At 42.4% G+C, this 59,416-nt stretch overlaps 1 protein-coding gene across 1 annotated transcript; it reads left to right on the top strand.

The window, feature by feature from the left end:
* The first annotated feature begins 3,536 nt into the window (after window positions 1–3,536).
* Window positions 3,537–46,721, top strand: Fam91a1 (family with sequence similarity 91 member A1). The gene is made up of 24 exons (XM_006990667.4): window positions 3,537–3,750; window positions 8,632–8,716; window positions 10,749–10,900; window positions 12,492–12,549; window positions 13,174–13,241; window positions 13,748–13,861; window positions 15,010–15,100; window positions 15,477–15,539; window positions 18,905–19,011; window positions 19,095–19,133; window positions 19,545–19,657; window positions 20,282–20,397; window positions 21,658–21,770; window positions 22,056–22,142; window positions 23,636–23,768; window positions 27,960–28,108; window positions 29,296–29,430; window positions 29,622–29,735; window positions 34,042–34,114; window positions 34,925–35,074; window positions 37,097–37,201; window positions 37,703–37,826; window positions 41,679–41,748; window positions 43,679–46,721. Exons 1-24 carry the CDS (start codon window positions 3,679–3,681, stop codon window positions 43,862–43,864), a joined length of 2,517 nt encoding a protein of 838 aa, XP_006990729.1. The 5' UTR covers window positions 3,537–3,678; the 3' UTR covers window positions 43,865–46,721.
* Window positions 46,722–59,416: the final 12,695 nt, after the last annotated feature.

The following is a 59,416-nucleotide window of genomic DNA, read 5'->3' as shown; positions in this document are numbered from 1 at the left end:
GTTAGACGCCAGACCCCAAGCTGCGCATGTACAAGATCCTAACATTGCTGTCTTGTTGCTGGTGTTTCCACACAGCAGTTGCTGGGCCTTATGGGTTAGTTTAAGAATGACCAGAACTGCTTTGTTTCCCAGTCACCTTGAGGGAAATGGAGTCAGTCCAGCCCTTCCACTAGCCTCTTGTATATTCATAAACTGAACTATTGCTACTCCTGAAGGAACTGCTGTTTGTCTTCTTCTTGTCCACACAGCTTTGACCTACTATTGCTTTGAACTTCTGCTTTTTGGGGGGCTATATACTGAGAGCCTTTATAAGTCACTGTGGTAAAGTTTTCAAAGGTCTGTACCTGACTGATTTAGCAGGCATCCATTTACCATAACTAGCTTCTGCTGAGTCCAAGTCAGATTTAATATTATTTGAAAAACAAAAAAGAAAAACTTAATAGGTTCACACCAGCTTTAACTGTCATCAGCAGTGGAAATAAAGATTTGTAGGGATTTTAAAACGAAGACGTCTTTAATTTTCTTGTTACTACTTACATTGTACTAGATAAAAAGATTTTGAAGAATACTGCTTGGTCCACATGTAGAATCACGTAAAATGTAGAGGGGAATTTAAGTCAGTGACTCGAAGTGCACTTTCCTAAGCTAGAGTAGGAGGCAAAATACTTCTGTGAAGGCTGTCCCTGGGAAATTCAAAGGGTGGATCTATTAAAACAGCCTTGGGCTGGGCCTGGAGAGATGGCTCAGCATGTAAGATCACTTGCTGCTTTTGTGAAGGACTTGGGTTTAGTTCCCAGCACCCAGGTGGAGGTTCACAGCTGTCTGCAACCCAGTTCTGACATAACTGATACCCTCTTCTGGCCTCCAAAGGCACAAGGCACACAAGTGGTGCACATGCATACATGCAGACAAAACACTCTTATACCTAAACAATAAATATTAACTCCCCACCACCTTGGGCCCTGTTACACTGAGCAATCTTGTGAACTAGTCATATAACCCTGCCACGCCTATTTCTTCTAATAGGGCTAATTGCTGTGACAATCTTTCACAGCATGGTGAGAGATGACAATCTATTGCCAGGCTAAGGAATTGATACATAGTAGGTTGTACTTTTGTATACTGTGCCATTGTTGGAGTTCAGTAAGTTTTAGCTATGTCGAGGAGAGCAATACACCGATGTAAGAGCAGTGTGTACCACAACAGTTTCAATTAATTAGACATAATGAGTATGCCTCACTAAGATAAAAAACACTGAAGACAGCTTATGTTGGAGAGGATGTGGAGCAAGGGGAACACTCCTCTGCTGTTGGTGGGAATGCAAACTTGTACAGCCACTCTGGAAATCAGTATGGCGGTTTCTCAGAAAATGGGGACTAAGTCTTCCTCAAGACCCAATTATACCACTCTTGGACATATACCCAAGGAATGCTCAATCTTACCACAAGGACACATGCTTAACTATGTTCATATCAGTATTATTCGTAATAGCAAGAACCTGGAAACAACCTAGATGCCCCCCAACTGAAGAATGGATAAAGAAAATATGGCACATATACACAATTGAGTACTACTCAGCAGTAAAAAACAATGATATAAAATTTGCAGGCAAATGGATGGAACTAGAAAATATCATCTTGAGTGAGGTAACCCAGACTCAGAAGGACAAACATAGTATGTACTCACTCATAAGTGAATACTAAATGTGAGGGAAGGGATGGCCAGACTGCAACCCACAGCTTCAGAGAGCCTAGCTAACAGGGAAAGACCCTAGGAGGGACACATGGATGACCCTGTGAAGGAGAAGTGGAGGAGATCTACATGAGTGGACTGGGTGTGGGGGTGTGGCAGAGGGCGAGGAGTGGGGGATGAGAACATAGGGAAATGGGAGGGTTGAGCTGGAACAGGGACAGAGTGGGAGGGCAAGGAGGAAGATACCATGATAGATGAGGACATCACAGGAATAGGAAAAGGCAGAGTGCTGGGGAGGCTCTCAGGAATCCACAAGGTTGACCCCACCTTGGACTGCTGGCAGAGGTCCAGAGGGTGCCTGGACTGGTCTACTCTAGTGACCAGCCTAGCAAATAACCTAGCTGTCATCATAGAGCCTTTGTCCAGTGACTGATGGAGGCAGATACAGAGATCCACAACCAGGCACCAGGCTAAGCTCCGGGAATCCAATTGATGAGAGAGAGGAGAGATACTGCAGGTGAGGGACTTCGAGATCATGATGGGAGGATGTGCAGAGATGACTGGCCACACTAGTGGAAGCCCATGAACTGTGGACTGGTGGCTGTGGAGCCCCCATGGGACTGGAGTAGGCCCTCTGGATACGGAGGACGACTGTTTGGCTCGAACTGTTTGGGGGCACCCAGGCAGGGAGATCAGGATCTGTCCCTGGTCTATGGGCAGGCTTCTGGAACCTGGTGCCTGTGGTGTGACACCTTGCACAGCCTTGGTGCAGTGGGAAGGGGCTTGGACCTGCCTAGGCTGTTTGCTGCCTCCTCATGGGAGACCTCAATTTGGGGGATGTGGGGATGCAGGGTGGCTTAGGAAAGGGCTGGGGAGTGGGAGGAGGGAGGAGGGGGGGATCTGTGGATAGTATGTAGAGTGAGTAGAAAATTTCTTAATAAAGAAAAACGAAAGGAAAAAACTGAGTATGCCTCAGACTTGTCAGCTGCTGAGGTATGGATTAAGTGTCTTACATGTTCTCAGTTCGTATATGTAGTGTATAACGAAACATGACTTAAAAACATAGCTTTAAAATGAAAAAACAAAACAAAACAGACACAGAAACACAGAACTTGTGTCTTGGTGTTGCCAGTAATCAATGCGCTTGCTCAGGAAGCACAACCCACTCGGGAAGAAACCATTCCCAAAGACTTGAGGAGAGCGGAAGGGGTAACACCCGAGTTCCGCCTTTAAAAAGCGGTCGAAGCTCGTTCAAGTTTCTGCTCCCCCCCTCCCATCGCCACGTCTTAAGAATTTGGATCTTGGAAGGAGTCCAACGTTCTCCATCCCCCAGGATACAGGCAATGCTTGGAAGGGATGACGCCGCCAGCGACGCCCGCCCAATGGGTGGGCAGACGCCGCGTCACACTCTCCGAGACCCTGCCCTGCTCGGCGGCGGGGCGGCCAGGGTAGTCCTTCCCACTAGCCGCGCTTTTGCTCAGACAGCCGACCGCCGTGCCTTTAGCCGCCTGTCCAGTGCCACGGGGAACTCACATCGGGGAAACTGAGTCACACAGCGCCAGCGGCGCAGATCGCTGCGACTTTGTTCTTCCAGGGACCGCGAAACAGGAGCAGCTGGCGGGGGCTCCGGGCCCCGCCCTCCTCGCGCCGCTCAACCACGTGCAGGGGGCGGGACGGGCCCCGCCGGAGCTCCGCCCCCGCCCCGCGCTGGCGGGCGGAAGTGACGTCAGCGAGGAGCCATTTCCGGCAGGCCGAAACTAGGAAGAAACTTGGGGCTGCAGGAGGGAGGGGACGGGCCGTAGTCGCTGCCACCTTGCCCCGTGGCCGGCGCCGGGCGGAGCTGTGGAGGCCTGGCTATGGGGCGGCGCCGGGCTCGCGCGGCCTAGGCGTGCGGCCTCCCGCGGGCTCCGCTGACGGGCCGGGCGCGTGCGGGCGGGAGGCGGCGTGGCAGGAGCCGCGGCCACGGCTGGCCTGGGCTCCGGCATCATGAACATCGACGTGGAGTTCCACATCCGACACAACTACCCCTGGAGCAAGTTGCCTGCTAACGTGAGACAGGTACGGCTCCGCTCCGCTCGGCCCCGCCCCGCCCCGCCGTCGCTCGCCCTGTGAGGACAGTCCGGGGGGCTCCGTCGCCAAGAAGGGTGGAGTGATGTCCCCCAGACTCTCCCGATTACCTCGGCCTGCAGGCTCGATAAAGCCAGGGGCCTGCACTACTGAGATCTAAAGGAAAACCCCCGGGCTCTACAGTGTTAGGGTGCACACAATACAGGCTGGCAGTTCAAACTCCTCTGGAGTGCATGTGGGAGGAAGGTGGCCCACAGTTGGGTGTGTAACTGAAAGCATTTAAATTGGACCGTGGAAGCTAAGGAAGCTAAGATCTAAGTTTCTTCCCAGGGAGAGGGAAGAACAAGTCTCCACAGAGTAGGGAACAGTCATCAAAAGTTTGGAGATGTCTGTGTGTTTTGATGCATCTGGAAGCGTTTGTTGAATGTGTGAGGGTGGGTAGCTGATAAGGCCGACAGGGTAGTCAGGATCTGATTTGGAAGGGTATGTGTGCTTTGTGTTGTCGGACTTTGTCCTTTAGACAGACCGGCTTTATAAGGATGTGTCAAGAGGATCATGACCTGAGATTTTTTTTAAATCTGATGCTTACGTTGAATGGCAGATTTACACGGTTGTTTAACAGGTATTTATCGAAGTTATACCTGGTTTGGGGTACAGATGTTTGCAGCAGTCAAAGAGCCTGCCTCCACAGAGTGTATATTTTAGTAAAGCCAGGCAGTAAAAAGAAAGGTGGGTCGAAGTCATAAGAAGGTGTGCTGCATGTAAGGCACTGTCCTGGGCCGCTGTTTCTCTTTCAGTTCCATCGATTTTTGTTTTCCCTTGGTGATGGGCAGCGGGTGTAATTTTGGAAAGTATGGAATAGTGGTGGTAATGGTCTTATGATTATTTTGGTGAGTCCCAGTTCTAGGGAGTGAGCTAATGGGTTCTGGTGAGCCATCACATGGGAAAGAACACACTTTTAGGATACCAGAACCGTAGATAATGGCAAGGTTTCAGGGACAGAGGTCTCAAGGATGCCAAAGAGTCAGTTTCTGAAACTTGAAAAGAGAAGTCTAAACCTTTAGGAACAAGTTCCTCTTAAGCTGAATGAGGGTTTGGCAGACAGTTTTCTTCTTTAGATAGACGTGTTCTGAGACCTGTCTGAAGACAACTAGAATAAACAGTCCTTTATTTCCATTGCAAATAGTTAGATTATATCCAACTTAAATAACTGATTATAATTAGTATTGGCAAAAGCCTCCTCCAACTTAATTGTGATTATTAAATGTTATTATAGGACCGAGCTAAAACTTTAATCCAGATATAACCGGATTGAGTTTTTTTTTTTTTTTTTTTTTTTTTTTTTTTTTTTTTTTTTTTTTTTTTTTTTTCCCCTGAGACAGGGTTTCTCTGTGTAGCTTTGCGCCTTTCCTGGAACTCGCTTTGGAGACCAGGCTGGCCTTGAACTCACAGAGATCTGCCTGCCTCTGCCTCCCGAGTGCTGGGATTAAAGGCGTGCGCCACCACCGCCCGGCTCAGATTGAGTTTTTGTGTGTGTGAAATCACCGAAGGCACCGTTGTTTTCCTTTAGGCTGAGCGTGGCCTTTGTTTGTACGTTTGTCCAGCAGGCCTTCTCCAGCCTCACCACGGTTTCCTGGAGTCAAGGTCCACTTCAGATCACATCAGCCTTCTGTCTGGTTTCTTACAGGCCCTTCCCATCCTCTCTTCACACTAACTACACTGGACTGAGGCGTTTAGGGCGAGCCCAGACCTCTCACTGTCCGTTTCCTATCACTTTTCAACATTCCCTCAGGCATCTCTTGGGAGGCTTCCTGGCCCCCTCATTCCAAAATAGTTCCTCTCAGCCATGTTGTCTTTGTGCTGTTCCTTCTCATCCGTCACAGTGGTCACCCCACCATGGTGCATGCTCTGGTCAGATTCTTCATTGGCTTTGCACCTAAGCATCTGTGTACTGCTGTTGTTAGTAGCTATTTGTCATTACATGTTGTGTAATGAGGTCAGTTTGAGATGCTTCCTAAATGGTTATAAAAATCTCAAATGTACTAAAAATGGAGATTCTTTATTTTGTTTGGAAAGAACGTATATTTTGGTGTTATAAATGTTAAGTATGTTGATGTGATGATTTCCAGTAAGTTTTGGTGGGCTTAATTTGGAAATGACTCATTTCCCAGTTCTGAAAGCTAGAGGAAGGAGACTCAGATTAAAAAAAAAAAACAAAAAAAAACAAAAACAAAAAAAAACACTTACAAGCCAGTTTTTTGTTTTCCAATGTGGATGAGATGAGGAAAAAACTTGTTTTATTTTGTGGGTTACCCCAGACTTTAGAAGGTACATTAAAAAGTTATAGATGGGCTGAGCATGTACAGAGAGCCTTGGGTTCTGTCACTAGTGCAGAAGAAAGAAATGTAAGTCCGGCCATTGTTTTCAGGATTTTTCTGTAGTTAGCTGCAAGTATCAGGCGCTTCATTGTTTGACACAATGTGTAGTTCCTTTATTTAAAGTGAATCCTATGATGGATCAGTTCTTAAAATGTGGTTCAATCTATTATCTATCTGGTAGAGGAGTATCTGTTTATCTATCTATCATCTATCCAGTAGAAGAGTGTCTGTCTGTCTGCCTATTGTCTATCTAGTAGAGGAGTGTCTGTCTATCATCTATCTGTCTGGTAGCAGAGGAGTGTTTGTCATCTATCTATCTGAATCTGGTAGAGGAGTGTCTGTCTATCATCTGTCTGGTAGAGGAGTGTCTGTCTGTCATCTTATCTATCTGGTAGAGGAGTGTCTGTCTGTCTATCATCTGTATGGTAGAGGAGTACCTGTTAGGATATACCCATTGGGGTTTGTAGGAGCCTTGGTTGTAGGAAGCCTGCTTTAGGGTTCTCTGCTGCACAGGGCATGCTCTGTAGCTCGTGCTCATTCTCACATCGCGGCTTCATTTGCTGTGGTTCCTCTTTTATGAAGCCCAGCTTCACCCGCCAAGCGCTCCCATGTGCAGCCAAAGCTGTGGTAGTGAAATGACTGTTTTCCCTGGTCTGCTGTCTAGGTCTGTTGTGGCAACAGTATTTGAAAATGATGGGAGATTTGGAGAAGGGTAGAGTCAAAGAGTTGCCCAATAGATATTTATGTATTTCTTGAGGGATGAATAAAACGTTCACCATGGTTAGGGATTTGTGTGCATAACATATATTGACTGATGGAGCTGACCAGATGCTCCACACCTAGTGCTAGAGCTCACATGGCGATGGAGTTAGCGTTCTTCAGTGACACGGACAAGTAATGATGGCTTAAAAGACTTTGAACCAGAAGACCAAAACTCAAGTTTGGAACTTGCTGCGATTATAGCGGGATGGCATGCTTGTGAACAGTGTGTGTGGTGTTTCTGAAAAAGAGACTGACTTGGCAGCAGAGCTGCAGGAACCTTGGCAGATGGCTGTGCGTTCTGAACCTCTAAGTGAGCTTCGGTACGACCGGAGGCTTGCACTCCACTGCAGCACTTGGGATGTCACAGGTGGAAACAGCTGGAGTCCCTCCAGCTGTGATAGACTAATCTAATGCAGGAAGAAAGACATTCAAGTTTTCACATCATGTCACTGCAGCCTGACCAATTGCGGGACAGTTTAAAGTTAGACGTTTCATTTATTCGATTGCAAAACATAGGTATATGGACATTTACTTTGACTTTTAAGAACTTATAAAAAATAGAACAAACTGAATCCTCTAATCATTTTGTCATTAAAGATGTCTAGTTTAGCTTTATAGTGTGCCAGGAAAAAAAAAAAACAACTATATCTAGTAATTAGAAGTGAGAGAGCATTCAGATACTAAATTAACTTTATGGTCACAGATGAATGTAATGCTGACTATGATTAAGCATATTTATTCTTTGCTTTCATAGTTCCAACTTGGAACTTAAAACACTATGTGCACAGCTAGAAAGTATTTTGTTTATTATGTACACTTCTGTATTTCTGTCTGTAGGATGTGTATTGCTGATTCAATGACCACTGACTGAAAATATTACAAAAAAATGGTTTATCCCAAAGTATACAGACTTATTTTTTTACCATTATTTTATAGATAATAGAGTTTATCAACTTGTTAGAAGATGTTAGAAGTAATCTCAAAACGATTAAAAATATACAGGAAAATGTAGTGTGTGTGCAGATTATATGTACATGTGATGCTGTTTTATGTAAGGGACGAGAGCATATCTGGGTTTTGGCATTCTTAGAGTTGTGGCACCAATGCTGCGAGGTGTCAGTGAACAGCTGTATGTGAGAATGGCAGAATTTGTCCAGATGTTTTCTAAAGCAGGAGTAAGGGAATAGCGTTTTATAGAAGCCATTTTTAGCACATTTGAAATGTCCATTCTGTGGAAATCTTCACCTCTGGTAATCACAGCGCATTTCAAAATGACTGGGTTGTCACTCAGCCCTTCCTTAGCTGTATATTCCTAAATTCACTTAGGTGTGGGTGTGAGAAGCCCCTACCATCCACTCACCCATCCATCCTCCATCTGTCCATCCCACGTAAGTCTGAGATATCCTGGAAGAAAATATTTGTTAACAGCCTTGCTAACAAGTAAAGTTATGTTCTCATACTGCTTTTTTTATTTTATGTGACTATTTTGAGTAATTTAAGTAAATCATTCTGGAAAGACACACTACAAAGAACATGTGGGATTTTGTTTTAATATCATAGTAGTACAGTTAACATAAGAAAACTTAAAAAATACTCTGCATTCAGTTCTAGGTATTTGAGATGCCAGGGTCAAATTAGGGGTCATGTTTTTTGTTTGTTTTTAGTTTTATGGCCGACATAGTACTGTTGTTCATCTGCAGACTGTCTAATAGCCATGTGTAATTTCTTTTAGAGTCTTGGGAACTCCCAGCGGGAGTATGAGAAGCAGGTTGTCTTGTACAGTATCCGCAACCAGTTGCGCTACAGAAATAACCTCGGTAAGTGGAGACGCTCCTACACTGGGGTGGAGGTGACGTCGCTGTTGTTTTCACTTTCCAGATCTCTCCTGTTTTCACTGTGTTCTCCATGTATGGACTGGGAGACCATTTGTACTGATTCATTCCACAGAATAACAATTCAGGTTGTGGAGTTTTCTAATCGTCAGGAGAATTCCCTTTTAGTGTGCTGTTTATAGGTCTGTTTTCCCTGTAATACCTTAGTCCCGTGTCGTCTTTGAGTGAGAGAGTGTGCTGAAGGACTCAGGTTCTGTTTTGTCACCAACTCTTTCCTGAGTTCTGTAACTGTAATGAAAACAATAAGAACTGGAACAAGTCTTAAGTACAGTTAGGTCTGTAGGTTTTTTGGTTGTTATGTTTTTCTCCATTGAAATGCTTATTTATTTTTTGTCAAATTAGTTTGGTTATTTTCTGTCTTGATAGTGTGTGTTACTTCTGTTTAAAGCATAATTTAAATATACAGACAAATTCCGTTGACGTCAGAAGGCTTTCTGCATTTGAAAGACAGAACACGGGGACACGGGAGCAGGTTCAGTTTGTTAAAGTGCTTCCTATGTGGGGACCTGAGTTTGGTGTAGAGGTGGTGGCATGCTTCTATTTTTGCCTGGAGGAGGCAGAGATAGGCAGATCCTGGTGGCTCCCTGGGTAGCTTGCCTATCCTAAGTGGTGAGCCTTAGGTCCCAGTGAGAAATCCTGTCAGTAGGGTGTGGTAATATTTTATTTGTGTTTTAATAAATAAAACTTGCCTGGAGATCAGAGGAATAGGAACAGCCATTATAAGTAAACAAATAAGTCAGGCAACGGTAGCACACACCTTTAATCCTATTACTTGGCAGACAGGGATCTGTCTGGAGTTCAAAGCCACACTGGAAACAGAGCCAAGTGGGGTGGCACATGCCTTAAATTCCAACACTAGTTAACCAGGGAGGTTTGGAGGTCAGAAAGTGACAGAGCTGTGTAGGAAGAGGAGGTGATGTAGCTGGACAGTGAGACCAAATCAGATGGCAGAACAGCAAGGCATATAGACGTAGGTAGACAGGAAGTAGCTTGCATTTGGAAGCCGCGGAATTGGTGAGGTAAGGTTAGCTGTGGCTTTCCCTATTTCCCTGATATCTCTCAGTCGTTCACCCCGATATCTGGCTTCGTGTTTTTTGTTTAATAAGACCATTTAGAAACTTATCTACAGTAGGGGGCCTACAGGATAAATTAGCTTTGTGGGTAAAGAGTTGTTGCCAAAGCTCACCATCTGAATTCGATCCCTAGGACCTACATGGTGGAGAGAGAACCAACTCCCTCAAGTTACTCTTTGGCTGCATTTGTGCACACACACTTACATAAGCTGAAAAAAATGAACACAGTGAACACTGCTGAGGAATGATACATGGGGTTGACCTCTGGCCTACGTGTGCAGTACACACACACACACACACACACACACACACACACACACGAACACATCCTTACATGCATGAGTGGACAGACAAATAAGGGGGCTTGGTGGCATGGGCCTGTAATTTTAGCTACTTTGGAGGCTGACATGGGAGAATTGCAAGTTCGAGGCTTCCTGGCCTCTAGTGTGAATTCGAAGCTAGTTTTGTACAGCTCAGTAGTGGTGGATATATGCCCTGGTTTCAATTCTCTCACACTCAAAACAAAAACAAAAAGCAAAATGCCTTTTAAAAATGGGCTTCATTGAAAACTAGTATGTGATCTGGCTGACCTGTGAAGTGATGTGCTCCAGGGTGTAAGACTTACAGCTGTGTCTGTTGGTTCTGTGTGTTTCTTGATTTGGTAAGAATTCTTTTCTCTACTTATATGTCTTATTACGTTTAACTTACATACATTATGAAGACTGTCTAACTTTTTTGTGTGATAAAATTGTTGCTTTGTTACAACAGTTTGTTTGTTCTTATTTAATTTGTATCCTGTTTCAAAAGTTAAAATATGTGTTTCATGAATATATAGTGAAGCAGTAAGAAACCTGGGAAAAGTAGACATTTTTTTTTTCTTACAGTTAAACATGTCAAGAAAGATGAACGCAAATACTATGAGGAGCTGCTGAAATACAGTCGCGATCATCTCATGCTGTACCCTTACCACTTATCTGACATTATGGTGAAGGGCCTGAGGATAACACCATTTTCATACTATACGGGGATCATGGAGGTTAGTTTCTAGTGTGAGTGACAGTTAACAGTGGGGTGGGACTTCGAGCCAGGGACACCTTACAACGGACCACCCGCTTCCCTGCTCTCAGCTGTCATGGATGTTGTCTGTCCACTTGGCTGTGTGTCAGGATGCTCACAAGCTGGCTGAGGCACGCATGTGCACATGGTTGCCATTATTGATGCTTCTGTGTTGGAAAGGTAGTTGCTTGTATTCTGTGATTTTGAAGGTGTTGTTTACCCTTTATGCAGTTATGATACTAATCAGTTATTTACACCAGCAGTTGGTACAGTTATTGTTTGTAATCTGCAAGATTGAAAATGTGGGGTGCAGACTTGGACAGTAAGATCAGAAAAACTTAGTATATTTAACTGTTCACCTTGTATAAAAAATAATGGTGCAGACCCAGCATTATATATATAAAACACATGTCAGGAAGGAGAGTTGTGTCCATTGTCCTGGCTGTTAGTCTCTAATTATTAACTTTTAGCTGGTTTGTACTTGGTTCTTGTTGAATAACTTTATAGTAATTCTATACTTTTTTTTTTTTTTAAAAAAAAGTGAGATTCTATAAAGATGGACCTATACAGCCAGGATTTATTCACTGTTCATATTTGAGTCCTGCTATTTTGGGCTCTCTAGACCCTGGAAGAGCAGAGCAAAGCAGATACTCATAGAAGCCAAGCACCTGCAGTAGCGGGGAGGCTAGTGCCCTGGTGTGATGTGCCTGGTGCCCTTGACTCCAAGCTCCCTGCATTAGCTCTGTAAGCCACTCTTCTCTGGCACTTGTACAGTCTTGTGTTTCTCAGGTTCTCCATTTGGGGTTCTGAGAGTCCCAGTAGCATGATGAAGAAGCATGGTGGTGTAACGAAGTGGCGACTGATCGGTTCCTTCCTCTTGTCTCTTTGATTCGTTTTCTGGTATCCACCAGGTTTGAGAGTAGAACAGAGAGAATTTTTGTACATTTACCAGCTTTCATTTCAATTACATTCCATGCTCACTGTTCTCTGGATTTTTTTTTTCTTAAATGATTGTCAAGTCTGGGTTGAAAATGGGTCTTAGCCAACAATAAATAGTTGGATATTGTTGGAGAAGATTGGAGTTGAAAAAGCCAGATACTAAGTTTACCCTGATACTAATTGAGATAGGAGCAAAGACTTGGAGGTAATTATAGTCTTTGTTCGAAGTGTGTGTTTTGGATACATGTTGATAGAGTTGTCATGTTATTGGCCTTCTCTTGGGGTAGGAATGTAGGCTTAGATATGAAGTGTGGTTAAACTAGAACCCCAAGCTCTAATAGAGACCTCAGGGTAACTGTCTGGGACTCAGAGATTGTTCTAAGAAACCCAGACCCAAAAGCCCACCCTTTATATACTGTGTTGAGGCCATGGACTTAGTACCACAGTGGTGCATGCATGTTCTAGGGTGTCAACTGTGACCTACTGTTTCCTATAGTAATAATTGTTGTTCTATTCGGCTGTAGCATAATATGTATGTGTGTGTATGCATATATATATATGTATGTGTGTGTGTATATATATATGTTTAAGGAAAGTTCTGTTTCATATTTTATATTTTTTCTTTTTCAAAGGACATCATGAATAGTGAGAAAAGTTATGATTCATTGCCTAATTTTACTGCTGCTGACTGTGAGTACCCAGTTGCTAAGGAGTGTGTCTTTGTGTATGCGTATTGTTTATTAGGAAATACTAAAAATTGAGAGCAACATTATTAATGAGAATTTTATTTCATAATACAAATCAGGTGTGAGGTTTAGCCTAATATCCATGGGAAGAGTATTTTGGACTCAGAAAGTTAGGACTAACCTTTATTCTAGAGAATGAAATCTTGCTGTTATGTGGGCTGTGTGTCTGCTGATAGAAGGACAGCCTGCATACTTATCTTACAGTAGCATGTGGAGTTCCACACATGTGACCTGCTAGGTTTCACTGTGCTTATTTTGTGAAATTTATATTTAACATGTGATGTAGTTCTGCACATATGAAGCTTCTGCTGAAAAGCATAATTTTACTTCTTAAAACCAGGAGGACTTCTGCTTTTTCAGCATGTCCTCATTAGCACTGTCCAAAGTGGCCACTTGAATTCATCGCTCCCAAAGTTGAGGTTTCATCTATATTGTGTGATGAATTCTCTTTGATATTGATGGACCATGTCAGTCAGTTACTGAAAGACTATAAATTTGGAGTTTTTTCTAATGTCCCTCAATGTCCACTCACATTTCAAGATGTATTAAAGGAAAGACTTACTTTCAGGTCTGCGGCTTCTTGGCATAGGAAGAAACCAGTACATTGACCTGATGAATCAGTGTAGATCTTCAAAGGTAAAGTCGTCTCTTTTGCTTTACAGCCTCCTTATCAGAACTGGATTAAAACCAGAGTTTGGTTTCAAGTGGTAGATATAACAGAATCTAACTTGAACCAGCTAACGTACATATTATAGGAGCAGGGAACAGATCTTCAGTGTTCACCAGGTCATACCTTAAGTGATTAATAAGTTACAACGTGTAACATTTATTTTTAGAAGTTAATGTTTCTTTGCTTGTCTTTTTATTTGACTATTTTAGCCCCAGAATTCACTTACTAAGTGAAATAAGTTCACATTTTTAAATGTGTTTTTAACTTTGGGGTTTCATTTCATTTGTTTCTGGATTGAGGTCTAGGTTTAAGTAATTTATTTTAAAATGAGAGTGATGCTACAGTATCTAGGCTAGTTAGCATTTTAAACATGAAAATTTGAAAAGATTAGCCTGTTGTAATGTCTTACATGATGATAGAAGAAAGTGGCAATTTGGATTGGTTGCAAATCCTTAAACGTATACTATTGCAGAAATTCTTCAGAAGGAAAACTGCCCGTGATCTTCTACCAATAAAGCCAGTGGAAATTGCCATCGAGGCATGGTGGGTGGTGCAGGCTGGATACATCACAGAAGATGACATCAAGGTAGAGATCCTTATAGACTAAAACCAGAAGACAAAGAAAAGGTTAAAACCAGAATATTTATTTTTTAACTTACTTTATAATTTTTAATGACATTACATAATGTTTTAAAAACTAATATTTGAAGCTAATTCAAATGATCTTAATAGGTTAGATGGAGTTGGCAAAACCCTCTTTAATGATTTAGGAGTCATGATTTGGTTCATGTACAGTAACCTGGGGTCTTAATTAATGGTCTCTTTAATTAGTGGTCTCGTGTAAAGGGACATGATGTCACACCTAGCGGCCATAATAATATGGCTAACTTCTGAACACTGACTTTGTGCACATGTGCTGTACATTAATGTAACTGTGTTCTTGTCTCCTTTAAGGCTCCTGACAACCCCAGGAGAAAGAATTGTTAGTACCCAGTTCATAGATGGGGAAAGAGAACACAAGGCAGTTAACTGAATGACTCAAGTTATAATGATAGGAGGGTCCAAGATTGACAGATACTCAGTGCAGTCACTGTTGAATTACACTGAATAGGGTAGGTGCCTTGTTGGGGTAATAGTATCAAGATCAAGAGCAGTGATACCCCACAAGTTGATCCAAGCTGTACATATTTTGAAAAGGATGCTGATTAAAGAAAGAGTAGAGGCCAAGGAATGTCTGTGCTGTTGAAGGAATGTGTGTGACCTTTACACTTTTGTTTATGGATTAACGCTTGTCTGTGTCCTTCTGGAGGGCATTTCAAGTTGGAAGCTTCAGATGTGTTGCTTCACTGAAGCCCTTCCTAACATAGCTGTCATAACTTCATCAGTGGTGTTCATGGGGAATTTTTCTTAGTGGACTTAGTGGTAAGGATTTGGATTCATGTATCTGATTCCATTTTAAAGAAAAAGAATAAACATTGGTGTCTGTCAGTGAGCATTTACTGCTGACCAACAGATGTTAGTACTTAGGGTGATTTTGTTATCTAACCTGTTGGCACCTTAGTTTGGCAATTTAAGTGATGGTTATGTGCATAGTTTTATTATTTAAATTCTAAGGTGATATTGTTCATTCCATACATGTAATCAGTCATGGGTTCCGATGTGAATACATCTTAGGAGACTTACAAATTAGTTAGTTAGGACAGAAGTTAATTGAAAATGTTTTCTTCTTCTTAGATATGCACTTTTCCTGAGAAAGGCGCTATTGATAAGATCATCGACTCAGGCCCTCAGCTCGCTGGGTCACTCGATTACAATGTAGTACACAGTAAGTGCTTAGTAGGCATGGTCTCTGTCAACTCAGAAACCTGTTTGAAACAGTTGAGAAGGAATACCAGTTACTCTACCAGCCCAAATCGAGTCTGTTGCCTAAGTCATGTTACTTGAAATGTGATCTCAGGCTTTTATTTTCTGGTGTGGATGTAATTACAGGCCTACACAAATGAATGGTAAGAGATTTGGAGTTCAGAAAGTGTGTAAGAAATCAAGTTAGAAAATCTAGTTAGTTTTCTCTTACACTATTTTCTTTTTCTTCATGTAGCATTCAGTTTAAGACATCACAGAAAGACAGAAGTCAGGCTTGTAGGAAAAAAAATGGTATTTTATAGTGTCCCATCTAAAATAAGGTGCTTTTGTTTTTGTAGGTTTGTATAACAAAGGCTTTATTTACCTGGATGTACCCATATCAGATGACAGTTGTATAGCTGGTAAGTCTGGGCTGACATTTAGCACTCTATCTTGAATGACTACTTGAAGTTAAATGGTGTGTATCAGCCTAATACATTTAACACAAATCATTCTATAATCTTAGCTATTCATAGTTGTAAAAGAACATTTTATTTTTACATTTAACCCATTGTGGTTTTATTAAAATTTCTTATTTAATTTTTCATGTTATTTTGATATAAATACTATATTAAAATAGTAGAACTTTAAGATAAATTTCCTACAATCCCAAATGAGATCACTGTTAAGTTTTAAATTTTGTAGAAGTACTGAACTTATATTTAGATGTTTGTAATAAGTAGTTTTTTGATATCATTCATCTATTGTCATTGTTTATGAGTTAAAAAAAATGATACTGAAACAATGTTTGTGAGAAAGAATATGAAGCGTTAGATTCTGGAGAATGACTTGATATTGAGAAATAGATGGTAGTTTGGCTGATTCCAGAACTATTTCCTCTTGTCAGTGTTATCTTGACGGGTCATCAGGCTGTGGCACATCTTGATCTTTGAGTTAGCATGTTATGAGATTCATTCCCCAACCCAGTAATGCATCGTGGACCGCTTGCGTGAATTCTGTTTAAGCTTGGAAAGACAGTTAAAAAGGAAGGGAAACACTAACTTAGTTAATCTAGGTTTGAAGTTGACGCTATAGCAAGTGGAATAATAGGTTTAGACTTGAAGCCTGTTAACAAGGAAATGAGTCCCTGGAGACAGAAGTGGTGGTAGTAGTTTCCTCACTGTTGGGAATGTGCAAGATTTATTCTAGTCCCTATTCTTATCTGTAAGCTGATCTGACTTGAGAGTCACTCAGGTTAGGTTAGTGGATTGTTGATTTCAGTCTGTTTTAACTGCTGACGATCTGAACACTGACTTACTTTAGTGTCTTTTTGTTTTGAGGTTCTAATGTAGCCCAGGTTAGCCTTGAACTTGTATGTAGCTGAGGCTGGCTTTGAGTTACTCCTGCCTCTGTCTTCTGCATGCAACAACAGTGGACTTTGCGTAGTTCTTTGGTTCACTGGAGAGAAGAGAGAGAGTGAATGGTGGTGTCTTGGTTGTAGTCACAGTCTGCCGTTTGACTCAGTAGTTGGCAGTTAGCTGGTGCAGACAGACGCTTGCCTTTAGCTGCTTGTTAGCACGTCACCGTTCTTGTCTGGTCTTTTATTTGAAATAACCCACAAGGGTGAAGTTGGCAGCATGGAGGCCATCAAATTCAGCATGAAACCCTTGCAGGCTATTTCAGAGGAGGCATCCACATGGTCCACAAAGATGTGAGTGCTGTGGATGGTGAACCAGTCATGTATGGAGGAATGAAAGCTCTTAGAGGGGTGATTGTGGAGGACTCCAATGTTAACACAGTGACTCTGTCTTTAAAGAAATACTGGTTTATTCTCAGGGAAGTCCATACAATGTATTTTATCATATTCACCTCTCAACTCTTCCCAGATCACCTTCCCCTCCCCGACTTCCTTCCTTCCTTCCTTCCTTCCTTCCTTCCTTCCTTCCTTCCTTCCTTCCTTCCTTCCTTCTTTCCTTCCTTCCTTCCTTCCCTCTCTGTCTCTCTCTCTTTCTTCCTTTCTTTCTTTCTCTTTCTTTTTTTTTTTTTTTTTAAAGAAGATACTGTCTTACAGCAGATGTCCTGGTTCTTTAGCTCTTACAGTCTCTTTTTTTACATGTGTATTTTAATGCTTCAGTGCCTGTATTTGTCTGTAATTCTTTAATGAAGGACTTAAAGAATATATTGAAGAATTATACACACACACACAATAAAAGTTCATAATAACTTGTCAAATCTGTAGTCTGTCTGGAACGTATTTTCATACTTGATATGAAATAATGCTTTCATTCTCTTTAGATGACCAGTATCTTAAAAAAACAAAAAAAACACACAACCCTGGATTCTGACCTGTAGCTTAAGAAGCTGGAAATGTTATCATTTATACTAATTTCTACAGAGAAAATATTTTACTGTTTAAAATAACCCTGAACTTTTAAATTATAACCTGTTTTTATGTTCAAGCTATCTGTATATTATTTCTCCTACAGTTGTACATAAAATATTTTTACATTCAAAAAAAGAACAAATACTGTAGAATTGTATTACATGAAATATATAGAATATACAAATTCATAGAGGCAGAAAGATTAGGTGTTATCTCAAGATAGAGAAGAAAGGAGTATAGAGCAATGATTTCCTAAGTACAGAATCTCTGTTTTGTGTGAAGGAAAACCCCCACAAATGGACAGTAGTATCAGAACATAGTATCATGAATGTAATAAATTAATACAATTAATATGATTAATGAATATCATATATATAATTATGGAATGAATACCACAAATGTAATTAATATCATGAGTGTAATTAATATCATGGGTGTAATTAAAAAGAGTTGTCTCCTAGCAAGCATTCATTCAGTGAATGCTTGAACACAGCAGTACTGTAGGATAAGAAGTAACTTGTCAAATAGGGACTTGCTAAGATATTTCTAAGAAACCTTTAGTGTTAATTGTGGGGAATAATTCAGTGGCCTATGCACCCCGCTTTCTCATGAGATCGTTTTATTTTGTGTATGTAAGTGCATGGGATGCATGTACATGCTGTGGTGTTCATGTGGAAGTCAGCCCAGCTTTCGGGAGGCTAATGCTTTCCTGTCACGTGGTGACTAGACTTAGGTGTTGGGCTTGACATCAGGTGCCTTCACCCAGTGAGCCATCTTGCCAATGCTTCCCCAAGGCATTGTGAAGGGAAGCACACACCTGTTAGGGTGTGAGAGAACAAGAGCACACTCCTTTACCTAAGTTCACTAGGCCGAGCTTGCCGGTCAGTCAGACAAAAGCGGCGGATGGGTGTCTAGACAAGAGATAGCCTGAGTGACTGGACATTCCACCATGGCTGCCTGCTGTGCTGAAGAGTCTGGACCTCTGGCCACTGAGGAGGAGCAGATGTTAGCCACTTCTGCTGCCGACTGCACTGCTTCCAAGGAGTGTAAACGTTCAAACAGTCTTGTGTGGCTCACTGTCTTGGCCTGTGAGGCTTCAGAAGGAGATTATCACAAACCTTTGTAGGCTCAGTTCTGCTCCGTGTTTTCACCAAGCCTAGACTGTCTAGTATTCCGTTCGCCTCAGTAACTCGGAGGGTTCCGTGAGAACCCTTTACACAGCTCTGTGTAGATGGTGTGTGTGGCCTTGACTGGGAACTTTTGAAAGGTTACTATGTAGTAGATGGAATGCATAAAAGCTGTATTCTGTCTCTGAATGATTTCTCTTTTTGCATAGGCATTTGAGTTCTCCTTTGTTGTTTTATGAAAGCTAGTGCTGAGAAAAGTCTGTTTTGTTTATTTCAGTTCCTCCTCTGGAAGGTTTTGTAATGAATCGGGTACAAGGTGATTATTTTGAAACTCTACTCTATAAGATATTTGTCTCAATAGATGAGCACACTAATGTTGCAGAGGTAAGTGTGGCAAAAACATTTTTGAATGTTGATATGCTGATAGTTCTGAGAATGGAATCGTAATTTTCAATTTTGTTTTATAGCTCGCAAATGTCCTTGAGATAGACTTATCACTGGTGAAGGTATGTTATTTTTTACCTTTTATTTGTAGTGTGAGTACTGGCTGGATTTTGCTGTTTGATTTTTCTCTTGATACATTACTGATCCTTATTGGCTGCTTGAGGAAATGTGCATGGTAAAGGGATAGTTGCAGAGAGAAAGGGGGAGCTGAGAAGCTCTGAGTCGGTTTTCCACCAGGTGAAACAGAGCACTCACATTAGTGTGGGCAGCAGGAGGCCAGTGTCTGCTAAAGCTGCACCTCTAGCCTCTTTAGAAGAGGGTTTAGGGGGGTGGTGGTCCTGGCCAGACTGCTATGTAGGTAAGATATGGAAATGCTCGCACATCACCAGAGGCCTGGTCTCTTACAGTGTTTTTTTCTCCACAACTATTCTGATGTCTGTTTTAATGCTAATTTTCCTTAACATTCCTTTCAGAATGCTGTTTCAATGTATTGCCGATTGGGTTTTGCTCATAAGAAGGGACAAGTAATAAATTTGGATCAACTTCATTCATCATGGAAGAATGTTCCATCTGTGAACAGATTAAAGTAATTCATTTATTCCTTTGTATGATGCAGTTTGCTTTTGAAAACAATTTTCACATGTAGGAAGTTTATTTATTTACCATGCCGTTGAGGTGAATCCTGTGGATAGTGTCTCAGTCATCTTGGTGTGATGGAACTTCAGTATAATCTGATGAAAACCAAGAGCATGTTGTTTAGGAGAAAAGTACATCTGATATTTTATAAAATGTATAGAACTTGGATTCCCTGAAGCCTGTGCTTGAATTTTAATTATAATTCTTTCTTTTTTTTTTTTTTTTTAAATTTGGTTTTCGAGACAGGGTTTCTCTGTGTTGTTTTGGTGCCTGTCCTGGATCTTACTCTGTAGACCAGGCTGGCCTCAAACTCACAGAGATCCACCCGGCTCTGCCTCCCGAGTGCCGGGATTAAAGGCGTGCTCCACCACCGCCTGGCAGGTTTTAGTTATAATGCTTTCTGTGTGTGTCCAAAGCATTTGAGAACTCCTCTCAGTTCCACACGTGTGTGTTGGCCTATAGTCTGGTGGATTGTTCGTAGTTGTAAGTACCAACTGTACTTTCAATAAGTAGCTGTTTTCATGTGAGATCATTTATGTGATTTTTAAAAAGTGAATGTATTCTTCATTAATAGGAGTACTTTAGACCCACAAAAGATGCTCTTATCATGGGATGGCGGGGAAAGTAGGAGTCCTGTGCAAGAAGCTTCTTCGGCCACTGACACTGATACAAATAGTCAAGAAGACCCAGGTTAGCAGCAACTCAGTTTAACTTAGAGCTTGTCTGTAGGTCTGCCAGCTGTCCAGACACGGCCCTGCATCTCCTTTATAGCTCTGTATTAGACCTCTTACCAATATTGTGAACACTATGCTAAGTCTCGAAGGTATGATAAATAAGAATACGGCACTTGCTTTCTAGAAATTAAGTTGAGAGAGAAAAGGGGAGGAACATAGCCCCAAAAAACAAAAACCAAACAAACAAAAACCCAAGCAATTGTGGTATTTGGGGCTGCAAAAAAAAAAACAAAAACAAAAACAAAAAACAAAAAAAAACCCCACAAAAAGACAAAACTTCTTTACATTCAGGAAGAGGCTATGGGTTAGAGTGGCTGTGAGTTCACTGGCCAATGAGGGAAGGCCACGTCAGCCCAAGAGTAAGTAAGTGCAGGCTAAGCCCAGAATCCGGAGACACACAGGGTTTAAAGTTGAGGGTAGCAGGAACTTGGGGTGGCCTTTCTCCTGTTCTGCCTGTTACCTGAGACACACACTGAGGAACATAGGCCTATTGATAGTACTTACTGATCTTGGTGATCATCGAGAATTTTTATTTCTGGTTTTCAAGGAAGTTAACTGTGCTAGTTTGCCTCTCTGTTGCTGTGATAAAATACCCTGATCAAAAGCAATTTGAGGAGGAAAGGGGTTTCTTTCCCCTTTCCATCAAGAAGGGAAGGCCAGGCAGAAACTCAGGCAGGAATCTGCAGGCAGGAATTGAGAAATCTTGGAGGAATACTGCTTATCTGTTTAGTCCCCAGGCTCATGTCCAGCTACCTTTCTTATACTTCCCAGGGCCAACTGCTCGGGGTGGTACCACCCACATCAATCATTAATCAGGAAAATGCCCCCAGACTTGTCTAATGGAGATGTTTTCTCAATTGAGGTTTCTCCTTCTCCAAAGATTCTGGCTCTTGTCAAGTTGACTAACTAGGACATCAACACAAATTTAAATGACTTTTAAAGTTAAAAAAAAAAATCGTCCTCATCTGCTGTTAGTACATGCTTGCAGTCATAGTACTGGGAAGCTGGATGCAGGAGGATTGGAATTCAAGGCCAGTTTGTGCTACGTAGTGAGACCCTGACTCAAAGAAACTTAACTGTCTTAAGACTACAATATTGCTTATATTTAATTAAGTTTGTTTGGCTATCAGACAAAGCTGAAGTAAAAAACTTACTTCAGATGATAAGCAAAACAAAGGCTTTTGTTGACCTGCTTTCCTATTCTGACTTTTTTTAGCCGACACAGCCAGTATAAGCAGTCTGGGTCTGTCCGCTGGGTATACCAAGCGCATCGCCTTCTTGTTTGACTCCACTCTTACTGCATTTTTAATGATGGGAAATCTCTCACCAGTAAGTCAAATGCTTGTTTCAATATAACGACATTTAAAGATGCGATATCAAATCCTTCAGTACTTTATAAAAACGTCTTTACGTTCAGAGCTAGTCCTGAAAGCAGCCAGCTATGTTTTACATTCCTCAGACCGCACGAGAGTTTCCAGTGAGGGCTGCTGTTGTAGTTGGAAGAACCAGTTGCTCATGTTGTCCATCTTTTAGTTTAAAGATATTATAAAGCATAAGTAATGTCCATAGCATGAAAAGGAAAACCAGAGCTATAATATTGTGCTTCTTTCGCAGAACTTGAAGAGTCACGCAGTCACCATGTTTGAAGTAGGCAAACTCTCGGATGAGTCTCTGGACAGCTTCCTTATAGAACTGGAGAAGGTCAGTGCACCAGGGCAGCACACCTGGAACTTTCCTGTTACATGCAGGGCCAGTTCTGCTAATCGGCGCCTGGTCATGTCACTACCCCATCTTATCCTGTGGTGCTCACTAGACTTCAACACAGTGAAGGACTGAATGGGTTCTGGGATTTGTAAGCAGGCAGGACTAACTCTTAGTATGAGTCGATGTGTTGAGAAATGAGTATAGACATCTTACTATGTGTAATCTCTTTAATTTTTTCTAACCTTTTATTTCTTTAATTTGGTGTGACTGAGGTAGGATCTGAGGCACTCTTACTTAAGTCTTTGTTCCTGCTGCTTTCAGTCTGCAGAGTATCCCTGAGTATGGTATTATGTCTGCCGTCACTGCCTCTGTTAGCATCTTGGAGACATCAGCTGTATTTGCTTGGTATTAACCCCCTTTTCCCCGGGAGCAAGCCCAGTCTCACGTGCTCTCTGTTGGTGCTTTTCACTGGATGTTTGAGTCCGTCCTATGTTCTTTGCAGGCTGTGTTATCAGATCTGTTCCTTGGCTAATAGTTTTGGTAGGTTTGTGATTTAGTTATTTTTTGTATATTAAATGTTCTATTTAGAGAATTTGCAGTGATTTTATAATTTCTTTATGTCATAAATAGTTTTTTTACTATTCTATAGGATTTTTGCATTCATTACTACAAAAAATATGAAATAATACCAGTTGGTTTCATGTTTTCAATCTTTATTCCTTATTCTCCCAGATGTATTGCTAGTTATTATTTTATTGTCTCCCTGTATTTTACATTCTGATCTCTTGATTACTTCTGTATGTTTTTTGGATAAAGCAGAGCTGGCTTTAGAACTTTTTCTCTTTGAATCATACAGAGGACAAAGAGCTTATAAAATGTGCTGTTTAGCAGTTGATTCAGTTGTTGAAATTGTTATACGTAGCGTCCTTTCCATCATCTTCATAGATGTACTACATTAGGAACTATCTTAGTCAGGTTCTATTGCTGTGAAGAGACACCATGACCATGGCAACTCTTGTAAAGGAAAATATTTCATTGAGGGACTGCCTTACAGTTCAGAGTTTCATTCAGTCCGTTATCATCATGGCAGGGAGCATGGCGGCGTGCAGGAAGAGGTGGTGCTGGAGGACTAGATGAGAGTCCTACATCTTGCAGATAACAGGCAGTCGACTGAGACACTGGACGGTGTCCTGAGCATAGAAAACCTCAAAGCCCGTCCCCACACTTCCTCCAACAGGGCCACACCACCTAATAGTGCCACTCCCTTTGAGCTTATGGGGGCCAAATACATTCAAACTACCACAGGAACTAATTCAAAATTGGTCAAGGTGACTTGTTTCAGTATTTCCTGGGCAAGTTTTTGAATTACTTTTTTGTTGTTGTTTGGGGGTTTTGTTTTGTTTTTGTAGTATCTTTATACATATGTTACATGATTTTAGTAAATGGCATGAGAGTGGTATTTTAAAAAACATTGTTTCCTCTTGGTTTAGGTTCAGAGCACTGGAGAAGGAGAAGCACAGAGATACTTCGATCACGCGCTGACTCTGAGGAACACCATCCTCTTTCTGCGTCACAATAAAGATCTGGTTGCTCAGACTTCGCAGTCCGACCAGCCCACCTACGGTATGAAAATCCACTTGATTGTGAAGCCCCAACTGTGAACATCTTTCCCAGACTTGAAGCAGACCACGCTCCTCATTTCATCAGCATGCTTTCCGACATTTCGTAGCTAGCAGATGGGATCTATAGTTAGAAGCTCGCTCTCTGAATGTCCTTGTCACGGTTGCTTACCTTCCTTGGCTTTCTTCTCTTTTCCTGTACCGCTGACAGTCGTATTTAAATCTGCTTAGACTTAGTGTTCCTACAGGAAGCTGCTGGACTTCCATTTCAGTAGATGGCCAACACAAACAGACTCAGCTCGGTGGCGTTGTTTGGAGGTCCTCATCTCAATGCTTTGTCTGGACAGAGACAAAGCATTTTTTCCCCTTACAAATCGTTTATGGTTTTTCTGTGTGTGTGTGAACTTCTGTTTCTCAGTGTCTGTATGTTTCTTGTGCCTTTCTTCTTTTTGTTTGCTTGTTTCGTCCTATTCCAGTTTGTTTTTAATCTTACTTTATTATTGTTTTAAGATGCCTGTTTGCACACTAATGAGAGAGGAAAAAGAAAGGGTGTAGATTTGGGTGAGTAGGGAGTTGGAGGGCAAACTGTAATCAGAACATATTATATGAAAAAAATCTATTTAAAAAAAAGGCATCTTTCCAGTATCATCAGTATAGGTTAGACATAAAATCCACTATTTGTAATTTGGTAGCCTAGTACTTTGGAAAGATTTGGAAACTACATTTATAGATGAGCAATCATAGTTACAAAAATCTTAGAAAGCTCTCCAGTTGCTGTGAGCTTTGGGTTTATAGTTCCCTGCCCTAATGTACATTAAGTACATTTCATAGTTGGTACTGATAACGTTGACTTTTGCCTGAAGGTTAGGAAACCTCTCACCCCTTTGTGTTTTGGAAAACAGCTTACTTAAGGACCATCCTTTTCCCACACAAGTTATGTGAGAGTTCTGTGTTCCACCCCTGTTCATGTCTGACAAGGCCAAGACAGATCCCCTGGGTTCTCTTTCTTTGCCTCCCATCTGATCAGTCAGAACAAGATGTTTGTTGGTCAAACTGTAGTAGGCGTCTTTGCCAATCCCAGGCTCCCAGAGTTCACACTGACTCACACCTTACAGTACAACATTGTCTAGTTCTGTACCTCATCTGTACCTGTTCTGTACAGGTTCTACTGTTCTGTACCTCATCTCTTCACACCACTTACCACTTTGTTTGTGCCCTGTATATCTACTCTGTAAAGACCTTAGGTCACTGTTACATTAGTCTATTACAGCTGGGCGCCGTGCCCTGCAATCCTTTCCAGCAAAGTCTTTCCTAAAGACTAACGTTTTTTCTTGGATTTTTCTCAGTAGTGTCTTTCTTACAGTTTCTCACGGTACAATGTCAATCTCTTTGGCCTTTGTAATGGTTATCTTTTCCTTTCTCTCCCTTTCCCAAGCCTGCTGACTTGTGTCATTTTACTCCAGGGTGCAGCCTCTGCCCCAGCAGTGTCACTTGGTAGAGGGCATTTCTGCTGACCCTGCACTCTAGCCTTTGTATCTGCCTGGTGTAGACCAGTGTAGACCAGGTGCTGTCCCCATAACCGTACACTCCGTCCTTCCACTAGACCACAGACCTTAGGCTCTTTAGAATAGGATTCTACTGAAAAGCAGCAAGAATAGGAATAATCTTTCGGCACGGAATTTGGGAATAAGTTGTTTATCATGACCTTGGCATGATATTCAGGGCTTATTAGAAATACAGCTGTTGTGTTAAAGCAACTTCTGCTATGTCTGTGTCCCGCCCACTGGCTGATGGATAATGTTGATAGCCTTCACAGTGCTTTCTTTCCTCTTCAAGGACAGATCCAGGCTAGGAAACGCTAGACCAAGTGATGCTCATTTTCTAGAGGATTTGGAGTCTGGACCCATGTGCTGTTCATCTGCCTCTTGATGATGATATTAATTTGCTCACCCAGTTAATGTGTCACCCGATTCCTTCATGATGAGGCTATTTTTTTTTTCCTCAACTAAAAGGAAATCTATGGGAGTTACTTGAAGACCTTGCAAGCATACTGCTTCTCTTTTGTCTCCCTGAGATTCAGCATCAGCAGTGACTCTTTCTCCACTATAGTGGTTGCAAGTTGGTCATGTTCCCTACTCACCTCCATATTTAACAGTTCTCTCAGTGATTTGTCGTCATTACTGTCTTGGTTATTTCTGTCCTTACTTCTCATTTTACCCTCAAACTGGTTTTTGTTTCCTTATGACATAACTCCATTCCCACTCCCCCCCCCAATAATACCTTATGTGTAACAAAACAGTACAGCCTGATGTTACTCTATACTTATTAAGCAGTCTCCTAGGAAACGGCTTTTTGCGTTGGGGGGGTGGGGGCAGGCGCGGGCTGCATGGACACTCATGTGTGAGAGCCTAGGGTCCTGCTTGGGGCATCTTGGTCCTCTCAGTAGTCTGTACACTTCTTTAGATGCATTCTTATTTGAAGGGGCAAGTGGCTCACTGATTCTCTGGAGTTAGTTTCAGTCTTAAATATGTCCTTTAGAGAGCAATAGGATTTTTTGAAGTGTGTGTGTGTGTGTGTGTGTGTGTGTGTGTGTGAGAGAGAGAGAGAGAGAGAGAGAGAAAGAGAAAGAGAGAGAGAGAGATTGATTGATTGATTGATTGATTGATTGTGGGCTTGAGTGTGTTGATCATACACATGGAGGCCAGAGGCCAGATTTTCAGGAGTCATTTCTGTCATTTTGTGGGCTCTGGGGCTCAGACTCAGGTAGTCAGTCAGGCTTATGCAACAGGTAGTGTGTTGCTGGAGAACTCAGGAGAGAGGGTGAGAAGGTGCGGGAGTCAACAGCACAGACCCCAGGAGTCAAGTAAAAGGCAAACAGCAGACTCATTTTTTCAGCAATGGGGAGATCCTTATATACCCTCCTCATAGCACCCAGGCTGTGTCCTGATCTGGTGACATTATGTGGTCTCCCCTCATTGGGTAGGCATGATCAGGACCTCTGACTGCCTGTTGCTAGGCCCTCAGGCAGACTCCAGATTGGCTCATCTAGGCCTTCGCTTCCTACAGTACTGTTCACTATCTGCATAGCTATCTCTCCAGCCCAGAGAGCAATAGGATATTCTGTTTTCCAGAGGACTAAGGGCAGTGGGTTGTTTAAGATGCATATTGAATCCCTGTCCTATGGATCAGCAATTTAGGGTACAAATTTCTAACTGAGGAATGCTTAACTTTATGCTAGAATCAGATCTGGGCTGTAATTTTCTCTAGTTCAGTGGCTCTCAACCTTCCTAATGCTATAACCCTTTAATACAGTTTCTCTTGTTGTGGTGACCCTCAACCATAAAATCATTTTTATTGCTACTTCAGAACTGTAGTTTTGCTGCTGTTAATGAATGGCAATGTAAGTATCTGTGTTTTCTTTTCTGATGGTCTTAGGCAACTCGGTGAAAGGGTCATTCAGCCCCCAAAGAGGTTGAGACCTACAGATTGAAAACTACTGCTCTAGAGATTGCAGTCTGGGGGAGAGAAGGACACAGCTTTCCTTGACATTTTGGCTCTCAGAATTTACTGCAGAGTGCTTGGGATGGGAATGGAATGAATAGTATGGTTCCTGAAAGAGAATCTAAAGAAGCTGCACTAGAAGACAGCTCTCGTTCTAGACCAGAAACTTCAGTTTTACATTTTAAAAATGTCTTTATGTCTTGTTACAAATTTGGTACTCTGTAGTAGTTATTGTACCTTTAAAAAATAGTAAGTCTTGATACAGCATCCTCGGGGCCTGCGTAAGTCTGCACCAGGTTTCTATGTATATATTATGGCTTCCAGTTTAGTGTTTTTATGGGATTCCTGAGTGTGCAAATGAGTGGGTCTCTGATTCTTGTGCCTTTTCTTGGGCTCTTTTTGTTCTTTTTGTCTTGTTCATTTCCAGTGTTATAGTTTTTGTTTTATTGTGTTTTATTGCCATCTCTTAGAAGCCCATTCTTTTCCAACAAGAGACAGAAAGGGAGTGGGTCAGGATGGGAGGGGAGTTGGGGAGAAACTGGGAGGAGCAGGAGTGGAAACCAGTATTATGTGAGGAAAGACTCTATTTTCAGTAAAAGGAAAAAAATAAGTCTTAAGGCAGCAATCACCAGTTTATCTTCAACATTTTTGTTTCACACGGTCAAGCCTCCTTGTGTGCTTAATTGTGATTTAGGTTTTCCCCTGGATCTCTTGCGTTGCGAAAGTCTTCTTGGTTTGGACCCAGCGACCTGCAGCAGAGTTCTAAACAAAAATTACACACTGCTTGTCTCCATGGCACCTCTCACCAATGAAATCCGGCCAGTCAGCAGCTGTACCCCTCAGGTAATGACTCACTTGGGGGATACAGATGGGAATGTGGTTATTTCATTAAGGAAACAAGTCAGTTTTCTATTGCCAGATGCTGCTGTCAAATTCAGGTTGTGAAGTGTAATTGGTATATTTAGCTTGTGCATCATTAAGTGACTCGTGACACATTAGATTAAAAATTATTCATGTGAAGTATTTTAAGAGAACATTTTGAATGCTCCAGAAAGCAAGCTTGGATGAATTTAATTAGGAAAATATCAGCTATTTCAGGAAAGTAGAGTTGTGATGCTAAGTTAGCTGAGAAGAGAAGATGGACTTTGTAAGCTAGAGCTTCGTAGTCAACTTCAGACCTCGTCAGAATGACTGCTGGTCTTTGCTTGTGAAGAAGAAGTGAGATATGTGTCTTTATATACTCAGCAAGGAAGATGTACTTGTGACATTTTTCAGAGAGTGGAAGTTATACAGTTGTGCAGTGGTCTATCCTGCCTTAATACTTGGTGTTAGAAGAGAGGAGGGGATTTTGGTACCAAATTTGTTTTTGCTGCCTGTGTGTCCTAGTTGACTCAGATCTCTCAGCCCTATGACAAAATTCTGGTCTTGTGTTAACAGCAGTGGTCCTAGATTTGCTTTTAACTAAGCTTTTGTATAATTCTTTGTACCCCCTGCTATTTAACTCAGTGTGTTCTCACAGTAGAGATCTATGAACTGTCTGCACAATGGGAAAGTGGATGGAGGGAACATCATCCTTTTTTTGAAAAATAACATGATTGATAATAATAACAATAATAATAATAATAATAATAATAATAATAACTACTACTGTAATGTGGAGCTTATTTGCCAGGCACTACTTTAAGCAACTGTACAACATCTTCATGTGGTAGCTACTTTCTTGTAGATGGAGCAAATGAGGCACAGAGTAAGGAACTTTGTTAAGGTGATGTAGCTGGAGGGATGGAGCCTAGACTCAGAGGCTGTCCACTCCACAGTTGAGTTTCTTAATGGTGTAGTGATACGGTGTGTCCTCTTAATACCAGTATGAAAAGAAAACTATTTTACTGGATTAATTAATTAATTTTCATAAGGATAATAGCAATTAAAATACGTATGAAGCATTTTCTACTTAGAAGATTATACTTGGTCATTTGTGAAATTTGACTCTTTGGATAAGTATTATAGCTTTATCTTTTTTATGGCTATAGCATATTGGACCAGCTATCCCAGAAGTGAGTTCTGTCTGGTTTAAATTGTATATTTACCATGTCACGGGGCAAGGACCACCATCTCTATTGCTGTCCAAAGGTACAAGACTTCGGAAACTGCCGGATATATTCCAGGTATGTATGTGGGGTGTGCCCCTCCTTTGTGTTCCATTCTGTTCAGGATTGAACCCAGGGCCTCCTGCATGCTGGGCAAGCACTGTGAGCTGTTTAAGGGAAAACAGAAAGTACTTGGTAGTATTAAGTCACTTTCTTAATTTTTCCCTTCTGTAGAGTGCCATTTCATGTGTTATTTGTCCTTCCAATAGGGTTATGATCGGTTACTTATAACCTCTTGGGGCCATGATCCCGGGGTAGTTCCTACGTCAAACGTGCTCACGATGCTGAATGATGCTTTAACACATTCTGCAGTGCTAATTCAGGTATGTTTTGTCTCGTTTGCAGCAAAGTAAATTTAGGTTTCTTATCACTTGTATCACACCATCCAAATGCAGCTGAATTGTAGTCAGATAACATTTACTTCAAAGTTGAGTTCTAAGGACTCGGGGCTGCCAGACCATTTTTGTGGGAGTGGTAGAGCAAAGTGGACGGTGAATTTGGACCACACTTTAATTGAAGTCTCACTGTTAACTGCAAGTCTTTTGTTTTTTAAATAACTTGTTGATCTGTAATTCATGTGGTATAAGTAAGCAGTTTAAATTGTACAGTTCAGTGGTTTTTAGTTTCTTTCCTGATTTGTGTAGCTGTCAGCAACTCAACTTTAGAATATTTTTGTCTGCTCAGGAATGAACGGTATTCTGTTCCTCTGTTTTCCCTCTAATCCCCTTCCCCCATTCTTCCTAAACCTAAATAACATACTATCTCTACATTTGCATAGCTTAGTCTGGACATTTTATGTCTATGGCCTTTGATGTGCTGGATTTTGGACATGTTGGGGATCAGGCAATTGAAAATATTCTGAAATTCAACTTAGAGGCTGCAGGAGAGATGACTGAAGTGTCAGCCTCAGCAGATAGGTGGTAGCTGAATTCTTGAGAAAATGAAGTTAGTCAGGGGAACGGTGTGGTAGGGAAAGTGATAGGAGGTGACAAACAGATGTGCTGGACCTGGACTTTAGTGAGACTGTCCAAATTCATGTCATGGTTCCACTAGTGATTGATTGCTGTCTCAGACAAGGTAAATGACCTCTCTGAGTTCCAGTGGCTCTAGCTGTCTGCTGGAGATGATAGGAACCCCTGTCTTTCTCAGGGTGTTGAAGAAATTGGCTGAGATGAGACTTGTCATAAAGTGCTTTGCACTGAGCCTGACAGGGGCAGGTGTGAGGGTGTCGTGGTGGTGATAGGTGAGGCAGCTATGGGCATTGCTTCCTCTCTTGTGACTGTTGTGTCCACTCACTTCTATAAAGTGAGGGTGATTGCCAAGGTCCATTCTGCACGTAATAGTTAATAAGTCAGGGCAAATCATAGGGATTGTGTTGTTGTTTTGGTATCATAAATATGAATAGGAAAAGATGGGTTTATTAGTGACTTTTCTCTTTGCTGCAACAAAGTACCTGGCCAAAGCAACCTGAAGAGGTTTGTTGTGGCTCACAGCATGAAGGGAAGTCCATGGCGGAGGGGGAGATGGGGTAGCAGAGTAGGAGGCTGCATGAGTGAGAGGGGAGTGCTTGTTCCATGGGCTGTGGCTTCCCACCTCTGACCCTGGTGGCTCTGTGCTTCCTCACGTCCTGTCATGCTGGTTAGAAACTGTCACTGCAGGAAATCAGCAGATGACACCTGCTGGCAAAGTGTCTGTTCACAGATCTGCTCTTGTTAGAAAAGAACACCTCCTTTATGGAGAAGCTTCCCTTGTTAGAATTTGAGAAATACTACAATTAAGATTTTTAATAGAACTACAATTTTATTTACAACTTTCTAGTTTCGGATTAAATCATAAATATCTATGGAGTAGATGAGACATTTGTCAGAAACACATTATGAACTGTTTAAATGAGAGTGATTTCATACTAGTGTGGTTGCGTATCGAGTGTGATTTCTTGGCTTTATCAATCATACCTCCTTCCTCTCTGTAGACTTTCTGCCGCCCACTCCCTTTCCTTCACTCTCTTCCTTTGTGTGTCATTTTGAGGCAGGGTCTCACATAGCCCTGGCTGACCTTGAACCTGATGTGAGCCACTTTTCTCTGCCTCCCAATGCTGGGGTTCCAGGCGAATGCACCAATTTCAGTTTGCTTTTCTGTTACTGTGATAAAACACACTGACCAAAAGCAGCTTGGGGGAGCCGGGGTTTATTTGGGTTCCACTTTAGGTCACAGTCTGAGGAAAATGGGGGCAAGAACAAAAGCAGGAACCATAGAGGAACACTGAGTACTGACTTGTTCGCTGTCCTATGCTCAGCAAGCTTTCTTACACAGCCCAGCCACCCACAGTGGGCTGGGTCTGCCTACATCAATTAGCAGTCAGTAGAAGGCCCCAGTCTGCTGGAGGCTGTCCCTCACTTGAGGGTTCTTTTTCCTAGGTGACTTTATGTTGTGTCATTGATAATAAAAATTAGCCAACACAACCCCACACCCAACTACATCAGTATTTTTTGAGTTTAAGTAACAGGTCTTCTTTAAGGGTATATAAAAATGTATATATCCTCAATATTTACTTCACTTCTTCATTATAATAATGCTGGATATATGTGAACATAAAAATTAAATTATTCATGTTTATTGTCTTATACCACTGTAAACTCTGGTTACTAAAGACAAAATTTTCAAACAAATTTAAATGATTAATTGAATGTGGTAGTTGAATAATTTGTAATGTGAGAGAATGAGTTTTTAAATAATATTTTTATTCTTTGAGAATCTCATACAATATTTTTGAGCATATTCATCTCTTGTACCTTCTCCTAGATCCAACCCACCTCCCTACTCACCCTACTTCATATTCATTCTCTCTCTTCCTCTCTCTCTTCCTCTTCCTCTCCAACCCTCTGAGTTCATCTTATGTTGTCCGACTACTCCCAGCTGTGGAGCCTGTTCTGGAGTATGGTCGGTACACCAGTGTCACACCATTAAGCTACTCTCTCTCTCCCTTGGCAGTTATTAAATGCCAATAGCCCTTCCCCCGGGGGTGGGACTTCATGCTCATTTACCTTCCTTCATGCTAGGATTTTTGTCTTCCTTGAGTTTGATTGGATCTCTTCCGTGCTGACACAAATTGCTGTGACTTCCTGTGTGCAGCTACCCTGCTGTGTAAGGAAAGCACCGTTTGCCTGAAGTCATCCAACCCCCTTTTCACAAAGATCGCTGAGCCTTGAAGGGAGGGCTGTAATATGTATGTCCCATTTAGGGCTGAGCAATCTAAAGTCTTTATTCTCTCACATTGGCCGGTTGAGACTCTCCATGTTGATTGCCATCTACTGCAAGAAGTTGTTTCTCTGATGAGGGTTGGGAGATGCGTTGATCTGTCTATAGGTATTGCGTTGTTATTAGGAGTTGTTTTAGTACTAATAATCATTTAGCAGAATAATAGTTCACTTCTAGGGTCTATGACCTTCCTGTTCTCTTGGCCACGTTAACAGTGCCGAGAGATTCCATTTCATGAAGCAGGCCTTAAATCGGGTCAGAAAATGGTTGGTTACTGTGTGACAGACACTGTTGCACCAGTGGGCACATGTTGCCAGGCAGCTGTTCCTGTAGCTCACAGGATTCACATCTGGGTGAGGAGGTTTTGGTGTTTGGCACTGTCAGTACTTTGAAAGGTAGCCATAGAGCTGAAGCTTCTAGGTCTGTACCTACTTGCTTTCTCAGTGTTCTGTGGTTCAAGTAAGTGGTGGCTTCAGCAGTGCGGTCTCACTGTACGTTTCTGGAGGGTAACCAAGAGCATTGGCAGTAGCTTGTTAGGTTTGGGGGTCTTTGGGATGCCACTAGCCAACAACTCAGAAAGAAGTAACTCATCTTGGTTCTGGAGATGGGGGGACAAACAGGACACCAACAGAGGAAATGAGTTTTAAATGTTTTGAGTCAATGATGTATTCACACAGTTCAGAGATAAAGCTGTTAAGAGATGCACAGGGGAATGTCTCTTTCCTTTTCATCCTCTCTACCTAGTTGCCAATCTGTCTCTCAACTAAGATGATCCAGTTTAGCTTTAGCTCTATCCTGTCTGCAGAGGCAAGCTAGATGACCCTGGGCTTCTTTTTTTTGTTGATTAGAGATCCAGTTGAGATTATACAGAATTCTTTCCTTTCTGTAGCTGAACTGAAAATACATTCCATAATTTACCAACCAATCCTCTATTGTGAGGCGTTTTGGTTGATTCTGGTGTATGGAATTATTAGCAGGTATCTTTGAAAGCATATCCTTTCCTTGCAGGAGTTTGAGTTTTGTATCCTAGTTAGTCTTTGCCTTTCCGTTTCTCTCAGAACTACAGCTGGGATGTGAGCATGTGTACTTCAATCCTTAATTGGCTCAGGCCTGTCTGGTTTGCCTGTTATAATAGTCAGCCTTCTTCTTTCTTTCTCCTTTCATATGTTCAGTTTGAAAAATATTGTCCAAGAAGTTAACAAACAGATAAGATTCCTTGCTGGAAAAAAACTACAGAATTATCAAAGGAATTTTGATGGAATATCATTGTAGAATGTGCCATGATATAGCACAATTTTATTTATTGTCTTCAGTTGTTGGAAATGTTGATTTCTCATACTCCTTTCCACTTGCGTTTCTTTCTGTTTGTAGGGACATGGTTTGCATGGGGTAGGAGAGATTGTCCATATACCGTTCCCATTTGATGAAGCAGAGCTGCAAGGAGGTACCTTTTGAATTCTATCCATTTGACTTTATCGTTATTCCTGTCAGTCATTGGTGGAAAATGACAGGAAGTGAGTTCTTAAAAATTTAAATTCTGTGTTTTTACCCTTTGCTGTTAAAAGAGTTGGCAGAAGGGAGTTTTCAGTTATGTGACTTTCTGCCAGTGAACTGTTAGACAGCCAGTTAGACTATTGAAAGAGTGCCGTGTGTGTGTGTGTGTGTGTGTGTGTGTGTGTGTGCGTGTGCGTGTGCGTGTGCGTGTGCGTGTGCGTGTGCGTGTGCGTGTGCGCGTGCGCGTGCCTTTCAGATGAAGAGAGTAAGTGTGTGCTTTTCTAGATGGAAGAGTTTCTGTATGTGGAGCCTTTTAGTCCTTTCCTTTTATTGTTGGGTTATTTGAAGATTGGGAGAGAAGACAAGGTACCAGGAACCATTATGCTTAGAGAGTATAACCCACCTTCTTTTTCAGAGTACTCAAGACAAAGTTTGTGATGTGTGCACTTGGTTCCGCATGCGTGCATGTGCATGTGTGTGTGTGTCCTCTAGTCCTCCATTTCTTCTAAATTCTAAGGACAAAATGTTTGTTTTGAAGATGCCAGACATCTTTCACCTTTCAAAATGTCAAGAATTGATTAGCAGGAGCTTGTGTGAATTATTTATTAAAAGGGGGAGGGCTATCCTCTTATATTTTTTTCATTGAAATCAACTTGGTTTAATGTGTGAAAGTAATTTAAAATAGTAAAATGTGCATTAGTTTTTGGTGCTGTGTCGCATGATAACACTCCATTAACGTGCTGTTGCTGGTTTGTTCTAGAGTTTAGCCGTGCCAGCATGGGTGTCCATAAAGCACTGCAGATCTTGAGGAAGAGAGTGGACTTGCAGCATTTCTGTGGCTATGTCACCATGCTGAATGCTTCTAGCCAGCCTGCAAGTCGGAAGCTCAGTGACGCTTCTGATGAGAGAGGTTAGTCACATTTGGGTTCTCTGATTGAAATAGCTGAGTTTGAGTTCAGCACTGTCTTTAGGTGTGAACCCCAGCACACCTCCGTGGGAATGTTGTCATGAAGAAATAAGAATGTGACCTTCTGGGATACAGAACTGCTGCTGGCTCAGCCTTTTACCATTGCAGCTATGTTCATAGGCTTTGCATCAGGTTAACTTTAGGAGCGATGATTTCAAAACCCACGCCATTTTGTAAAAACATTTCCGAAATAGACTTACTAATTTGCAGATTCCATGAATTATATTAAGAGTCATTTCTTTCCCCTCTTCTTTCTTCTTAAAAACACATTATTGTTATTTTATGTGCACATGTATATGTGCACTGTAGCTGGGTGCCTGGGGAAGCCAGAAGAGGATGTTGGTTCCTGTGGAATTGGAGTTAGAGGCAATTGTGAGTCTATGTAGGTGCTTGGACTCGAACCGAGGTTAGATCCTGATAGCTGGCATTTTTCCTGTGAGTATGTACCCGGGTTCACTAAACCTCTCTCCAGCCTGTTTTTAGTTCTTGATTTTGTTTGGATCTTGATACCTTAAAGCACAGATTACAACCATTTCCTGTGCGGCCTTCCTTCCTCCTTCCATCTCTGGGCTGTCCTGTGTGTCCGTAGCAGACTAGATCTTGGTTTGCAGTTGTTTCTGCTCTGACATGGGAGAGTGCATATAGCTTTGTGTGCCATGGTACCAGCTCTGATCCTCCAACTCTGAAAGTGACTGTCACTGGTTGACTGTATTTCATGCCTTCAGTTTGAAATTCCCAGAAAATGTGCTTAGTAGTCAGCCAGTGAACTGGGTTGGCTCCCATTTAGTGTCAGTGTACTACCCGTCAGTTCTTTAAGACATATGTTCCACAGACATTTAAACAGCAATTAACTATTTTAAGTCCTGGGAGCATTTAATTTTTTAAGTCCAAAGTGTAAAACCTCAGTAGGGAAGATAAATGAATCTGCCTGCTCTGCATAGTTAAAAGGCTGAGAGGGGACAGGGGACTGCTTAGAGTCCACATGGCAGACAGAAAAGGCGCCATGGGGAATGCATCTTAGAGAAGGCAAAGTTGGAACAGAGCTTTGAAAAGTGAGAAGTTAGCCAAAAGATGGTTGCTTTTTTGTTTTTGTTTTGAAAAGGTAATTAGAAAGCAGAAAATAGCCGGGTGGTGGTGCACGCTTTTAATCCCAGCACTCGGGAGGCAGAGCCAGGCAAATCTCTGTGAGTTTGAGGCCAGCCTGGTCTGCAGAGCGAGCTCCAGAACAGGCACCAAGAGAAACACTGTCTCAAAAAACAAAACAAAACAAAACAAAAAGCAGACAATAGTGTGGCTCATTTTAGACAAAACAAAGGAGTTGTTGGTGAATAGATGAGTCCAGAAGGTGGCTAGGGGATCTCATGTTGCTGAAAGATAGAGGGATTCAGAAAAGAATTTTGAAGACTACTCAGACTGCAATGCGTATTTTCCTGGACGTGGGGATGGTTTTAGGAATGATGGAAGTGGCCATCCGAACTTGTGTTCTGCTTTGTGACTTTGGATTTTTTTAGCTCATGGTTGATTTTTGACCTTGGGAAATTTTACACACATGTTAAGATCCTTCGTGTTGATGGCTATCAATCCTTTTCACATTCACAAACTTATCTCTAGACATTTGTCAGGTGTCTGCTGCTTAAGCCAAAGACACCAGTTAGCCTGTTTCCCATTTTTTAAATCATTTGATGAGAAGGGAGAAAGAGGAAGTGACATATCTGTGAGGTAGAACATTTGGCCGCAGCTTTCTTTAGATTGTGTGGCTGACTGTAGAGAGCGGTTGTATCTTGGACTGCCCTTAACAGATCTTTCTTTTTCTTTTCTTAATTTTACTTTTTTTTATTGTTTGATAATTGATTTTTTTATTTTTTTGTCATTGTTTCCTGAAGTCCCCTTTTGTGCTAAGACTTACTGATAATTTCGGGTGAGTACTCGAGTCCTCATAGTGTTTTATATCCTTTAAATTATCAGGTGAGGCTGATTTGGCTTCTGGTTCAGATGTCAATGGGAGTACAGAGTCATTTGAAATGGTCATTGAGGAAGCAGCTACAGATTTGGCAATAAAACAAAACTCTGGTAAGATGTTAAAAAAATCTTTTTGCAACTTTTTAGGTTCCTTTGTGGGGCTTAGCTCTTCTGTTGAGCGGTTTGCATGTTGTTTTATTATTTACAGTGGAGTTTTGTGTTAATATGGTTCTTCTAAGAAACATGTTCATGCACTTTAGAGTGATTGAAGTAATATAAAGTATTGCTGAGGATAATGACTTCAGTTTCATTATTTGTATGATAAATACTCCATTTTATCATCTTGCAGATGTCCTCTTCTACTCCTTTTGAGCAAGTTATTACCTGGAACATTTAATGAAAAGCTGTCTATCTTTTCCCCAGACACATGTACATAATCAAAAGACACGCTCTTCCACTTTGAGATTGATGGCCCTGTTTAAGTCCATCCCTGCTTGAACTCACTAGTGGGTGTCATAAGGGTGGGAGGGCCCGAGGCCTCAGTTTGGAAGACCTTGCTGCTCATACAGAATATGTAAGTGTATAGTCTCAAGATGTCTGTGTTCTTATTAGGGGCCACAGCAGAAGCAGATTGGGTTCCTCTTGAGCTGTGTTTTGGAATTCCTTTGTTCAGTTCTGAATTAAACCGGAAAGTTTGTCAGAAAATAGCTACACATGGCCTTTGCAGAAAAGAGAGGTAAGGGCTTGTGTTCTTCATCCCTGTTTTTAAGTTGTCATTGATGTTGCTCTGCTTTGCGTTTTTGTTAATTCACACATTGTCCTAGTTAAGATTTCTGTTGCTGTGAAGAGACACAAAGAGTGGTTTGGAAGAGAGATACCCTCAGAGTCCCCCTTTTAAACTTAGGAAAACAAAGTTGGCCAGCAGATCAGCTTAAGTCATTTGACTTAATGGAGTTTAGATAGGAAAGTGTTCAACTGATAATGTCAACAACCATTCTCTGAAATAGCCTGTCAGAATAAAAGTATAAATATTAGTTTGGGGCTGAAACCGTCCATTACTTACTCTCTGCACCCTCTGCAGCCGTGAATCTTGGCATGCACCCTTGTTCCCTGGAAAGAGAAGCTTCTGTGATTATAAGGCTGGAGTGCGTGTCTGTGGGTATCCGCATAACTGTCAGAGCATCCTGACACTCGCAGTTTGCTAATCAGTAGTCGCTCGCTCTTCTCTGACGCCTCTGCTTTCTTCTGCCATGGTTTGTGACCAGATTTGTAACAACAGGGATGCTCTAAAGGTTCAAGGAATGTTGAAGAAGAGGGGATGAATATAAAATACCATCTCCTGGGCAAGACACAGCCATTGTAATCACAAGTGATAGCAGATCAATGTGGATGCCTGCACTGTTTCTGTAGAAGGATGGGCCGGCTCATCAGCAGTCAAGCACAGATGGAGGAGGAGCAGAGGGGTCCCACGCTTCACTGTTGGACTGTTCACTGCTGATAGATTCAGGGAGAGGGAAGCATTGCCTTCAGTTGTGTACCAGGTGGCGGCCCCTCCAGGCGCCAGTGTATAGTTAGGATTCAGTGCTTACACAGGTGGCTTTAGGTAAACTTAATGGGTCACCAAAGTCCTGAAATTGGGAAAGGAACAGGTAGGGATGAGAGGATTGGGAAGGATGGGAAGGAGATGAGCGAGGGATGGGTGGAAAATAATCAGAATGCATTGTGTGTGTGTGTGTGTGTGTGTATGTGTGTGTGTGTCTAATAACCATTTTTTTTAAAAGTGTAAGTACTATGAAACTTCAGAGATTGTCCCTGTAATTTGTACTAATTTACATATCTGGAAAGTTATGTATGGCAAGGTTGTGTTAAATGTGCCAGATATTTTTATTAGCTTGTTTTATTTAATATTTATATGTATTAACAATTTAAGTAGATCTTTTGGAAAAAAATAACTTCAATTTTGGTTATATAAACCCTGCTCCTTGGTACCAACTTATGTCTTGATCACTGTTCTATTTGCTGTGAAGAGACACCATGACCATAGCAACTCTTATAAAAACATTTAATTGGGGGCTTGCTTACAGTTTCAGGGACTTAGTTCATTATCCTCATGGTGGGGAACGTGGTCACAGCCATAGTGCTAGAGAAGTAGTTGGGAGCTACATCCTGATCTGCAGGCAAAGAGAGAGTGTGAGTGCACCTGGAATGGGCTTTCGAACCTCAGAGCCCACCCCCTAGTGACACAAGACCAACAAGATGTCCAACAAGACCACAACTCCTGGTCCTTCTAATCCTTTCAAATTGCTTACCACTCTAATGGTGTTATGAACCTGGGAGAGCAGGGCCTAAGAATGAGGTGGACAAAAATCTCATGCAATAGCCAACTTTAGTCAGAGCATCAGACAGTTTATTTATACTCTGAGGGTTAAGAAGAATCACACAAGCAAAGTTCTCACGAGTTCAAGCTGTATACAGTCACGAGAACAAACTGCACATGGCAAAAACATGTTTTTCCATAGAGGCATATAAACAAATAGCACTAGCCAGCTATAATAAATGTTCTACAGTAAACTCATTCCTATTGGCCACATTGGGGAGGGCCACGAAAGCACATTCCAAGAACAGTTCTTGTGTTTTTGACGAATCTGAGGTCACAAGACTTTTGTTTTTTTTCTTAGAATTTTGTCACAAGCACTCAGAATTCTGCTCGAATGACTCCTTGGATTGAGATGTCATTCTTGGACCTTGTTCTGACATAAATAATGCCATTCCCCGGTGACTAAGCATTCAAATATATCAACCTATGGGGCCGTTCTTACAGCACCACATTCCACTCCCTGGCCCCCATATGATTTGTAACCAAATCATATTACAAAAATACATTCAGTCCATCTTCAGAAATCCCCATAGTTTATCATAGTCTCAACATTGTTTAAAAGTTCAAAGTCTCTAAGACTCATGGAAATTTTTTAGCCATAACCCTGTAAAATCCAAAAGCTTATCACATACTTCCAACATACAGTGGCACAGAATATTCATTACCATCCAAAAGGGGTGGAAAGGGTAGTAGTGAGAAAATACCAGACAAAAGCAAGACTGAAAACCACCAGGGCAAACTCCACATTCTATATCGCCATGTCTGATGTCAAAGCACTCTTTGGATCTCCAACTTCTTTCGGTTTTGTTCACTACATCACATTTCTCTTGAGCTGGTCCCATACCTGGTCTGTAGCTCTCTTGGCAGGTATCCCACTCTAAAACTCTAAAGTCAGAGCCGTGGCCAAAGTGTCAAGTTCTGCTTCTTGATGGGCTGGAACTTGGCCTCTTTGTTAAAGTACATTTGCATAAGCGTTCTGTTTTGATGGTTTCCTTCACTGACTAAACTTTTCATGAATTCCTTTTCACAAGTTGAAAACTTAGCTGGTGGAGTCTTGTCCCGAGGACACCACTCCCATTTTTCCATTTAGCGTCAGGCTTTTCATCTCCTTGAGCACTGGACTTGTCTCCAGTACACTTTCTGGTGCTCCTTTTCTCCTCACACTACATTTTATATTTCTCTTTGTTTAGTTTGTTCCCTTTCCTTACAGATCTATGTAAGAGTTGTTACTGATAACCACATGGCAGTCAAGACTAGGCTGTCTGGACATCTCTGTCAGTGCTGTTAATCCGGAACATCAGTTTAGCCTCAGGAAAAAATTTAAGACAAGCACAAAAAGCAGCTGTTTTCTTTTTGTCAAAATATCACAAGAATGGTCTCTAGGGCAGCTTCCTCTCTGAAAACTTTTGGGCCAGGAAGTCTTAATTTACATTGTACCTAGCACCACTGTCTTCCATGCACCCACTAGTATGGCCCAATAAGTCCTGCTTTCCTAACCCAAAGTTCCAAAGTCCACATTCCACCAATGAACAGCATGGTCAGACTCATCACGGCAATACTCTACTCCCTGTACCAACTTCTGTCTTAGTCACTGTTCTAGTGCTGTGAAGAGACCATGACCATGGCAACTCTAGTAAAGAAAAGCATTTAACTGGGAGCTGGCTTCCAGTTTCAGACCATGGAGCATGGCAGCAAGCCATAGTACCTGAAAAGTATTGAGAGCTGCAGACAGGCAGGCAGGCAGACAGACAGACAGGCAGGCAGGCAGACAGACAGGCAGGCAGGCTGGGGGTGGGGGTGGGGCAGGCCTGGGTCTGGCATGGGCTTTTGAAACCTCAGTGACATACTACAGGGCCAAGCCTCTTAATCCTTCTAATCCTTTCAAATAATGCTACTCCCTGGTGACTAAATGTTCAAATATATAAGCCTGTGGAGGCCATTCTTATTCAAACCACCACATGAACTTATATTTTAACTTAGATCTAAAGCATGGTATTTTATTTAAAAATGGCCTCCTTTTTGTATACTATTAGCCCCATTGTTAAAACAGGTAAAATTTTTGATACAATTACTTAAAGATTTTTATGTTTTATTACATTGTATATTCATACATTAGTTATTTAAAATGATAAAATTTAACTTGTAAAAGCTTACTTTTCACCGTTATATTTAGTTAAAAATATTTTTTTCTCTCTTTTTTTTTTTTTTCAGCCTTCAAAGCCTCTTACATTCCAGTAGAAAACTCTCTCTACAAGTCCTTAACTTTGTTCATTCATTCCAGGTAACGTAAGCCAAAACATGCAAATGGTGTTGATATAGAGCTTTATAATATGTGAAAGGCTTTTTTTAAATTTGTTTGATCTTGAGTCTCCTCAGTATGAGGCTGTGTGACCAGCATGATTCAGGATGTTAATTGACTTGCACACCTCACTGATCTGGCCTTCCTAGACAAGGCCTGGCCTCTTCATTCTGTACCGGGTTCATTCAGCCCAATAGGCTTGACCATGTGTTGCATGTCACGGATCCTGCATGCTAGTGCGGAGGTCAGGCTGTGGTGCTTACTTCTCCAGTACCGCTTCACTGTTGGGAGGGGTGCTGGGCAAGTCAAGGTCAATGGTGTGGAGAAAAAGGATGTTCTGGGCTTTATAGATTCATAAATAAACTTTGAAAATAGAATATTCAGAATATCTGATTCAATACTATCAAGTCAATATTTTAGAGTTTTTTTCATTCAGTAAATACTTGAGTCTACCCTCTGCCAGACCCTTCACCAAGTGTCACAGAAACTGATAGGGAAGACATTAGTGGAGCATGTGATATTGTGTAGACACAAACATTAATGTTTGTAAGTAATTACAGATTTCAATAAGTGCTTTGAGGGAGCTATAATCTGAGAGAGTCTGAAGGAAGCCCCAATTTATAAGATGAATCTATAAACTGAAGCCGATAGGACAGAAGAGAGAGAATGGTAGAGACAGACAAACAGACAAGAGGTGCAGAGGTCCTACTGCCAGGAAAGTGCTGGGCACACAGGAACAAAAGGCAGTCAAGGTGATAGAAATATCCTAAAAAAAAGTCGATGAGGTTGAAGAGGGAGGACCTTCCTGAATGAATGCCAAGAGACATGGCTGAAGACTAGTGAAGGAAAGAGACTGTTTCTGGTGGAGTGAGTGCTTTAAACGGAGTGGTAGTGTTGGAGAGGCACAAGCTAGAGGCAGGGTCCATCAGATGCCCTTGTAATTGCCTGAGGAAGACATGCTCTGAGTACTCTTCACTGAAGGATACCTGAAATGTGCATGTACTCCTAGTAAAGGGTTCTTTATTGTACATGTACTATCATAACAGTACAAAAGTATAATGTAAGGATTCATAAACAGGTGGTGAAGTTCTGAAATGCTCAGTACTCTGAACCCCCTAGCCCTGGCAATGTTGAGTGCTGAATCATTGAGATATGTTCTGAAGATAGATATACACAACTTGATAAATTAAATGAAAGGGAAATAATGAGGGTGTAGTAGGAAGAAGTAAGACTGATTCTCACACTTCTTGTTTAGCCAAAGGAGTGGAATGGGGCAGGCTGGGGAAGAAGCAGGGATTGGGCATGGTAAGTGTATAATGCAGGGAAGACACTTCAGAACCGTAGTCAGACCCTTGGATGCTTGGGAACATGCGTCTGAACCTGTTCATCTGAGAAGCCCGGGAATACGTGCTGTTCAGGTGTGGAGTGGGGTGACAGCCTCTTTATTGGCCTTCTGCTTTCAGGTACCCCTTTAGCTAGGTCCAATTCTGAGAACTTACCTTTTATCCCATCATCCCATAGACTATTTCTGATTGTTTTCAAAGCATTTCTTATAAGTGCTTGTCATTTTTTACATATTAATGTTTGCTCTTGTTTTTGGTAGTTCTCTCTGCTGTGGTGATATAGTGTAGCCTAATAAAACTTGCTTGAAGATCAGAGAACAGAACAAGCCACTAGATTAAACATAGATGCTAGGATTAAAGGTGTGTGCCACCACTGCCTGGCATCTATGTTTAATCTAGTGGCTGGCTCTGTCCTTTCATCTTCAGGTACATTTTATTAGGGTACACAATATATCACCACAACATGCTATGAACATTTCTCAGGTAATCAGGTCCATATATTTTTCATCAGTTCTGTTTCTTCGCTGAAACTCAATGTGAACTATTTCTCCTGTTCTTTGGTTTTTTAGGAAGGTGCTTCAACTCTGGATCTTCACACGGAGCCCAGCTTTCCAAGTGTGCTTTCACAGTCGTCCTGCACCGATACGGGAGTTCCACTTCCTGCCAAAAACTTAATGTTTAAAGATGGCGTCTTGTCAGAGTGGAGTGGACGCTCACCTTCCTCCCTTCTCATTGCTAACCTCCATTTGCAATAATTTGATTACACCATGTATTGCTCACACGTTCTGCCTTTTTTCTTTCTTATGTTGGCTTTCCGGTGTCAGCCATCAAGAGCGTCCTGCTGCTGCTGCGGGGCAGTTCGCGCTTCGCTGGTGGGAATGCTCGGAACATGCTCCTGTTTGCTGAAGCCGCCGCGGGGTTGCACATCCTACTGCAGGGACGTGCTTCCCAGCAGCCAGCACTGGGTTTCTACCTTGAGACAATCTGCATTTCTTTTATAAAACTGAGGGTGTACTTTATAGGCTTTAGATGACTGTTATGTTTATAAGCAGTCACTATGAATATTGCAGTGGTAGTTTTATATGTTAGGTTCTCAGACATAAACCTGGTTTAATTTTATATTTTGTTACCTACACTACGGGGATCACAGGAGGAGATGGAACTCTTTCTTGGGAAGGCTTCTTGGTTCTTGAGGTAGTCACGCTAGAAAGTGGCAAGCATCCAGCAGAGAGAGGTCTGTACCAGGGCATTAAGGGTTCCTGTGGCTATCTATAAATTATGTATGCCAAGTGAACATGATTGAGGGTATGTCAGTCAGCACAGTTATGTAAGGTTGTCTTAACTGACTATTCGTTGACATCTCATGAAAAGCTTTGGAAAACATTCTATTTTTAAATGATGTTTGTATGTGGACTTCTGTTGTCACTCAACTTGGGCTTTATATTTTCATAGAGTCTTTATGGAAAAATAGTTTATTTTCCACTTGTAGTTGGGTCTGTGGCGTGTCTCATTTTGTCTGTAGCTTTACCAATGAACTGTTAGGACAGTTGACTTTGATTTCAGAGCAAGGATTGTGATTGGGAATTGCACATCAGGGCTGTCTTTGGACTCGGCTCCATGGTGAGGCGATTCTCATACACAGCACCTGGACCCGAAGCCTAGGCACACAGCTCTGGGGACAGTGGGAAGCACTGACTGGCTTCCCGTGCTTCCTCGGGAGTTAGTTCTTTTAGGATCTCAGATGTCAGAATATCTGGAGCCACATGCAGACTTTTCAGGTCACCCTCCGGGGGGATTGTGCAGTGTTAGTTAATCTCCCCTTGGAGGGCGATGGTGGGCTAGTGTGAAACTAACCGAGGGAGCTGGTCCAGCAGCGTGCCTGGCACACTCGAAGCATCAGACTGCTTGAGAATGTTTGAGCCTGACAGTTTTGCTGATGGCCTTTGTTATTTATACAACTGATGTTTGTGTACTTAACAAACTTCTGGAAGCATATGCCTTTCTTGAAACCGTTAAAGTGGCCATGCATTTAATACCATGGCCTATCGGTAGAATTGAGTATTTCGGACCAGGTTCCCTATAGCACAGTTAGTGCTATGTTTGGAGTAAATGCAGTAATGTTTAGTTTTCTACTTTGTCTTGTATAAGGTAGAACTCTGTGTATGTCAATTTGTCTGTAAAAGGAAAAGTACATAGTAATATTAAAATGATTTCTATGACTGTGAATCACTCATTTATTTTTCCAATAACTGATACTGTACATTCCTAGCTACTAGCTATATGTGTATGTAACTTTTACAGTTTCAATGGAAAGTTGTGTTTCTTTGATCAGGGCTCTTTAATCTCATTTTAGCTTGCTTTGTTTGAGTTAATTGTATTTATCCTTGTATTAGCCGTCGAACGCCAACTCTAATGATACGTACACTAATAAAGAATTGAACATTGTAGTTTCGACAGTGAGTCCAGTTATTGCTGAGTTTATAGCTTAAAATATGGGAGGGATTTGCTGCTACAATTCGTTTGCAAAACATTGAAGGAAGAGATGGAACCTAACCGCTATCATGAACTTCAGGAACAATACTAAAAAGACACATTTCATCTCTGGTTTCTTGTTTGAAATGGGGAGAGTGAAATCATCAGATCCCAGCTGATGCACCCAGTCTTATGAGGGACCATTTGCATTTTTAGAGGAGTTAAGGTGATGTTTGTGCTTTGCTTTATGAATATGACCCATTCCGCTCATAGCTCATGCACAGGTGCCTCTTAAGTTGATTAAAAAATAAATAAATAAATAAATACAGATTTGTTCTTTGCCAAAGAAAACTGATAGAGGTTGTATCCAGTTCCTTTGCAAATGTTTGATTTCATTTGGCTTTGTACCACCCTCCTTTCCTTTCCTCACCCTCACTGTAGCTTGACCCATGGCAAACAAACCTTTAGAATCCAAGAAAAAAAAGAGCTACTAATATAACAAAGGGCATGCAGTTTAGGAGTGGGCCAGTTTCACCTCACCGGTGTATCTGAAGAAGTGCAACCTATGTCATTTAAGAAGTTAGGGTCAGCTGATTCTTAGAGCAGTGGTTCTCAACCTGTATGTAGATCTTGACCCATTGGTGGGGTCGGGTCGAACGACCCCTTCACAGAGGTCACAGCCCAGAGATCCTGCATATCAGATATTTACATTACAATTCATAACAGTAGCAAAATTACAGTTCTGAAGTAGCAACGAAAATAGTTGTATGGTTGGGGGTCACCACAACCTGAGAAACTGTATTAAAGGGTCACAGCGTTAGGAAGGCTGAGAATCACTGCCTTAGAACCTTGTTTAAAATATGTAACCAGATGATCTTGTATTTGTTTGAGGGAAGTGATTTCTCTTATTGAGTGTTTGGTTTTCTCTGCCATTCACATTCATTTTTTATGTTCAGTATTTCAAATACACTTTGTATTAAAGGATTTTAAAGTACCAAAACTGTAACTCAGTACAGTGGATTGTTTTCTGTTATGACGTTAATATGATACAATGAAATTGTATAAAGTGTTGTCAATTTGATTATTGACATGAATAACATGTTTACAAATAAACTGTGGTGTTGATCAAGTTGCCATGAAGAGTGTCTGATTTTCTGAGACTTCTTAATATTAAATACACTTGGCTTTTCAGCCTGGCTTTGCGGTACTTTTCTAACTAACTTTTAAGTTTTGTTCTAATATCAGATTTGCAGGAAAGTTGCCAGGCTAGGCCATGGATGTTTGTGTCTCCGTGCTGGCTAGTTTTGTGTCGACTTGATACAAACGAGTCACTTGGGGAAGGGGAACCTCAATTGAGAAAACGCCTCTACCAGATTGGCTTGTGGGCAAGTCTGTGGGTGCTTTTTCCAAATTAGTGATTGGTGGACCCAGCTCGCCGTGGTTGGTGCCATCCTGGCCTGGTGGTCCTGGCTGCTATGACAACGCAGGCCATCACTGAGGGAAGTTAGGGAAGGAACTCTTAGAAGGCAGGAACCTAGAGGCAGGCACTGGTACAGAGGCCATGGAGTGCTGCTTACTGGCTTGCTCCTTGAAGCTTGCTCAGCCTGCTTTGTTCTACTAAAGAGCTGAGAAGAGTTGGGGGGCTGAGTATGATTAAAACACATGAAATTCTCAACTAATAAAAATGTTTAAAATTTTAAAAAAAGGTTCACATAGAGCATAGACTCCAGCCTCTGGTCCAGCTTCCTTCCAGTATCCCAGCTAGACGATGGAGTGGTTGGGTTTGAGGTAACACTTGCTCCTTAAAATGAGCTGCTCCTCACTGCCAGATCCCTCCGCTCTGCAAAACCATCTGCCAGTGGTGGATAATCTGCTTCGTCTTCATGTCCCATGGTTTGGGTTACAAGCCTCCCTCTTAGTTTTATTGTGGATTATTTGTTTCTAATCTCTTTGTGGTTTTAGTGGCTCTCTGCCATGAAAAAAATCCATTGTTTTCCAATCAGAACTCTTCCAGCCTTGGATTTTCTTAAGGAGCATACATGAGAGTGGAGAGAATGCTTGTTCCACCTTGGCCGTGGTCAGCGTTAACCCTCTTGGGTCATGTAGACAAAGCATATATATTATTTATATATGCATGAGCACAGAACTCTATCCCCTCTCCATAGGTTATAAGGTCAAACCTGGATACCATACAATCTATTCCATAATTTAGACTATTAACCCTGAGTTACTGGAAGCAATAGTTCCCACAGCTAGAAATGACACATGTACCCACTAAACCACTGCTGCTGACGCAGCAATAGAGTTGAAAGCTGGTGGAAATTGGTCTAAAGCATCGAATAAAAGGGATGGGAAAATGTAAAATTATCAGATGTTTGTGTACCAGGAAAATGCAAAGATGAATGAAACAAGCTTAGAAATAAGACAGGAATGACTTACCTACAACTTGTTTTATTATTAATACAATGAGGAAAGAGTTCTAAATTTTTTGTAGGCTTTTAATTGACACATAAAATGTAAAACGTATTAATGGAATAGCATTTAATGTTTTCATATTTGTGGACATTACCCAGTGCATATGCGTAACTAACATCAGTCTTAAGCATCATGATAAAAAAAAAAAAACTTTTGGGGGAGAGGCTGTACAGAAGTGTGTTTTGTTTTTTGTTTTTTGTTTTGTTTGTTGTTTGTTTTTTCCCTCTGTGTAATAGCCTTGGCTGTCCCGGAACTAGCTCTGTAGTCCAGACTGGCCTCGAACTTACAGAGCTCTGCCTGCCTCTGCCTCCCATGTGCTGGGATTAAAGGCGTGCACCATAACTTTCCAGCAGAGGTGTTTTTAAAAATATTTTTAAATTCTTTGGGAATTTTATACGTACATACAATGTATTTTGTTCACATTTACTCCCTATTCCTCCCAGTTTCACCCCCTATCACCCTACTAACTGTCTTTTTTTTTTCCCCCACTAAGCTCAATTTGTGTGGCTCATAAACTCATGGGTGTGAGGCCATCCATCGGCGCATGACTGACCTACAGGGGCTGTACCCTAAAGGAAATGGACTGTGTCCTTCCCTTAGCAGCCAACCCTCAACCAGCATGAACTCGCAGCTGGGGGTGGGGCTGTGAACGCCTCTCCATGCTGGAACGTTAACTGGCTCGATCCTGTATTGGTCTTAGGCAGGCAGCTACAGCTGGTGTGAGTTTCTGAGTGCAGTGGTCCTGTTTGGTCCTGTCCTTCCTGACCTCTGGCTCTTAGAATCTTTCCACCCCCTTCTTCCATAATGTCCTGTGAGCCGTGTGTGTGTGTGTGTGTGTGTGTGTGTGTGTGTGTGTGTGTGTGTGTGTCTGTGTGTGTCGCGTCAAAGACGTTCTATTTACGGATGAGCACTCCACGGACATTTGTTTCTGTACTTTGATCAGTTGTGAGTTCCTGTGTTATTCACCATCCACTCACAGAGAAGCTTTGATGAAGGCTGAGAGATGCACCAATCTATGGTACAGAGATACATATTTAGAGGATAGCTTGACACTATGTCCACTTAGCAAAATAATGGCTCATTCCCGGGGCATGTGAGGTCCCTAGCCGTGGATTTTTGGTCAGATTTACAGTTTCCTCCGTTGGAGTGGGTCTTAAATCCAGTCACCAAGTGGTTTGTTATCTCCATAAGGTCTGTGCTGCTGCTGCTCCCGTGTGCATGTCTTTGTCATTATAGATCACGTGTTCCTGGCTGGGTAAGAATGCTGATGACTTTTCTCCCCATCCCCTACCCCCCAGCAGCCTACGTAGCATTTCTGGTATATGATGTTTTCAGCAATAGGATCTTGTCATCAAGTCTGGAAGACAAGAGCAGTGACAATAGCCTGTGCTGTTTGGGCAGCAGGGGTGGAGGGGGCCATGTTCTCGGGACACCCCTGACATGGTGCAAACCTTTAATGTCCTCTCTTCTAGTCTTTTAATTTAACTGTTTATTTTTCATGTGTATGTGTGTGCACCTGGGTATATTTATGTGTGCCATATGTGTGTGGCGACCATGGAGTCCAGAAGAAGGCATTGGATCCCTTGAATTGGAGTTACGGGCAGTTGTTAGCTACCCAATGTGGGTGCTGCAAACCGAATTTGGGTCCTCTGGAAGAGCAGCAAATGCTCTTAATGGCTGAACCATCTCTCTGGCTCTTGTGGTAGTTTCTAAGGCTAGTTGGTAACTATTTCGAATTGTTGTCCTTCTTAGACTATGGTAGAATCACATGGTCTGCCATCATGTGATTGGATGGGGTCCTATGACTCATCTGGTCAGGGGTGAGTAGATTTAATGGTGTCCATGCTGGAGGATCCCTCCACATCTCTTTTTTTTTTTTCCCCTAGTGGAGCGGCTAATATTTAAGATGGGATGCTCTATGAGCCTGGGTGCCTGAAATGAGTAGGCCCACCTTCCCCTGATGTGTGATGGAGATGTATCTGCAGTGGGAGTCTCCCTTGTTTGAGGAAAGGTAGCTATTCTTACAAAACCTGTTCACATACAATGAGTTTGTTGTATTTTGAGCTGAAAAAGACGTTTACCTTTCCTCACTTTTAATCTCCAGTGTGGTCAGTGTCAATGAATATAACCCATTCAAAAGCTCTTTGGGTTCCTCAACATTTTTAGAAACTTTCAGTGTGTGTGTGTGTGTGTGTGTGTGTGTGTGTGTGTGTGTGTGTGTGCAGGTGTGGTGGTCAGAGGACAACTTTCAAGGTTCAGTTCTCTCCACCACTCTCAAGGGTCATTTCCCCCCTCACTCTCCAGCCACACACTTAGGAAACGTGGATACACCTCGGCACTCAGCACTGTAGTTTATGTGGGCTTGGACTCATATTGTTTTCCATTTCACAGAATTGAAGAAGGCAATTCAAAAGACTTAAGACAAGTCTTCATATAGTTAACATGTGCTCTGAAAATGCACTTTTATTTAAGATTTATTTATTTATTTTGTATACAGCATGTATGACTTCAGGCTAGAAGAGGGCAACAGATCCCACTATAGATGGTTGTGAGCCACCATGTGGTTGCTGGGAATTGAACTCAGGACCTCTGGAAGAGCAGCCAGTGCTCTTAACCTCTGAGCCATCTCCCCAGCCCTGAAAATGCACTTTAAACATCACTAGGAAATTTAATAATTTCCCTGTGTAGTTGGTGAGCCTCAGGCAAAGAAATTGTCTCAAAAGATCTTGATAAAAAAATCTTTAGTAGCCAGGCAGTGGCGGTGCACGCCTTTAATTCCAGCACTTGGGAGGCAGAGGCAGGCAGCTCTCTGTGAGTTCGAGGCCAGCCTGGTCTATAGAGTGAGTTCCAGGAAAGGCCCCAAAGCTACACAGAGAAATCCTGTCTCAAAAAACAAAAAACAAAAACAAACAAAAACAAAAAAACCCCAAAAAACAATAACAAAAAACCAAACCTTTAGTCACATGATGCTAATACCAATGGAATAAAGCGAAAGTTACCTTTTTAGAAATTAAGTTCACAGGTGAGTAGCTCAAACCAAACCACCAGATGAAATTGTGATCACCTGTAGCTTGAATATTTATTTCTGAGACAACGTCTTGTTATGTGGCCCAGGCTGACCTCCTGCCTCGGACTCTAGAATGTGAGAATGAAGCAAAGCCAGGAGATGGGGCCGCCCACATGGGCTGGGCCTTTCTGTACCAGTTAATACAATCTAGACAGTCATCCACAGGTACTGCCACAGACCAACCTGACCCAGACAATACTGCATTGCGACTCTCAAATGATTTCAGATTGGGTCAGTCTGACCGTTGAAACCAGCCAGCACACCTGTGGTTTTTCTTGTAGTGTGTGAACAAAGATCAGAACCTCACGACAGCGTAGGTAGGTGCCTTTTCACATCTCTTGTCGTTTTTGTTTGTTTTCCCCATCAGAAACCATGATGTTTCATTTTCCAAACAGGCTTCTACTTGGCCTCAGGCAGAGTTCCCAAACAGCAACATCTGTTCATGCAATTTTTGCTCTCTGTCCTTTGAACATCACTGCAGTAAAACCCGACACCAGCAGGGCATGGCAACCCAGGGAAGCTTTGTTTCGACTTCAGCTCTCTCGATGTTTTGACAGCTAGGTTGTAAAAGGTTCCCTGGCACTAAGGTCCACGTGCTGCTGTGAGCTTGGGAGGGTTGGGGCGTTCTCCAAGCTGTGCCTTGTGAGGCAGTCTCTTCTCTTCTCTGCCCGTGGGTGGCAGTGTTTCGCTTTTCTAGCCTCGTTTCTAGGAGAAAATAGCTTATGCTTTCTTTTTAAAAGGGTAAGAAGGATTCGGTCATGCTTCTCTCTCATCCCCCAGCCCTCCTCTTTGTTGTGTTCCCTTGGGAAACCACATTGAGAACAGCAGGATTCACACCCTAGGCTGGTTCTGAACACATTTCCAGGAGTCAAAGTTCCAGTATGGAAGACAATAAAGCCTTCTCAGAGGGCTGCTTGTGTGTGTGTGTGTGTGTGTGTGTGTGTGTGTGTGTGTGTGTGTGTGTGTATGTGTGTGTATACATGCCTGCATGTATGAGCATGCCACAGAGCAAATGGGGGAGGGGGGCAGGACAACCTCAGGGGTGTGTGTGTGTGTGTGTGTGTGTGTGTGTGTGTGTGCACATGCATGCATGTATGAGCAAGCCACAGAGCATATGTTGGGGGCAAGACAACCTCAGGTATCCCGTCTTGCCTTCCACTGTTTAAGGCAGGCCTCTCTTGTTCACTGCTGTGCACATCGGGCTAACGGACCCCAACCTTCCAGGGACTGTCCTGTTCCCACCTCCCATCCCCCATCACAGTGCTGGAATTACAAATGTGCCCATCACTGCATCCGGCTTTTACATGGGTTCTGGAGATCCAAACTCAAGCTGGTGGGCTCGAAGGTTAGTGTTTGACCCACTGAACAAGCTCCCCAGCACCTCAAGAGTTCTAAGCAGGTGTCTTAGTTTTTTTTTTTTTTTCACGGCTTTGACAAAGGCAACTTAAGGAAGGGCAGGTTTATTCTGAGTCCCACTGGGAGGGCACAGTCTTATTATCTGTCTCCTACTGCTGGGACAAAGTTCCGTCTCTACCTTCTGGAATGTCATGTGGTAATAAACTCAGTAACTATTTGTGAATGAATGAATGAATGAATGAATGAATGAATGAATGAATGATTTATGTGTCTGCTTTCCCTCCCGAGGATCCACTGGTGTTTTAATTAATGTTATTTATCTATTTATGTGTCTAAGTATGTAAGTGGTAGGGGAGGGGAGTGCATGTGCCTATGGAATCCAGAAGATGGCGCCATATACCTTGGAGCTGGAATTGTGGGTGTTCGCAGGATGCCTGGCTTGCTATGTGGCCACTGGATCCTGACTACAGTCCTCATGATAGGGTAGCAAGCACTAACTGCTGGGCCATCTCTCCAGTCCCCACTGGCTCTTTCTGTGGGATCATTGGAAGCGAAAGAAACCAACCGAGACCTCTGTGGCTTAAGCAAGAGTCTTCGAAACTGGAGAAGGAGTTCGTTAAGCCACCAGGGCTGTGCATCGGGAGAGTCCACGTCTTTTACAGGGGCCTCGGCAGGCAGTGACTATCTTGCCCTTTGTTGCCAGTGTGCACAGGGACAGTCTCAAGTTCCAAAGCATAGCCAGGGAAGGAAACCATGGCCAGAGATCACTTTCTCAGTGACAGACCTGCAATGCTGGCCCCCAAGTCCTGCCAGCTTGCCCTGCCTCCTGCAGGGCTGAATAATAGGTACAACAAAGGGGGTCAGGAGACATGGTTGCTTTGCAAGTGCTGGCGAGAGAGGAGAAGGAAGCCATACCCCTTGGGGCTGGACTTCCGGGAACAAGGGCCTGGGATTGGCAGCTGGTGTTACCACAGTTACTGGCTAGACCCACATGGACTTGGAGGCTAAGACAAGCGACATCAGGGTGCCATGGAGGGTGTGTTGGGGCCCCGAGCCCATGCTGTGGAGGGGACATCAGCTTAAGGCCATCCTTTAGAAGCTAAAGACCAGAGACATGAAGCCCAGAGAGTGAATGTGAAACCATGCAGAGCAGACCTAGGAAATAGAGAGGAGAGGAAAGAGGGAAGAAGAGGGGGGAAGGAGGAGAGGAGAAGGAAGGAAAAGGGGGGCAGAGAGGAGGGAATGAGAGAGAAGGGGGAGCAGAAGGGGATTAGCACAGAGAAGGGGGGCTGTGTGTTCTGAAATCCTGCCAATGCTTCTGTCTCAGGTGTTCGTTTCTAAGGTCCCTGGATCGCTGTCCTGGATCCTTTGTCTTAATTCTCGGAGACAGGCTAGCCTTGTTCAGTGCAGCTCCATTTGGGTTTAAAGCTTTTGAACTGGGTCCAAGTCTCTCCTAACTGAGAGAGTCCTGGGGAAATATGCTTCAGAATGGAAGGGAAACAATGGTCTTCTCTAGCCCACCAGCCCCTGTTCCTAGGCACATCCTAATCCAGTATCCCTTCCTTTGAGATCAGTGGTGTTCTCATCAGAATTCTTCTCAGGGGCTCCAGACAATTGGAGCTGACAATCACTGAAACGTATGTGTCATCCTTGGACAAGCAAATCTCATCCTTGCCACACCTCTGTTGTAATAGTCCATCTCCCGTGTCAACGTGGTTAAATTTGAAATCACCTAGGAGACACACCTCTTGGGCTTGTTTGTGAGAATGCTTCCAGAGAGGTTTAACTGAGGAAGGAAGACCCACCCTGAATGTGGGCAGCCCCATCCTTTGGGCTGGGATCTTAGACTGAATAAAAGTGAGAAAAGAAGCAGTAACATTAACCTTTCTTCTTCCTGACCATGGATGCAATAGGACCAGCTGCTTCACAGTCCCATCATGATGCTTTCCCAACCAGGACAGACTGTGGTGGTAATCTAATTGTACTGAAATGTGATTTTGATTGTATGTTAATAAATAAAGTTGTCCGGGGGTCAGAGCTATTAGAGCCATAGCAAGAGTGTGGCGGTGGTGGCACACGCCTTTAATCCCATAGATATCTGTGTGTTCAGGGATATAGCCAGCATTGGAGACATATGCCTTTAAGACCTAGGGGGCTGTACATTCAGACAGTGACGAGGCCGTCACATGTTTGGGTTTACAACCAATGAGAAGGCAGAACAATAATACTATAAAAAAGGCATACAGACAGGAAGTAGCGCTCTTTCGAGAAGCTGGGACAGCAGGAGGAAGGGTGAGATTTTAGCTCTGAGCTCTGACCTCTCAGCTTTCTCTTTTACATTGTTTCTGTGTTTCTTATTTAATAAGACGGTTAGTTACATCTATATCCCTCAAACTGTGAACACAACAAAACACTTGCTTAGGTTGCTTTAGCCAGATACTTGGTCACAGCAAGGAGAAGAGTTTTAATACACACAGGCAGGGGGCCCCTCGTTCCGCAAAACTGAAAATGAACGCCCAAGCACAGCAGTGGACTACTCAAGATGACACAGACTACAGGCTACAGACTCAGGCTCAGGCTGCACCATTGCCCATGAAGTCATGTGGAGTGTCCTGAAGCTGGGCCTTCCAGCTGCGACTTTAGAGCTGTGACCACTGTGGGCTCCATGTTCCTTTCTGAGGAAAGAGTTTGCCCTGAGGGAAGAGAGTTCTGGAATCAAACTGTCTCCAAGTCCCAGTGTAGAGATGGCTGGGAAAGAAGATCTGGTGTTGGGTTACTAAGAGTAGATGTGTCCCCAACTGTCATCTATCTGCCTGCAAATATGTCTGCCTGGGGAATTAAAGAAATGGAGTTTCCTATGGGAGCACCATGGGGTATATGTGAGATGTGTGAATACCTTGTATTTGATGTCTCATATAGCCTTAACTATTTGCTTATTTGGTTATTTATGTGGTTAAAATTAAGGTGTTCTTATTTTCCCCTAAATAGAACTACCCTGTAATGATTTCAGCAGATTATTGCATTTTACTTGGGAAATACAATCATGCAAAATGAATGTATTCAAAACAGTCATCATTTATTTTAAAAATCTAATGAAAATCCAAACTAATGAATTACTTCAAAGCAAAATTGACTTAAAATGACTTGATGTGTTGGGGAAGGGGGAGTCATCTTGTAACGATTTATACAGCACATCCCTGAGGGGCTGTTTTTGAAGACTGAATTGTGGTGGCATTTTGAGCAGTGTATTAATGATCCTCACATCAGTCTAAGTACACTGTTTTCAAGTCATTGTGCAGATTTTGCATGTTAGTGTGGAGTGAAGGACCAGGGAATAGAGCTTTCTTTCTTTTCCTATCTCTTTGGTTGCCAAAGGGTTAATTGACATAGAGAAAGGCGAGGGAGAGGAGAGGGAAAGAGACTGAGATGGGTACAGAGATAGAAAGAGAGCAGGTGAAGAGAGAAGGAAGAGGGGGAGGGAGGGAAGGAGAGATCAAGCATTCTTGAGCAAGCACAACCCAGGTGGTGGCTCCATCAGGCCAGCCCATCCATATCCCATTTCCCCTTTTCTTTGTTTTTAAATAGAATAGCTTTTATTATTTAGCCATTGACAATTTCATACATGTAAATAATGCATCTTGTCTATGTGCACCCCAACTCCTCCCTGATACTCCCCTGCTAGGCATCCCAATACTGTTATTCTTTCTGATGCACGGTCCACTGTTCTTCCCACCTCCTCGAGGTCAGACTTGGACGTATGATTTGCTTTGTCCCATGCGATGTCGATACCAGAGAGGACCTCATTTCTGGGGCACAGTTTGCTCATTTCCTTACCTCTGTCACTCTCCTAGATGTCAAACCGACCAGCCTGTGATCCCCGGTGAAGCCACTGTGGGCTGCAGCACGTACCAACCCGTGATGGACTGATGGAAGGTGGCATGGGTAGGACCCTTTGTTGTCTTAGCTACTGACTCTGGCGATGTTTGTTTCCAATGTATTCCATGGCCTATCCTGACTGACTCATTGTGTGACCTCGGGCAAAGGACTTTAATCTGGCACTTGGCCATTTCTCCTTTTACCAGATGGTACCTTGATCCCTGTACTTGCTTTTCAGGATGGTGTAGTGTGTCTGGCATGGAGCAAGGGCACTATAAATGTTAGCTGTTGCCACTTAGTGTGTGTCTTAGGGTTCTATTGCTGTGAAGAGACACCAATACCATTGCAACTCTTATAAAGGAAAACATTTAAGTGGGGCTGGCTTACAGTTCAGAGGTTTAGTCCATTTTTGTGGTGGGAAGCATGGTGACATGCAGGCAGATATGATGCTTGAGAATTCGCTGAGAATTCTACATCTGGATCATCTGAAGGCAGCAGGAAGGAAGTGAGACACTGGGCCTGGCTTGAGCCTTTGAAACTCCAAAGCCCACCCCCCAGTGACACACTTCCTCCAACAACGCCACCCCCACCCCCACAAGGCCACACCTTCTAATAGTGCCATTCCTTGGTGACCAAGCATTCAAATATGAGTCTATGGGGGCCATTTTTATTCAATCCACCATAGTGTGCAAAGGTAGAAAGAGTACATTCCTATGTAGGAAAGCATCTTTCCATACAACAGTGAAGGTGTTTGTGTTGTACATTAATGTGTGTCCCCATCCTGAGCTGTGATTTTCACTGACAAGGATGTGGAAGGGAGCCTGCTCACTGTCCCTCTCTTTCTTGGATAGCTATTTGGTGAGGTAGATACACCGGGAGTATGGTACCGCATTGCACAAACCCAAGGCCCAGTTGGTGAGCCCCTAACCTCAGACCACCTGTGCACATGAATGAGCAGGTCGCCCATTTCACCTTCCACTACAGAAGCTGTTTGTCCCTGTTGATATGGAGACTTATTGGGGTTGATGCTAATCTATCTGGATTTTTAAATCTATAATGAGCAGAGGCCAAACCTGACTAATCCAGGCAGCAAAAACCGAGGAAAGCAAAATCTTAAAAGCATTGCAAAGTCACTGAGACCCAGGAAAGGAGAGCCAGACTTGAAGACCACACGGTCAAGGGCTCATTCTGGATTATGCTATAGTCTTTTGACACTCCAGGATCCCTGCTGGGGTTTGGACCATTTGTGCCTTAACCACCACCTTCTGTGGATGAATCTGGGGGTTCCTACTTCTCCTGTCCAAGCAACAAACTAGCGTGTAAAGCAGAATGGAGATGTGGGGGTTGGGTGGCTGACAGACAGAGTCTCTCTGTGTGAGAGCTCCTGTCTCCATGGGGATATGGGCATAATGTTTAGGTTCATGAAAAACAAGAATTGGCCAGGTGGTGGTGGCGCATGCCTTTGATCCCAGCACTCAGGAGGCAGAGGCAGGTGGATCTCTGTGAGTTCGAGGCTAGCCTGGTCTACAAAGCGAGTTCCAGGGAAAGGCACAAAGCTACACAGAGAAACCCTGTCTTGAAAAACCAAAAAAAAAAAAAAATGAAAAAAAGAAAAAGAAAAACAACAAGAATTGATTTTTGCTTTTGTTTTTGTTTTGGTGTCAATCTAAAAATTTATATCCCGCTGCCTTTGTTTTATAACCATCGATAAGAACTTAACTTCAGTGGTAAGCCTGCTGACATCAACTATAGCTCTTTTAATCTGAGAGTGCAGTTGGGCAGAGAACAGAAGCCAAGCGAACTCAGAATGATGTGTTCTCAGACAGCACCAGGTCATCTGGGCCAGGCTGGCCTGAAAGGTCCCGTGGAATCTGCTCATGGTAAATGGTGGGGAACCCAGGAGTCTGCAAAACCGAATGACCTGAAGGGCAGGCAGCCGCTGCCCCCATGGAATGAGCAGGGATGCATCATTCACACAGCAGCACTGTCTATCACAGGCAATGAATGCTGATGAATTAGATTGTACAGTTTTACAGCCCTGCTGGTATCAATTTCTTAATGTGTGGGTTGAAAAACTGTTGAAGAATTGTGAGCATGAGAATTTCATATCCACGTGATTCAGGAACATCGTAATAAGACAAAACATTGAATACACCACATAATAATAAAATTAAAAACCTATATGAGATCCAAGAATCCCAGGGACTTCTCCATCGAGAAGGGACATGGCCACTGCTTGAGTGTGCAAAGCAGTGAGCTAATGCAGGCTCAAGATGGGAGCAGGAGGGACTGTTTACAGGAAGGGGGAGCAGATGGAAGCATTGTGAGGAAGTGGGCCATAGTTTTGGGTGCAGCATTGGCTTGAGTTAAAACCACCACAAATTCAATGAAAAGTTATTACGGAATGTAAACACAAATCCTACCTGGCACGTAGTAGGTGCTTAACACTCACACAAGTGAATGAGTGGATGGATTCAGGAAGTAGATGATGAGTGCTGTTGAACCTACTTGACCACACAGAGCCACTGACCTATCAGGACTTGGTGGCATTAGGACAATTACTAAGAGAGGAAAAATCAGTGACAAAATGAGAGAGACGATGAATATGATTTGAATACTAGAAGATTCTAAGTAGCTATGGGGGTCGGGGAGGAGGGTAGTGAATGCAGTATTTCTGTTAGTCTGCCAGGGCTGTCCTAACACAAGAGCCCAGACTTCCTAGATTAAACAGCATGGTGATGGTACTGGCTTATAGAGGACTATGTTATTACTGCATCTGCGCAGGACTTTTGAGACAGACATATATAGATGACAGATAGATGATAGATAGATAGATAGATAGATAGATAGATAGATAGATAGATAGAAAGATAGATAGGTTTTTAGATAGATGATAGATAGGTGATGGATTATGATGATAGATAGATAGATAAATAGATAGATAGATAGATAGATAGATAGATAGATAGATAGATAGATAGATAGATTATAGATAGACAGACAGATGAGAATCTGCTTTCCCCTGTAAGGATATCAGTCCTATAAGGACACAACCCCATCA

This window comes from Peromyscus maniculatus, chromosome 20, assembly GCF_049852395.1.
Source record: "Peromyscus maniculatus bairdii isolate BWxNUB_F1_BW_parent chromosome 20, HU_Pman_BW_mat_3.1, whole genome shotgun sequence".
Taxonomy (NCBI): domain Eukaryota; kingdom Metazoa; phylum Chordata; class Mammalia; order Rodentia; family Cricetidae; genus Peromyscus; species Peromyscus maniculatus.
Note: the sequence above shows the minus strand (reverse complement) of the source record. Positions and strands in the feature narration are given on the sequence as shown.

What these genes read in the sequence shown, in the direction of transcription:
- Fam91a1 (XM_006990667.4), top strand. Translation starts at nt 3,679, where the DNA reads ATGAACATCGACGTGGAGTTCCACATCCGACACAACTACCCCTGGAGC. An exon ending in TGCCTGCTAACGTGAGACAG is followed by an intron (nt 3,751 to 8,631) that starts GTACGGCTCCGC and finishes AATTTCTTTTAG; the next exon opens with AGTCTTGGGAACTCCCAGCG. An exon ending in TCAGCAGCTGTACCCCTCAG is followed by an intron (nt 28,109 to 29,295) that starts GTAATGACTCAC and finishes TTATGGCTATAG; the next exon opens with CATATTGGACCAGCTATCCC.